Source organism: Drosophila tropicalis, unplaced genomic scaffold (genome assembly GCF_018151085.1).
Source record: "Drosophila tropicalis isolate 14030-0801.00 unplaced genomic scaffold, ASM1815108v1 contig_158, whole genome shotgun sequence".
In the NCBI taxonomy this organism is placed as follows: domain Eukaryota; kingdom Metazoa; phylum Arthropoda; class Insecta; order Diptera; family Drosophilidae; genus Drosophila; species Drosophila tropicalis.
The window spans coordinates 364,947-429,192 of record NW_027172602.1 but is presented as its reverse complement, the minus strand read 5'-3'; the positions used below and the strand labels follow the sequence as shown (position 1 = coordinate 429,192).

Sequence of the window (64,246 nt, the reverse complement as noted above, 5' to 3'; positions counted from 1 at the left end):
AATCAGATACCCTGGGATTTGAAATCAACTGCGAACTCTGATCGGCACTCACAATGAAAATGGGTCCAACTCTTAACTTATATTAACATAAATCGAGAGGCTCCAAAAATAACGAACTTTACTTTTTCTATAAATGGAAAATTTGCGTTACAGAGTATTGAAAAATTGATTTTCTTTTTGAAAAAAATGTTTGTTTTTTCCCACAACAAACCAGTTGCTTAGCATTTTGCGCATCTTTTCAATCGATAATGAATTTTGCATAATTAGAAAAACACGAAATTCAACTTTATAGCCATATTTATATCTTACGTGTGTGTGTGTGTGTGAACAATAGTTAGATAAACTTTCAAACTGTAAAATTTGTTGGGCCTCTGATCGATCTAATCGGTTAATAAAACCAATTTGACACTTTGATGGCTTTCCATTAAATGCAAAACGATAACGTCTATGAATTTGTCCATAGGCATATATCTACATACATATATCTATCTGTATGTCAATTTCATATCTTTTCTTCTTGTTGTTGTTGTAATAAATGTGCATGAATTTGTCAGTTTTGCCAATGACCGAAAAGTGGCCCCTTAACTTGATCGATGTTGGCTTTTATCGCAGTCACTTGGACACTTTTTTTGTGTCTCTATCTCACTTGGCTGCCAATACAAAATATATAAATTCGAATAACTGTTTTCAGATATATGTATTAATATGCATTGCAATTGCACAAACAACAAAAGTGTTAAAGTCACAATTTTTATGGACAGGATATGAAAGAAATTCAAGTTCTAACAGCAACTTGAATTTAATCAGTCCTACTACAAGCTGATCTATACGAGATAGAACTAAATTGCAAATTAAGATCTGTAATTGCATTAATATATTAAAAGAAATTTCAATTTCAAATATCTAAGAGTTTTGCTTGCTCTTCCTACCACTCTCTCCCTTTCTCTCGATGTCTCTGCATTGCCCATAAATATAAACTGGCCTATAAGACTGACGGCTACATACACTTTATGTGTGTGTGTGTGTGTGTGTGTGTGTGTGTGTGCATACAAATAAATAACAAATAAATTAAAGGCTGGCAAAAGGTTAATATGGCCAAGTTTGAAGTCCGATGCCGATGCCGATGCCGAGTCTCTGCGGTTGCCTGCCGCCAATATATACATACATATGTATGCCACTGACCGTGGTCAGTTTCGTATTGCCATTTGCTTTCTTCCTGCCACTGCCGAGTGTGTTCCACCGCAAATCAGTTTCACTGCCCCAGACATATCCCATCACCCACCAATCTGTTCAAACACCCCCCGTCCACCTCGGAACCAGTAACCCAAACCAACCATTTGATTGATTGAAAGTCAGCCAGAAAGTTGGAATTGAGTTTGCAGCTGCATGGCACGCAGTTTTCCAGCCAGCAAAAATGAAATTAAATAAAGAATAAATCGAATACCAGCAACGACTATGAAAATACCCAGGAAATGCTCTTATGTACTCGAAAAAAAAAAAATGGTAACCAAAAGGAATTCTCGATTCTCGATTCCTGAATTGATTTGTCAACTGTTTTGTTTGTCATAGAAAACTTTCAACAATTTTCGCAACTTCCCAGTTTCCTGCAGGATATTTCCTAGAGAATGCAAATCCAACAAATCGGTCAAATGGCGGAACCATCTGGTGGGCTCTCCACTCTCCACTCTGAATATATTTTTTTTTTGGTGGCTGCTGTTAAGCTCGAGTTTGCAATGCATTTTACATAAATAAATTACATTTGAAATGTATTAATTTAAGTCATAATTTTCCATTGGCAAATCCCTCGATGCATGCAAAATAAAACAACAACAACAACAAACAACAAACAAATTGTATATAAAATAAAAAGTTTTTCACACACAAAATATGGAAAAAATAATATACACAACGCAATGCAAACACAACAACAACAACACGAACGAAAAAAGCAACAAAACTCTGGCTAGAGCTAAAATAATGCAAATATTTATACAAATTATTATGTGATTTTATATACCGCCATTTCCACTCCCCTCCCCATCCCCCTAACCCAGCACAGCCCTCTAAAATGTGGAGAACATTTCTGTCCGTGTGTGTGTGTGTGTGTGTTGGCCACTTTTTCGGCCATGTCCCTGGCCACGCTACGTATACGTAATAATTTCCCTTTTGGCCATAAAAGTTCATTTTTATGCAGAAACGGCGCGCCACTAACTACAGCACTTTCGTATTTAAACGTGATTTTAAATAACCGCAACAGATTTTGTGGTTTCATGTTGCATTTCGCTGTGTGTTCGATAAGGGACATTGTATGGCATTTGAGTCCTGGTCAGGGATGGTGGGGGCGGTGGGACATTGGTATTTCGGTTGTCGGTGTCGGTTTTGGTTCAATTCGGGTTGAGTTTTTTTGAGAGAGAGAGAGTTTCGGTTTGATGCAGTTGCAAGATAAGGTCCTGCCCCACCCACCTTGCATTATGAGGGGGAGGAATGCTCTGTGGTCAAATGCATCAAGATGCCAAGGCTAATACAGTTGTTATTCTACTACTCTCTCTGTTTGTCTCTGCTGATGGGCTAACTAGAATTCAAGAAATGGTTTAACTTGTTAATTGAAATTTGTCAAACTCTTATGATCAATCATCTTTTTTAAGCCATATTCTATATGTTTGCTGCTATGCGATTATCATTTTATTATTATTATTTTTATTGCATTTCAATGTTATGTATGTATGTATATATGTATATGGTTTTGTTTGTATATCAATGTATTTGTATTTGGGTATTGGTTTTTTATTAGAATTATATTGTACACACACACACACACACACACACACACACACAAACAAATTCTAGGCCCTAGTCTGCTAGTCTGGTTCAGCTATGATATGGATAATACAAATAAAGAATAGAATCTGACTCTTCTCCTCCTGTACACAACTTGTATGTGAATACACACACACACACACACACACATACAAATAAACGATTATGTCAGAATTTCTGGTTTTATTATTAGTTAGTATATGTTTATGTTTTCATAATATGTAGCACGGGTGGGTTTTTGCATAATGCATTCTATATTTATATATATACATCTTCTTTTGTATCCTTTGGTATGTATGTGTATATAACATTCGCTAGTTTATATATTTCTATATATATATATCTGTGTGTGTGTGTATCTGTGTGGCGGATTTACTTTAATGATTGAGGATAACAATTCGATTTCTACTCTATACTCTTGCAAAATGAATTCTCCTCACATGCAAATGTCTTTATATATATATAGAATGTAATATATATATTTCAGATATCTCTCAAACGAGATAGAGCTTCAATTCAATCAATCGGACAATGTTCAAAGATCTTTTGCAAGGGTATATTCATTTCGGTTTGCCAAAATTGTAATTTTGCTATTCATTTTATTCACTTGTATTTTTAATTATTATTATTTTTTTTTTCTTTATCTCACCTATTATAATGTACAATATGTTATGGCTATTAATTGTGCTTAATCCTAGGCAAAAAAAAAAAAAAAATTAATAACAACACACACACACACAACGCCAACACATTCACACAGACTCATACATTAGATGTGAATCAATTTCATTTTGATTCGAAGAAAAAAATCACATTAAATGCTACGTTTTCTTAGGTAGGTTGTTCTAATTATTTCATGATTTCTTTACTCTTTACTTTATTCCTTTTACTTTGACTTTCTTAATGTGTTCGATTTTTTGTTGTTTGCCATTTTCTAATCGCCTTGTAGTTGATATATTTGTGTGGTTTTCGTAAATTTTGCTGTATATATGTTTAGTGGAAGCTCCTGTTGCGCACACCGCACACTACTTACGTCATAAACGTCTTACGTTACGTTACGTTGTTACGTTCTTAAGTTATGTGGTGCATTGACTTCTAGTTCTGTTTCCAACTGGTCGCTGAAAGTAAAAGAATAAAAAATGTATTCACAAAATTGGAGTAGAATTGATAACGTTTCGTTTGTGTTTAAGCGTTAATCACTTACCTTTGTAGTAGACCTCCCGATACATGGTGGGGCAGGCGGCTTTGCCGTTTGTTTTCGTCGTTTTAAAGTCAATATTTGTGCGAATGGGCCGATGTAATAGCGGCTGTGGTGGCCGATAATTATTACCCAGCGGTGCTTTCGGATGATCGGGACTGCCTTGCATAAGACGGCGCAGGGCGTGTAACTGCAACGAGAATGTAAACCACAACATTAACAGCAACAAAAAATAATAATAATAATATAAACAAGGTAAATGAAATTATGAATTTTATGATGATGAAAGTTCCCGTTTCCGAAAATGGACCCCAAAAATTACTGCTATGTCAACGGTTTTTTGTTAGCATGTTTTCGTTATCTCAGGCTCTGCCCATTTGCCAAATAACAATTTAGCACCACCCACAGTATTCAAACACCACACCACACCACGCCCACTCCACCACAGCACACCGTGCCACACTGGTGGCTGAAAAGGTTTCATGTGCGGTATCGCGGTTCTTAATATGCCTTGAGTGGCATTTAGTGTTGCATACTTTTTTGGCCGGCGACATATCACCACACTGACATATCCCACACGTGCACAACTTAATTTACACTTGAGCGGACACACACACACTCACACACACACACACAAACTGATGGAGAAGATTTGAAGGGGGATTGCTGCCAGTTAACCCACACTCCCGCCCCCAATCAACATCAACCAAGCCAGGCCAATGTTGTCGTGAAAAGCGCTTTCTGACGGAAGTCAATTGATAAACAGATTGAGTAGATTAAGTGTTATTGACTCGATGTTGATGGTGATGCTGCTGCCGATGATAGTGTTGTTGTTGCTGCTGTTGTATGTGTGTGTGTTGTAGTTGGTTTACTTTTAACCAATTTTTGACGCTTCCTTGTCAACTTCTCTTGTGTCTGTGCTTATTTTTAGGATTAGCAATTTAGCACAAGCATGATTTTGTCTCTGAAGGGCTTTATGAAAAAACATTCGATAAAAATTGATTGATAATTATGCTGAACGTCTTAGAAAACGGACTTATCTACATCTAAACTCATCCACTAGCCCCGGTCAAGTGTCTCATTGTCCCATTAAATGAACTTAAGCCTTAAAGGCAAAAAAAATAGAATAGAAGAAGCCACATTTTTTGAAATGAGGCGATAAAAACTATCTAATTTTCAGAGTTGTGCTGTTAAGCATTAGCATTACTTTTTTAAAACCATTAAAAAAAATAAATTCTAATGAAATCTGTTGTCATTAGCATTGAAAATGAACACTTTTCGTTTGGCATTGAACACTGAGAATGAAAATACAATTTCTTTAACATTATAATTACAAAAAACTAAGAACAAAATTTTATTTTTGTTAAATTGGAAAAATTCAGAAACAATTACTAAAAATACCGATAAATTAACAAAAAAAATATTCAAAAATAAGGAAAAATAAGACAAAATTAAGAATTTTTTTTAATTATTTATATTTTTCCTTAAGTTTTAAAATTATTTTTGCTAATTTTTTAATTTTTTTCTAATATTTGTTAATTTTTCCTAATTTTTTGCTAATTTTTTTTATATTTTCCTAAATTTTGTTAATTTTTCTTAATTTATTGTTATTTTTTTGTAATTTTTTAAATTTTTGTTAAATTTTTGTTAGGTTTTTCTAACTTTCTAAACTTTTTTGTAAATTTTTCGTTAATTTTTTTCTAATTTTAAAATTTTTTTCTTAATTTTTGTTAATTTTTTATTAATTTTTTAATTTTTTGTAAGTTTTTGTTAATTTTTTAAAATATTTTCTTAATTTTTGTTAATTTTTTATTCGTTTGTTTTAATATTTTAAAAATTTTTTGTTAATTTTTTTAATTTTTTTGCTAATTTTTTCTAATTTTTTGTAAATTTTGTAAATTTTCTTAAATTTTTTGTTAATTTTTTCTAATTTTTGGGATTTTTTGTTAATTTATGTTAATTTTTTGTAATTTGTTTGTCCATTTTTTTTTCCTAATTTTTCGAAATATTTAAATTTTTCTTAATTTGTTCTTTATTTTTTTCTAATTTTTTATGAATTTTTTCTAGTTAAAAAAAAAAAACAATTTTAATTGTGTGTTAAAAATTTATATCGAATTTTTATAACAGTAAAAATTATAATTTACTCACTTGATGACCTTCCGAAAGTGCGACCTCACTGAGCAATGCAGTTCCAACAACTGATGCGTCCCCCCTCAGTTGCAGCTTCTTTTATAGGCGCAGCAATGGCAAAGAGGGAGAGAAGTGCTCTCCCACTAAACTGCACTGTCACTCACACACTCAGTTGCTGATCGGGAGAACTGTGTGCATTTGAGCGGGCAAGAATCGATCACATGCTGAGCACCTCTCGCGCTCTGTCTGTCACTACCCACACAATACACACACACACATGCACTAACACCGCTCACGTTTTGCCCGCTCAAGTGTACGCACACTTAGCGAAAGCAGTTCTCCACATCCTAGCTTTCCGCCATTCTGGCCACGTAACCTACTTTTCATTTTCATTTGTTTTTTTTTCGCTTTCTTGATGGCTTTTTTTCTTTTTGTATTTTGTTGTGTGTTTGGTTTGACTGATGGCCATCTAATGTTTATAAATTAGTATGTATGTATGCCCGTTGTCTGGATCTCTCTGTTTTATTAGCTAATTTCATTTAAGTTTTAAATTAAGTTGCAACAAAGTGGCAAGTAACCATAACTCAAAGCAAAAGAAAAAACAAAAACGAACACGAAAAAAAAATGGTTGGAAAAAATTTAACGCAAATGTTTATTAAGTGCAGTGCTGTAATAAAGACGCCAACATGCATGGGAGAAGAGGTGCTGCAAGGTGATGGAAGGAGGGGGTAAGGGCCGGGTGGTTGGTGGTGGCATGATGGCCAGCGGCGTACGTGTAAACAATGTAAACAGTGAGAAAGATAGAAATGGTTGTGGTGGTAAGGTGAGGTAAAACTGAAGAAAGAGTGGGGGAACACATAGGTACACACACGGTTGTTGCATTTATGTAGCTCCTCTGCCTCTCCCTTTCCCTCTCTCTCTCTCTCTCTCTCTCTCTCACTCACTTTCTCACTGGTTGGTGTCTCTGGCTGAGACCAAAAACCGTGGCAGACTCATAAAAACTTCAACAAGCTCAATGGCACCCATGGGCACATGATTACAACTTGTGGCAGCGCCATAGAGGACCACCCAGACTGAAGCATGGACTAGGACCAGCAGCAGAGCCAGCGCCAGAGCCATAGCCAGAACATTGCCAGACAGCGAGACGGCAATGTAATTTAGTGGCTGCATGTCAACAGAGCGAGGGCTGGGGCGAAGGATATAAGGGGCAACTGCACCTTGCTGGCAAAACATAATTTACCAAATTAAAGTAACACCGCCACAGAGAGAGAGAGAGAGAGGGAAGACAGCGAAGAGATAGCGATATGACCAAAGAACGAGAGACCAAGAGAATTGGTGAGAAAGAGACACCGATTGAGACAGGAAGCTGAGGGTGACATGAACTAAAATTGCAATTAACCCATTAATGTTCACTATTACACTGAAAGAAATGCATACACTGTCATCATTGATCCGCCCAAAGACTAATATTAATCTGTCGCTAATATCATGCCCTACTCACCTGTTGTTTTGTTATATAGATGGGCTTATTCAAAACCACCCAGGTAACCGTCTCATGGCAAGCGGGCGCTGTGGTTGACCCGTCATAGGTCATATAGTGATCCGTATCCGGCAATAGACCTCGTATCGATAGACGCTTAACGAACGCCTCATCGCCGCCATATCGAATACGTTCCAATTGGTCTGTCAGCATTCGCAGCTCGGGATTGGAAAGATCGCCCAACTGTGGCATACAAAAAACGAACAAAAATATTGTTAAAAAGAATCCTCATTCTCCTCGACTTGAAGAAAATCAATTTCATCGTGTTTCAACATTTATCTGTCTTTTTTTTCTTTTTTTTTTGGTTGGTTACCTGCAGCAATATGGATACGCCTACAATGCCCTGGGCACGATTCAGGGCATCGGAGAAATTTGCATACAACTGTGAATTGTAGCCAAATATTTGTATCTGCAAAAAGGAAGGAGAAGAGAAGGAGATGATAATAAAAAATGAGAGGCGAAGAGAAAGTTTCATAGTGAATAAAAAGTAGAAGAAGTTAACGTAAAGGATGAGGGAAAAACTATTTCTTCTCCTTTTTTTTGAAGAGTTTTTTGTTTTATTCTCTCTCCCATTTTTGGGTTTTTACCACCTCCCGCACATATTCCTAGAGCTAGAGTTGTTTGCCTTTGTGGCCAAACTTTATTGTTGCTCAATTTAAGCCCAAATGCACACAAAAGCCGGCGACACAACCGACTAACACACACACACACACACACGAAAACAGTAGGCGTGGCTGAACAAGAAAACGAAGAGTAAACGAGGAAGGAAAGGAAGATGGAAGCCATAAGAGTTGGTCAGTTGTGAGATGGACCATGGGCAAAAGCTTTCGCCTTGTTTCGCATAAATTGCCACAAAATAATCCCAACTATCAACAAAATGCAGACAAATACAAATACATGAAAGCAAACACACACACACACACACACACACTAAGACACACACATAGACAGGGACATGGTGAGGCGAGATCAAGTAACGTAACAACAAATATTTTGCTTTTAGGCAAACATGGAAGAAAATAGGAAAGCACTGCGAGGCAGGCAGCCAAATGAGGGAGGGGGGTGGAATGGGAATGTGGTAGAAACACACACTTCCACACACACACTCACACAGAGATGACCAAGTATAAATGTGCATTTGCACTTTTGTTTCATGTCGGCAGGCAAAACGCCTTCAGACGAAGAAGAAGAGCGCAATACCACAAAATGAATAGCAAGCAATTGGCCAACGAGGTGCGTTCGAGAAGATCATACTTATATTCGATTTGTTTGCCTTTCGAGTGGACTATATCTTAATTCTGAATATCTTAAGAGAAGAATAGTCAAAGCACTTAGATTAGATTAGAAAGTGATTTCTAATCAATGCTACTAAACAATATACATATGAATATATTTGTTGTCACCCTCGCAACAAGCGTTTACATGTGTATGTGTGTTTGGATTTTGTTGGATTTTGGTATAGGATATGCGTGTGTGTGTATGTGTGTGGTATATGAAGTGTGCAGTGCATTCCTATGGTGAAGAAAATGAGAGAACAAAATGGGAATAGAGAGAGAGAGAGAATTCTGCAGACAATAGTCCAAATAATAAAAATAATAGTAATAATAATAAAAGCAAAAGAAGCTGTGAAAAGCCGAGGCCGACCACATTTGCTGGTGAATAGTGGGCGGTGGGCGTGGCACGCCTACACATGAGTCAGAGCAGTTAATCGTTGCTCAGTTTCAGTTCCTCGCAAACTTTTTTCTCGTTTTCTCTTCCAAAAAAAAGGACAAAAACCCAGAATAAAGAGACATGAACGAGATAACAGCTGAGCGAGATAGAGACAGCCGAAGGATAGAGACGGATAGACTGCATTTAAATATTAAAAAACTACATACTGCAATTTTAATGCATACTCAGTAAAGCAAATAAAATTTAAATTAAATTACAATGCTTGAAAACTTAAAAAAGAAATGCCAAAAGGGAGAGAGAGAGAGACAGAGAAAGATTGTGGTTTCTAGAAATGTAGAAAATTTAAATTATACAATTAATCTTTAAGCCAGCAAGTGTTGAATTCCCTTACAAATTGTTGTCACTGTCCAGCAAAATTGTTCATTAAATTTATAAAAAAAATGAAGATTATTATAAATTTAAAAAAATTCGAATCTAAATTTGCTCTTTATGTGGAAATTTCTCATGGAAATTTCTTAATGAATTTTCTTTAGAAAAATAATAAATGAATTAAAGTAATTATGAAAATTTTAGGCAAAAACATTTTGCATTAAATTTATAAATAGTTTGTAATGCTAAATAAAGCCAGCTTAAAGTATTTAAATATAAATAAACAAAACAATGTTAGGGAGATGAGATAGTTAGAGTGATTAAAACATAACGGTAAGCCATCCACTTGGCATACACCATTTACCTTTGATTGTTCAGGCTGTGTGTTTGTGTGTGCGTAAAAAATTATACAATATTTAACCACAAACTAAAATGTTATATTTCCGTTTCATTAAACAGCAAAAGCGTGTGGCAGCAAATAAACATGGCCAACAACAAGAGTTAGTACCAGCAAATAGTCGGACAGCCCAACAAGCAAAGGGTGGGTATGGAAAGAGAGGAGTGGAGGAGTGGTAAGAGTGGGGGCTGAAAGTAAGTACTTGGATTGCCGTCGTTGTGGGCGGGGAGCATGGGGCGACAGTGCTTTGTCTGTCTATCTGTCTGCGTCTGTCCGACTGTTTATTTGGTTTGGGAAGGAGGCCGCATACACAAAGCGAGGACCTGGCATATTTCTTGCCACAAACACACACACACACACACACATGGATAGAGGCACAGGCACTGGCAACTTAATCAGATCAATTACACATGTTTTCACTGCATGGATTCCAAACCCATATACCCCAACCCCAAGCCATTGCCCAGACCCAGACCAAGAGCCAGGCGTAGACTGGTGGAAAAGGCAAAAGCTACCAATGCGGTGCCAGCTGCAAACTTTGCCTTGGCTTGACTTGGCCGGGCTTAGGCTATTGTTCGCTCTTCCCCTCGTATGTCTGCCCTTCAACCCATCAGCACACACAAAATCTGTGACCATGGGCAGCAAAGGATACATTTCAATCAAATTTCTCTTCTAAGAAATTCCAATTCCAATATGGCATGGAATATTAAATCAAACCAAACTATTTTAGTTAATGACTGATTTTCTTTCCTCTTTCTTATCGTAAAGTCAACGAGTAATGAATATTTTTGAATAAGCTTATGTTTGCTGTTGTTTACCACTGTGCAATGTCCTGGGTCTGCGCGTGTGTTTTTCAGCTGGTTGACTTGGCTTTCGTGTTGCACTGTCCGGCACGTTAACGTTGGCTTGGCATGACCAATCGTCCAGCCGGGGCTAAATACTATAGCTCCTCACTAGGGCCGAGAACATGGCCTCATGTCAACACTTTGCCGCCTAGACCTACATTCCCCTTGCTGACTAACACACACAGCACTTGGCCCCATACAAAACGGCCCACAGTCCGTTGCCATTTTAACATTCTCTCAAGCTCCAGTTGCCGCTTACTCTGTCAGTTTTCTGGACAAATGAAGCAAATTAGCTTAACAGCGCACTGGGGGAACATTGTGAAACTTGCACACACTCAAACATACACACACACACACACATTGTCTCTAGTCCTTCTTAGGTTGCTCTCGCTCTCTCTCTCTCTTTGTCTCTGTCTCTGTCTCTTTATGCACTTGTAGTACTTTGCTTCCTAATTATGCACTGCACCAACAGAAGAAGCAAAACTTAAGTACTCAGATGAATACAACACGCACACATAGGCCATAAGAGATAGAAGCCTATATTCAAACCAAAACACTTGTTTTACAATCCAACTGACTTTTGGCCAAAGACAATACGAAGTTCTTCCTTTAGCGGAAATATAGGCTTTTCATTCAATAGGAACAAACGTCAGAACATTTATCCTAGACTGAATGAACAATGAAAGATCTAAACCCTTTTTCCAGGGGGTCTTCGAGGGGGTTCAGACTGTGCACTAATCACACTATAAAAGGCCAACTTTTCTTTTGTTTTATTAGACATCTTTCGATTGGATCCCTAGACAGTCAAAGGATTCTCAAAAACTATAATGATCTTTCAACATTTCCTTATCCTTTTAACTAATTAGATATAAGACATTCTTAAAGGATATTTTATGGCTAACAAAAATTTATCCCCACTGCCTATTACCTTTAAATTTATTCAATTTCGTAGAGTTTTAAAGTATTAAATAAAAAAAACTCGAACAAATTTAACTTGATGAAAAAACAGCAAAAGCTAAGTAGCACACAAAATGAGGCTAAAATAGAAGAAGTAGTCGAAATATTTAACTGAATCTCATTAACAGCAAATATTTTCACTCTCTGTGTTTGTGTCTGTGTCTGTACAGATTCATTTGTATATTTAAGTACTTCATGGTTAACGCGTAAATTAATGGTTAAGCCATCGTCGGTTGGTCTCGTTGCCAGTTTTGGGTTTTGGGTTGTCATGGCTGGTGGATGGATGGTAACCACAAATGGGAGTTGGTATCAGTGCAAAAGGGGAAGTCCAAGGTAAAAGACTTTGCAGTCCATTAAGTACTAGCACGTACTGAAACTAGAGATGAGACGGAGACAGAGCGGAGAGAACCTCGACCACTCTTACGTTATCAGATACGCGTTTGGAAAGAAAAAACAAAAAAAAACAAGAATCCAATTATAATTAATATCATAAAACCTTTTTCTCCCAACAAAAAATTGATTATTTAGGCTTAATAGATAATTGGTTGAACTGAAAGAATATTAAAGAGTCTCGATTAAAACACATGTTTATTTTGAGAGAGATTGCTGGAAAATCTCAGAGGAAAACAAACATTTTTAATTGCGCTCTGCAGAGCAAAAAACTATCGTGTTTAATGTAAGGACTTTGCATCTCTAGAGAAAAGGGTTCATCCTTTGGCATGTCTAATTCGATCCCACTATGCAAAAATGATTCAATTTTAGCCACAAGACAAGTGCTAAATTACCACGAACAAAAAAAAAAAACGAAAAAGCCGAAACAAATCAAAATCGAACGTCTGGGATATACTGCATGGATTTTCTCTCAAGACGTTTTCTAAGCATCAGCCCACTTTCTAGCAGCACTCATCAGGTGTGGCATCCAATGACAACGACATCTGAAATCCGAGACATTGGGCGGCTGACTGGCTGACTGGCTGTCTCTGCCTTGGCTGGCTGCAATTTTGTACGGATTTTGCAAGGATTAATTAAAATTGCCAATTACGAATTCATTAAGGCGGATCAAATTTTTGGCCATAGAAGGGCAAAGAGACAGAGCACAACTAAAGAGAGAGAGAGAGAGAGAGAGGAAGAAGGAAAAACAGAGAAATGAACAAACAAATAAAAAAAAACAATTGTATAGCAGTTAAAGTTGTAAAGGCTAAAAGTAATTTAACCAAAATGCATGGCATACTTTGTGGCGCATCATCATCTTGAAGGCAGCGCCAGGCGAGTTTCTAATTAATTTGCGTTGACATTGGTGGCAGCAGTCAACAGTCAGCAGTCGCCTCAGTCATGACTTGTGACTCAAACAGTCCGACAGACCAAACTGCAACTGCAACTGCAACTGCAATTGCAACGGCAACTGCTGACAAGCAACAGATTTATAACGTTATTTGTTTGCTTGTTGTCGCCACTTTTCTCGTTGTTGCAAGTTGGCGTCGGCTTGGCTTACATTTGATTGCCTCCTTTTTGTTTTCTTTTTATTTTTTTTTTTTTTGGTGAAGAAAATGGAAAGAAAAAAACAATAGCTCCGTATGGCGCCAACAAGACAGCGAATGGCAAATGGAAATGGAAATGAAAATGAAAATACCAAATACAAAACGAAAAGAAAACTCTCATAGTAGGTCACTAGAAGGCAATTGCTTTTCATCTATGAAAAACTTTTACAAAACAAACTAACTGTGATATGAATGATTATGAAGTACTTAAAAAACCAGGTCCAAGCAGGACCTAGCTGCCTTGCCAAACTGAAACTATTGCTTGTGTTCAACTAAATAAAGAACCCTTTTGGTAGTGAATCACTGTCATAAACTTGTCCATGCATTCGAGAGGGCATTTCGATGATGGATTTCTGGCCCTTATCAAAGGTCATGACAGGGAGAAGAATTATTGATTCTCAGCACTTTGAGTGCAACTTGCAACTGAAGCCACAAAGCAGTTGACATTATTTGAAAATATGAGTTAATTAAAAATGGACATTTACTAATTACACACAAATGAAGGAACGGAACTAACACTAGCCACTATACTGTTGACTTCAGGGATGGGGCAGAAGCAGCAGCAGGATCAGACTTGGGTGGAAGGTGAAGGGTTTGTGCTCTGCTACAAAATGCCAACCATTAATTGTGAATTTCGCTAAACGTAAGAGAAAAAAGCGGAAACAAAACGATTTACTTGTTTATTTACCCTTCCTGCTAAAGGAATATTTACATTTCGCTTGCTCCTGTTTTTTAATAAACTCCTGGCAAATCAACTCAAGCGAACGACTCATGTGCGAGTCGAGTTCTCTGAACTTGACATCAAAATGAACAAAGCAACAAAATAGTATGAAAACACACAAAAAAACAAGAGCCAAAGAGAACAGAAAGAAAAAAAAAAACGCTGACTAAATCATATTTGCCAAACAACAAACAAGGACTTGCTTTCTAAAAACAAAGAGGAACCATGCATGTGTACATTGTGTGTCGGGCTAAATAAAGCGAATAGCAAGGAAATCATGGAGAAAATGGTCGACCAAGATACTCTTCATAAATGAGAGAGAGAGAGAGAGAGAAAAAGACACAAGGTGTCGCCCTGGCCAAATGCCGCTTGATGCCAAAATAATAAGTACAACAAATTGTACACTTGAAAAAAACAAAATGAGCAACACAAGAGAAGTATAAAACCATCATAAATATTCACTTTCGAAACGAATTTGGAAAGTTTTCAAATAGAAATCAATCAAAACTAGTCTTACTTATCACAATTTCTCAATAACGAGATCGTGACCATATATATCCTTCGAATTGATAAGAATCAATCAACTGAATTCCTATTCCTATCCTACATTTCATTGGACTAGTTGCTACCTTAATCATATACTTAGTCAAACATTTTAAACTGAAATCGTTTAGAAATCGCAAAGTAGAAAGACTTTCGTGAATATTTAAGAATTATTTTCTTATTCCCGATCCAAACAAGGTTTATTATGAAACTGAGTTAAATCTTATCTTATCTTCACATAGAATTTTTATAGGAATTATTAACAGATACTCTGACTGAAATTCAATCCTATAGTTTTCCCTTTTATTATTCTTTGAATTTTTTTTTTAAGAAAAGAAAATTTCAACTTGGTGAAAGCTGATGACGACATTTCAGGGCCAACTTTTGAGTCAACGACTTCTTTTCTTTTGTGTGTGTTTTTTCTCTCACTCTCTCTCTCTCTCTCTCGTTCTACTTGTGTTCCTTGGGGTCCTTGGTGGGCGTCCTGCTGGCGTTGCTTTAAACAGCAAAAAGGCAACCAAACGGAGAGGGGGGTTGGGGGAAAATATGGCAAGAAACAAGAAGTTTACTATGAACGGTGGAATGAGGTTTATGCGACTTTGCGACAAATCGACATTTGCTACGTTAAATGCTGATCAAATACACTTCCGCTCGTTTATCTGTGTAAATATTTGAGCAGGCAGAGCTAACAAGTTTACAACAATGCGATGGATAAATGACGAGAACAGGGCAGAGGGCAATGAGAGAGATGAGAATGAATTGAGAGAGACAGAGATAGAGAGAGATAGAGAATGAAAAAGAATAAAGTCTTGTTGAAAATGCCATGAAGGGAGAAGGACAACGGGCGACAAACTTGACACTCTTACTCTTCGTTCACACAATTGAATTGTTAAAGAGGGCCACACAAATCTGTTGACAGACAACAGCCAAAATGGAGCCAGACATATACACCCACCCACACATAAGAGGAACAAAAAAAAAAAACAACACACGCACTGAATAAATAGAATATTGTGTGCCCAAATGGCATTCACAAGTGTCAAAATGTCTAATGCTAAATTTAGGCACCCACTCGGACAGTAAACTAATTGAAATTGACATTGGGTAGGATGTGGGGAGTGGCATGTGGGCAGAGAGTGTGTAGTGAACTCACCTCAGCTGGGAATGTATAACCCTCCACACTGTGCTCCGAGCCAAACTGATCGTTCAGTCCATAATGCATATGTATCTCATGGAAACGATACCGATACGATAATGGTCCGCCAGATATATTAACCGGCGTCTGATTGCCATCGTAATTGGCCACTGTATCATTGCCAGCGGTGAAGATGACGCTGTGACCCGTGTTGCTAATTAGGCCACTTATCTAAAATCCAAACAAAATAACAATCAGTCAACGATCAATTGTAGATCAACTTACTTTAAGTACTTACCCTGTGTTTATCAATGTGCATGGGTCGTAAATTTGGGTCGAAGAGTAAACGCTGTGGTTCCAAATTCACTGGCGATTGGCGACGTCCCTTATTGCATAGCGACCATTCTGGATTGATGAGACCCCAAAAGGCAGGACCTGGAACGGAGGCAAGGGAAGAATACAACAACAGAGCACAACAATTAGACAGACGAAAATGCAAAAACTCTGGGCACAAGTTCATTAGCTCGTATACGTTCAAACAATTTACAATTTAGTTGCACTTTTCCCCATCTGGCAAATGTTATTGCTTGTTTTTTTCTTCTTCTAGTTTTCCTTCAAGTATCTCCACGCTTCTACGGTCCAATGGCCAGCCAAGATTTATGAACAATTTTTCGCCACAAACTATGCAAAAAGTTATTTTTTGCAGTTGTTGCAGTTATTGTTCCATTCGAAACGAGGTGCAAAAACTTTTCACAAACTGGTATAACTGGCCAAAAGGCTTACAACCAAACCATCCAATGAGAAAATAGAACCATTAAAGTTTAGTGATGAGCATAAAGTATTCCAGAATATTTTGGAATCTTTTGAATCATTCATACGTGAAAGAACACAAAAGTGTGCACTTCAAAATGTAAGCATAAAACTAGAGAAAACTATTAGCCATATAATATTCAAATATTATAGTTGGTCGTCTCCTTTTCAACTGTTTGGGTTATTAATACGAAATTTTCTTTCATTATCTCTCTATTGGTTGCGATGACTATCCAATTTCCGGAATTCGGTCAATCAAATGACACTTTCTCATCTCTAGTTAAGTGGAAAACCAGAAAATTTTAGAAAAGCTGCAAAGGTGTTGACCCATGTTGGTTGTGTTTGTCTGGTTATTTCTGGGGTTTTTTTGGTTTTTTCTTCTGTCCATTTGATTTTGACCATGGCCACAAAGCCAAAGCCAAATCCAAAATCCAAAATCAAAAGGCTCTGACGGTTTTAATTTTGTGCGGTTTCGCAAATAGAAAAGAAGCGATGTGGATGTCGGACAGTCATGATGGGGGCTGCTAATGCTGATGCAGGATAGTTGATGGTTGGATTGGGTAGGGTAAAGTTTGGTTGGGTGAATTTTGCTCTACTTCTAACTGCCTGTGGCTTCCCCTTGCCTTGCCTTGCCTCTTTGCCAAACTAAAACTTAATTTATGGCAATTTGAAATTAAGTCAAAATCTCAACTCTTGCAAAAAATATTGTTTGATAGTGCAGAGAATTCGTATTTAAAGTAAATTTCTTTACTCTATTACTATATTTTTATCTCTCTACCCTAACAATGAGAGCGATGAGAGGATAAATGAATGCAAAGTCTGCAAAAGAGTTGAGAGTCTCTAGAGGAATAGCAAACTGACTGTGATTGATCTTGATGATCTACATTAATAAATGATAATAAGATGAACAGATTTCTTCTGCATACTAATAACTTTTAGATTAGAGTCCTCTTTGTCCATAGATGCTGGATATGACGACAGAGTAGAGTAAAATAGAAATGAAAGAAAATCTCTCATCTCTGTGGCAAGAGAATCGAATTTAGCTCACCATAAAGACGCGTTTGCTGCTCAACACGTTTTAGTTAGCCCATGAAGTGGAGAAGGACGGGATGGCCTGGAATACATACATATTGATGAGGCGGGGGCGGGGGTGGTGGGGTAGGATGAGGTTGCTAAAGCCGCAATCAAAAGCTTCAATCATAGATATGCCACGTACACGCGTTTAAACGATTGTTGACCCCAGCAAAAGAGATGGGTTTTAGCCATCTCTTTTGGCCGCTCCTCGTTTTCGCGTACATTCATCTCTTCTCCTCTGCGGTATCATGCAGCTCCAAGGAAATGTCTATCGAGTCAATGAGGCAATTGCCAAACGATTTTAGCAGCCATTAACAACATTAGTGGCTGGCTGACTAGGTGGCTGGGTGCGCCTTAAGGTATGCAACACGCTTCGCTTGGTTACATTTCGCCCTTTAGCCATGTTGTTTTTGTTGTGTCTGTGTGTGTGAGTGTGTGTTTGGTTCGTTACCTTTTTTTTTTTTGGCTCGTTGCGAGTGTAAATCACATTAAACAAGTGGCACGAACTGAAACTGCAACTGCGGCTCTAGAGAGAAATGTTCAGTTGCCTCCTCCCATTTCGCTTTCTCTTAGTTTCTTTCTCTCTCATACACTCTCTCTCTCTCCCCTCCTCTCTCTCTGTCTCTCTCTTCTTCTCTATCTATCTTTCAGTGTATGTTTTTATCGCATATATGCAATGCGCTTATGCAAATTTATTTATGCCAAAAGAGACACAAAGTTTGCCTGGATTTTCGGTTGCAATTTGTTGACAACACGTGTTACAAGTCACTAGAGAATGCAAAAACCAACGAGAGAGAAAAAAAAACACTGAAACGAGTCCATGCACTATACGATTCAATTAAGCTGAGGAAACACAAATTGTGTGATTGTTTATGTAATTATTGATTAAATGCCATTTAATCGATAAATGATGTTCTTTTCCACCTACGAGGGTCAACTGGTAAGTTTATTAAGTCTGTGCACTGTGATAGAGTATTCAAACTTTTGTTTTCAAACTTTCCATTCTATTCTTATGCAGGTGTTTCTCATGCATTTGGCTTGCACTTTTGGTTGGCAAATGCAATTCAAAATTCAAAGCACTTGAACTTATTTATGCATTTGTCTTGGGCAAATGGCGTTGCCGTTGTCTCTAATGAGATTAAGAGAGATGGTTTCAAAAGGATAAAAAGAGAAAGCGAGAAAGGAAGAGAGAGAGAGAGAGAGAGAGAGAGGTTGGGAGTAGAAGATGGGTTTGCTTATCTAAGTCTGGTCTGCCTCTCTGTCTGGTCTCTTTTTGTTTTTCGTTTGTCTGGACTTAATCTCCATGGACCTACGACTTCGACTTGTGACACATTTGTGAACAAAATTTCATCCGTGCATTGGTTTGTGTAAACGTGTGTGTGCGTGTGCGTGTGTGTGTGCTTGGAAAAGTATTTTAGGTTCCACATTTTTGCCTTATCACGTTTCAGCGCCAGACAATGGCAAAAGGAAAGTTTCTTATGCCACATTTCCCAGTACCCCTCTCCACTTCCACTCCAAATGCCCTTTTCACGCCCCCCCTTTTTTTGGTTCCCTCAAGTATTGCCATACTTTGTCTGGCTTTTTCCATTTGACAGCTGCAAATCGGCTTCGCGTCTTCCAGTTACACGCTTTCCGAGAGCTTCGCTTTAGTCCGCCGAGAAAATCGTTTTACAGGCGGGCAAGAATGAAAGAAAGCAAAAAATAAAAAAAATAACCCGCTTGCAGGTGCATGCATCTGGCTTCTGTTTCACGCTCTCTCGCTTATGCGCTCTGCATCTTTTTCTCACTCACTTTTTAACGCCAAAAAGTATGCTAGGTTATTTAACGCGCAACTTTGTTGCAAGTGTGGCGCGTGCTGCTGCTTGTTGAAGTTTCGCTCGATGGTTATTGTTATTGTTGTCGCCTTACGTAGAGCTTTGATTAAATTTTACTTTGTTGTTATTTTCGTTTCTTGACATTTATGAAGAAACCAAAGGTACATACACACATAGGTGGGGGGGGGGTTACATATATAGAGATGTCTTTATATAACATACATATGTATGTATGTGTGCATTGTGCTTTATCTTATTCTTACCCGATATTCCATCGTATGTCCACCATTCCTCCCAACTGACTGCATGCAGAACTGTAAAGAAAACAACAAAAGAGATTGTTATGAACAATTCATAATATATTCTAAAATATTCTAATGACCTTCATCTCTAGGAAACGATCCCATGCCTTAAAAACAAAGAACCTTTTGGTTTCGTATTAAGAATCAGGTTCTTAAAAACAAAATGTGGATAAATATTGGAGACCATGAGGCGATTGTTCGACTCATTAATCGATTAGCGACTCAAATAATCCTTAGATTAACGTGTCATTACTAAGCATGGTTGTCTTTTGTTTTTTGGCTAATATCCACAAATACATGAAACAAGTGAAAGAGAAATAGCGAAAGAACTTAGCAACTTAGTACCGCCAACAACAGTAATAACAGCAACAACAACAGCAACAACAACTTGAACAATTTTCAGTGCATTGTCTGCACTATGCACTTGGACACACAAAAAGCATTGCCTGCTTGCAGGCGCAACTTGCACACACACACACACACCAAATACCACAGTCATTGTGCTTGACTTCATTTTCCTCTTTTCCATTACCCTGTAGCCTTAGTGTGTAGGATAGGGTACATTAAGGGAGTAATTGCCAACACTCTGATCATTACCAACAGCCGTTGCCTTCCACAGATGAGACCTGAGGGATTCCAGATCAAAGTGTTACCCCTGTTACGCCCTATGCTTCTTGACTGTGGAACTTGACTTTTTCTCTATTCATTCATTTATTATAGACAATCTTAAACTTGCTCGCAAATTAGTTAAGATTAGAAGCTTGAGAAGATTTTGATTGAAAATTATTCACTAGGTATGCAAGAATCGGCCATTTAATATCAAGTAACACAACTTTTTGCCTTGCACTCTCTCGAAATGATTTTTGCTTTTTAATTTTGTTTTTTTCGTTTTTTCTACTTCTGTATATTCTCTCGTTTTTCTTGCTTGGTTCTTGCCCTCCCCAAACGTTTTTCACTCTTTCGACTCGTGTTGTAAATTTACTTCCGTCACTTGTTAACTTTAACATTCATCGACACTTTTTGCCTTTGGCTTTTTGGGATTCGAACTACCAACTCCGCCTCCGTTGCCACCACCGCCACATCGGCCCCTGACCCGGTAGTACGCCCGCGAGGCTATGCTAGCTTTTGAAGCTGAAACACTTTGTTATTTTGACAGCCGACCAAAAAAAAAAAATAAAGAAGGAATAAAACGAGGGAAAAACTAGGTGGCAAAAAAGCGAAAACTTGGCGGGGGGAAAGCAGGCCAACGCCTTTAGGACTCAAATCAAAGTCAAGAAATGTTGAGTCATTAAAAGAGTTAGACTTGGCCACAAGAAATGCAATGGCTAATGCAATTCAGCCTTTACGGGTTATAGTACTTTGATCTGATATTGAATTTGAATTTCTAAGAACACGTTTTTAATCTAAAACATGAAAATTTCAATCTAAATATTTGTTTCACAAAATTCACTACTCAGTCTTAACATTCTTAACGTTATATCGATGCAGTACAAAGAAGACACATTAGTATTTGAAAGAATCTTTGCTTGAATCGATAAAAATATAATACTATCGGTACTTGATTCATTCTGTTGCATTTGCCCAGTGCAACATTGTATTTACACTTTCTTTTTAGCCATCGATTTTCAGAGGGAAAGGAAATGAAATTGCTGCAAAGAAGAAGCAATAATATCGGCAAAAATAATAATAATATCGCAAAGTCATGGGCAATGATTGAAATTAATGGATTTCTAAATGCTCAACGTCATTCTAAGTGCTCGACAAAAGCTTTCAACTAACCACCTCACCTTAACCCCTTTCTCGCCCATCGACAAATTGTTGCTCCACTGTTGAAAATATAAAAAAAAAAAACACGAGAAAGGAAAAAAAGGGAGAACACAAAAACAAAATATAAAAAAGCGTTCCGCGGTTACAGATTTACATGACCTCGCCTTTTGTTGCCGTTGCTCACTTCAAGTTTAATTTCATTTTAATGGTATTGTGGAAATCCATTGAGCTGCAACGAGAAACTGGAAAAACTGGGATCCTGACCCGACCATCCTCTCCATCCTCTTATTCTCGCATCCTCCTCCCATCTTTTCATCTCTCTACAGCGTAAAGCCATTAGCGTGGCCTGCATTCTGTCTGGCTAAAAATGGTGAATGAGTTGTGCAACATTTGTAAATTATTAGTACAAAGAACAAACAACAAATGCATTTTGTTTTCTGTTAAATAGTTTGTTAAGCGAAAAGTAATGAGATGGAGAGCAAAAGTTTTCAAATCGCTTGAAAAAACAAAGGCATAAATGCATTGGAAACTGTTTAATTTGTTCACCTGTACAGGGATCGATGGATCATGGATCAATGGAACGACTGATTCACTTTGGAATCAACAATCAGCTAAAAGAGTTCCCTCTAATGGGTCCTAAGAAAACCATCGAGATCAGACTCGAAGCATTATTTTAATATTGCAAGTGTATGATAAAACGGAATACACAATCAGATTATTATCCAGGTAGTTTATATTTCTTTAGAATATCCCAGAGAGTGAACTGTTTATGTAAGTGGTAATAGTTACTTAAGATTTGCATCATGACATAAGGAAAGTTGGGAAGACATGTGAATTGTTAACCAACACTGGAGACAAGAGGTAAGACTAGCATTTAAATAAACCCTACCTAAACATAAACATATACTAGCCTCTTAAGCACATTGTTCTTTATAGCTAAGACAAAGATCGCTTGCAAAACGATAATAAGTTTAGAGTCTAAGCCACGAGAACATGGCCAACTTAAACTAAAAGTAAATCTTACCTCTTTCCCACAACATTGTCTAATACATATATCATATTCCGTGACCAATCTTGTCCACTGTAAAAGTCAGTGGAGAAGCTTTCCTCCTTCTGTTTCTACTCTTTTTTCTTCTATTTGTTATAGTTTCTTTTTTTATATGTAGGTACAGATGTATTTATATCGGTAAGTTCTCTTATAAATATATATGTACCTATGTATATATATGTATTTTTTTGGTCCTTCTTTCATGGCTTCACGCAATCATAAAAGAGGCAACAAAATGTTGAACTAATTTGTATGGCTACATGAAGGTACGAGACTGAAATCAAATTGGAACGTCATGGCAGCCAGGTAACTTTAACTAAAGCCTGCATTTGGCTATCTTAAAAATGGTCACTCACCTGGTGTATGTGTGTGTGTGTGGGCTACCCCTTACAGCTTTGTGGTTTGCCGCTTTTGTGGCTGCTCCTTGTTGTGTTGTGTTGTGTTGTGTTGGTAAGCGCGCTCCTTTTAGTATTAATTACAAATGAAATTTTCTTATCATTTTCATTTCATTTTGTGTTGCCGTTGACAACTTTCTGTCTGCATGGATGTCTAGAGCATATCGGGCCACACCCCCCTGTCGCCATCTCACCGTCTCATTGGCGACCCCCACTCGAAAGCCAATAAGCAAAAATAGTTGTTGGCTAATTGTTGTTGGCCCCCCTCCGTTTATGGTTATTGGGGCTGCGTGCTAATTGTTCTGGTCCGTTAGTTCGTTTGGTCCTTGGCTTTTCCTCATGATTTTCAATTTCAATTTCGTTCTGCCACTTCTTTCTTGTTGTTCTGGCTTTGTCTCGCTGCCTCTGTTTCTTCCTGTGTTTTCTATTTCTTTGCTTGTTTACAATGCCGAGGGAAATTAATGGTGACACTTTAGTTGCGCTCAATTTTGTTTGCTTTACTTTATACTCGTTTGTTTTTGTTTTTGGTTTTTCTTTCTTTTCGATGTTTTCCTCACCCTGAAGTTTGCCTATATATATTCTTTTTTTCTTCTTTTGCTTTCTTCGTCATCGTCTTTTGTCTATTTAAAAATTTGTCCTATTTAATGTTGTATGTTCGACCCCGAAATACCCTGCAAGCAATTGAGTCCATTCGATTGATGGCTAAAAGAAGAATTATTGGACATTCGTTTGCCTTTCTAAAAATACGAATCGAAGATGAAAATTTAAAGAACCCAGTTAAAGATCAGATCAGGGAATTCATATATAATGAATTCACTGGCGATGTCAAACAATGATGGACTTTCTGTTACTTTATGGGCATAAAAGGGTATAAAAAAAGCATGTAAACATTTCTGACTCTTGCGTCCTGGCGCACCCAAAACAACAACAACAATGGCAACAAAAAGGACTCCGAAAAGGACTTGGTAAGGTGGCTGGAAAAAAGGATTGACGTGAGCATTTTAGTCACGCTGTCGCGGGTTCAATTTTTTTTTTTTTTTTTTTTGCCTCGTTTTTGCCATTTTAGCTGATTGTTTTCGTTGTTGTTGTTGTTGGTGTCGCCTAGTGGTATACATGCCATGTGAGGAAAGGACATCGGGACATCAGCTTTGCTTGCGGGTAACATAATATTTTGTTTATGTTTGCCTAACTTGATTATATCTATCACTATCATCATATATGATGATGTGTGTGTGTGTGTGTGTGTGTGTTGGCAGGGAGAGGGATAGGGAGGGTTATGAATGACAAAGCTCTTGTCATATGCAAATTTGCGTTGCCAACGCGCCAAGGAAATTAAACCTCCAGAGAAAGCAACGTAACAGATAGAAATGGAGATGGATAGCGAGTAAGACAGCCGAGAAAAAGGGCCCAAACTATGAAATTGAAATCAAAAATCAAAATGTGAACAATGAACTCAAAACGCCTAACCCATTCGACCAAATGGATGTTTCTATAACCTTTTAACTTTGTACACTCTCTTTATCAATACGATGGACAAATAAAATGTCAAGCAAAAATGTCTGGGTTTTGATATAAACATCTTAATGGTAGTTCTGCTTCTTCTTTAGAGTGATTAAATGTATGGAATGAATCACATAGCTTATTGCTAGATCCATCTTTAAAATGTTCATATCAATTACTCTCCCATTCATAGGGTAAATTCAGTCTGTCTTCCACAGAAGTTATCGATCTTATCATAAGAACCTCTAGCTGTTTGCAATTTTGTTGTTAATTGTTAACTATCCATAAGTATTTGGAAGATGTGGCACTTGCGTGTTGTTGTAGATATAATCTAGGAACATATATTCTGTGAATCTTTTTGGTCATCAATTTGTATGGCCCGAGGCCAATTCATTTGCCTGGTTTATTAGTTTTCATTTACTTCACACTTTTACCCAGCCCCAACAACTGAAAAAAAAAGAGCAATATGCAAATTACCAAACGAAGGAGAAGCAAGTGATGGGAGTAAGGGGGGCTGGCCAGGGCTCGCCTGGACAAGGAGCCGAAGCAGAGAAAGAGCAGCAGGAGGCAGGAGGCAGGTGGCAGGTGGCAGGAGGCAGGTGGGGGAACATATGTATGGCGTTTGTGTTACTTTTAAAAGCGCAAGCAAGTGAAAGCTTTCAATCAATGTCGTTTTCCTTTCCCCGGAACGTTACCTAGTGCCTGCCTGGTTACCACCCCCCTCCTTACCATACACGCCTCTGTTTTTGTCGCTTTTGGCTTTTAATTTCTATCGTTACGCTCTTTTTTTCAAATAAGCACTGTTTCAATGATACCCTACACTCGAAAAAAGGGGATTATGACTGAAGTGACTGGCCAGTAATGGCCACTAACCTGTGTATAGTCGTTGTGCGCTGTTTCACTGTATTCCCTGCCTTCCCTATGAAAGGGTATTTAAGAATCTACTATGCGTTTTGGGTTCGAAGGTGTTTTTTGTTTTCGCTGTTTTATTTCTTCGTTTTTCTTCATTTCCATTGGCCTGGCCACACCTCGTTCTTTGATTTTTATTAAGTTTTCGTCTCGGTTTGGTTTCGTGTGGGCCACGCCTTTGTTTGGCCTCCCTTCCACAGTTGCCTCTGGCTAATGGTAAATGCCATTTCAATTACGTACACAGTACTAAAATTTTATGCGGCCTGTCGCCGTTTTTTTTTTTTTTTTTTCCTTTTCACCTCCCTTTCCAACCAAACTACCTCTATCTTTCCTCTCTCTCCCACTCTCTGTGTTTCTGTCTCTGTCTTTAACATCCATTTGGCGCTTTAAGTGCATTTGCACAATGGGCAGAAAAAACACCAGGCAACATGGCAAACAGTCGGACAAAATGAAGTAGAGTGGGTCTTAGTCCGAGGGGGATGAAAATTGGAGTGATTTAGAGATAGAGAAGCTTAAAGACAGATATGGGGTGCGGTTATAATCATCATCAAGGCATGTATCATGCAACTTTAAATTTCAAGTCAGAGAGAAGCTTAAGTCTTCATTCTTTTTGAGCTGAACAGTATAGTCAGTAAATAAGCTGTACCTTTAATTTAAATGCAAATGTTTTCCCAATGAAAGGTTTAAAATTTACAAGGAGTTTTAAGGACATGAAAGTCTTTTGTTTTTCAATTTGTTTGCCACAGAAATCCGTGCACTAAGCAACAATTTTTTATTTCTGTTTGAAATGTTAACTTGTGCTTTTCGCCCCTCATCCCCTTCTCTCACCTTGTGTGTGTGTGTGTAACAAATGGCACGCCAAACACCTGTCAAAAAAAAAGAAAAGAAAAGAAACGACAAACAAAAACTATAGCAGTGAGAAAGAAAATGGAAAGAAAAAAGTATTGTGAGCTCATTTTCGTTGATTTTTGCCTCTGTTATTGCTACTCTTGTCACTTCTCCAAATGCCAATAAAAGTGTCAAAGTCAACGATAACCAAAAAGGTATAGAAAGGTTGTTTCATGTATTCGATTTTTGATCCCTGATGCTTGCTTTTCTTCACCCACCTATCCTACATACATATATAGACACCGAACAACTACTACTAGCAAAGGTAGCAAATCGACAATACCCTAAAAATGTTCAATTGGCCTAAAGGACTCGAGCATCAACCTACTTAAAATATAAGAACTTTCTTAAGAAATAAATTTATGCTTAATTTACGTGGGCGAATTGCTTATTTTTTGTTTATTATGTCATACAATTTCATTTTCTGGCATAGAGTATACAGAAGGAAGTTGCAAAAGTTACTGCGACTAAAAGCCGCTTATGTCTCTTGGGGAGTATCTGATTGAAAGGCAAAATGAGGTGGAAAATGGGGAGGAAGTTGAACAAGAGGTGAAAATCAAAAGCATAATGAGAGGCAAGTGAAGTAAAGAGTTTTGAAAGTTCAACAGGTTTTTGAAAACGATTGAAATTTTTATTTTCAAATATTTTATAATTACATATTTCGCTGTTTGGGGCTTTGTTGAAAACCTTCAAATATATTGCATTTAAATAATAATAAACGTTGCAAGTACATAAATACCAAGAAGGACAGAAAGAAAGAGAGAGAGAGAAAGAGTGAGTGAGTGAGAAATGAGAGAAATGTCAGATGTAAGAGTAATTTTTTTTCACTGACTTTGATTTGTTGCTGCATTTTGCCACCTTTTACATTTACCACTTTGCAAGGTGGAGCATACCGGCTGTTGCCATGATGCCATGATGCTTGTTGGCTTCTTTTTCGAGGACTTTGCCATCTACAACTACGATCCTTGTATCTTTTGTGCAGTTGTTGTTGCTGCTGCTGCTGCTGCTGTACTCATTATTGTCAAGTTGCCTTTTAGACATTCTGCTCATTTGGGTTACACAATGCAACAAAACAAGAAAGGAAAAGAAAGGCAGAAAGAACTTAACACGCCCCATTCCTCCCCCCTCTCCGTAACAAGGGGTATGTTTGAAACATACCAAAAGGTGAAAGAATGTGAGCAAAATGTGCACTTTAAACTGAAATGAAATGACTGAAACGTTGCCACTTTATAAATGCAAATGCAATTTACTTATTTTCCTGAATTAACTATACAGTGGAAACGATGTAAAAGTATGTATTATGCGATCTACGAGGATATTCTTTATAATCGTTAATCGATATCCAAAAAAACTAAAGTTATAAGTGGAAGCAACTTTAATTCTTACTAGCACTCTACTTGTTACACGGCGTATTGCCAAATTGTCGTTGGCTTAGTAAATGGACATTTTGGAGTCCATTTCCTATCTCGGTCAATATTGCTCTTGATGCAGCTGCCAACTGGCTGCAAAAGGCCAAACAGAGAGACAGCTAGAATTAAAAGGAAACAGAGAGCAAGAGAGAGAGAAACGAACTCTATTTGGATGGCCTTCTCAGGAGTTTTAATGATGTTGTTGGTTGACTCCTGGCAAGTCAACGTTGAGTGACCGGATGAGACCGTACAACCGACCACAGCCCACGCAACGTCAGCAGCAGCAGCAAAACCAGGGCAAGAGAGAGGCTAAAGTTGCATCGCATTTGCCTTGTTGTCCAGGTACTCAGCATCCATCCTAGCATCCAGTAACCAGTATACAGTGCACAGTTCCCAGAGTCCGAGCCAGAGCCCTGTCCGAGTGATGGCTCAGTTAATTAGTCTAAGTGGAAGTGGGGTGCACAAACTTGAAGCATCCTTTGGCTCATTGTTGCCGCCAAGCCAACCTACTGGCTGGCTACTTTCATTTTCATCTACTGGCTACTTTTCGTTCGTATTTTATACTGTGTATATTCTGAAGGCTCAATTGCTGTTTTTGGCCATTTAAAATGTGCATTGAGCGTATGTTATTGCCCCCCCACTTATTTGCACTCTTACTTTTTTTTGGCTATATGTATGTACATATATAGGATGTTGGATTCTAGAGATACGCAAGTGCAGGTGGTCGAAATGCCCATGTTCATTCATTCATTCAGTACTCTATGACAATGAATGATCATGAACCATTTGCCGACCTATTATAATGTTTTCAATATGTACATCCATAGTGTCTGGTATTCAGTTTGGAGTAAACAGGAGAAACATCAAAATAATGAAACGTTTGCCATTTTTTTGAAATCATCATTAGGAGTAAAGTCGTTTTTGGATATTTCGGGGTCTCGGGATTTTAGTTTTTTTTCTTTCTGTGGCAACAAAGTTTGGCATCAAGATGAGATGCCTCAACTCCTACACACATTCTTCATTAGCCGCGTGGCACATTTTTCTCGGCGGTTTTTGTGGCATGGCGCTAAAAAGTATGCTATAGTATGCTAGCCGTATGTTGCGGCATTACACTGACACAAAACAATACGAACAATTTTTCAAAATTAATGCAAAATTGATTTATCGTAGATTAGATTTTATATATATATTTGTTAGCCTCATAAAAGGTTATATATCAAATAGTCATCGGAATATCATAGGGATAATCGTCGACTTTAGTAGCTTGATAAAAACTATAAAAGTTTGACATAAAATGGCAGATATTTTATTGGGTTTTGCCTCACTGTGGCAAACTTTCAAGGACTCCAGCATTAGCATGTGTGTGCGAGGTTTGTGTTTATGTGTGTGTGTGTGTGTGTGTGTGGGTGGGTGTAGTGTGAGGCCATGATAAATGAGCCATTGGCATTTTATTTTCGTTTCAGTTTCATTTGGTCGACGTTGCAGAAATCGATGCTAGCTGATTTTTCAGTCAGGCAGCGATACCTACTGAAAATTACATTACCGAAAAAAGGGGTTCTGCTAGTTCATCTAAGCGCACACAGGTGGCGCTAATGTGCCTCTTGATTTGTTGAGCTAAGGCCACGGAAATTATGCCAATTTTTTTGCCATTTCGTTACGGTGAGTGTGAGTATGAGTGTGTGTATGTTTGTCTGGAATAATGTGTGTAAAGGCTGACGACCTTGTGGTTTATTTATTTAGCTAGAAACGAAAAAAAAAACCTGAAAAGGGTTTTGGGGCAAAATACATTTTTCTACACTTGTACAAAATAGTTTCAGCCAAATCACTTACTAACCCAATCTATTAAGATTGAACCAAAAAAAAAAAAAAAGAATATTTCTAGATATCTGTTAGATCCTGTCTCAGACTAGTAAAGAAAAGTTGCCATCTAAATTATCATCATCATCATAAAAAGGTAAATTATTAGTTACGACAATTAAGTCATTGGACATTTAAAGCAGAAAAGTCTCTTACTAAAGCAAACTATTAAGATTATATATATATATATGATTTGCAGTTAAGAAAACTTTAAGTTTCATTTTAATCAAAGTATTGAAGTTATCTCTTTGAAATCAAAATGGCAATGGCAAAAAATCTTAAATAACATTTGCCCAAGTTAGTTGGAATTTAAGAATTATTAAACAGGTTAAATTACTTACTCAAATGAAAATTAAATGAAAAATTCAAATGCCCAAAAAATATTCATACAAATGTATATACATACATATGTATGTAGAAATATTTCTCTTTTCACTTACAGCTTATTCACCCCCTTCCACTTTTATGCTTTACATCCTCTAGCTCTAGCCATACCCTGTTGCACGTGCAACTTCTGTGGCTTTTCAACGCCTTGGTCTTGGTCTTGGTCTTGTAACTGGCCCTTCTCATCTACCACTAGCCACCTCTCTGCTTCAGTTGGCTTATGTCTTTTGAGGCAGTTAGAGCAGAAGCTAAATTAAAATTACAACTTTTTGACTGCACGTTGACGACGTTGCTTTGCGTGCTGCAGTTTTCCTTTTTCCATTTTGTAGATTTTCTTTTTGCTTGTTGCTAATAAAATTGGCTCACAAGTACGTTTTATAAAAATGCAAAAACAAAAAAGAGAAAAAAAAACACACACACACACACACAAAAATGCCAAGAAAGAAAACAACAACGAGGAAAACGAAAAACAAGAAAACAAATTTGCTTGAGAAACAATTTTTTTTTTTTTCATTTTCCTTGCTACTTCCGGCACGAACGACTAGAGTCCGAAAGATGTTTGGCTGCCTCTGATGATGTTTGTTTGGCTTTTGGTTTTTTGGCTAAGGCAAAATGGTAAGTTTTGCATGCAAAACATGTGTGGAATTGGAAGAGTCGAGCCGACTGGTTGCCTGTTTTTTTTTTTTTTTTGCCCATTTTTATTTTCGTTCTTCTTTTTTTTTTTTTATTTAGAAAAGGGTTTCATCTTCTCCTCGTTTTAGAGCTCTTAGAAATGAGATTGGAATTGGTGAAGGCATTGGCAACGAATGGGAGAATAAATGGAGAAAGAGAGAGAGAGAGAGAGAGTAGTCAGTAGGTAAAAGTAGTTGGCTGCCAGAGTTATGCTTCGTTGGTCAAATTTAATGGCAATGCGATTTGATTTCAAGTGTTTTCGTACTCTACCCACCTTCCAATTTCTCCCTCTCTCTCTTTCTCACTCTCCCATTTTGGTCTATCGTTCTGTCTCTCTGGTGAGGAAAGTCTTAAAAACGAAAAATGCAGTCCATGGACTAACTTGTGATTTGCTTTCAACGCCTATCAATGTTTAGCCTAGACAAATATGTTGTTAGATTTATTTTTTTGTTCTTTACTCACATCAATAGCCATGTTTTTATAAAGTAAAGTGAAGTAAAGTGTATATCCTTATGCCAAATGTTTAATTAAGTTCAGTTTACGAGTTAAGAAAAATATCCTCTCATTGTGTTGCTTTTTGTCATATATGGCATTTATTTTAAATTTATTTAGTTTGAATTTCTTTTTAAGGTTCATGGCCTTCGTTTGACCTAGTTGCTTCTTTCTGTTTCACTTTACTTAAATTTAATTCCTGAATTGTTTGCATTTTAAGATGCTTGCATTTTCAAATTTGTTACCCCACTTCAATTGGCCTTGCCATAAGACCCACTAGCAATTTCTAATACGTTAACCCATGAACTGAACATGTTATTTTTAAGCCAATTTGAACCTCACAGAAAAATTCCCCTTCTCACACACAGACACCAAATCCTTTCTCATTCTCATACCCACACACACACACACTGACACAGATACGTTTCTGTCTGTCAATATTTTACCCAGTTTTTCTCCCCCCTTTTCTGTGTATTTTTTTTTTTTTTTTTTTTTTTGTTTGCCAGTGTCTGGGCCTGTCTACAAATGCTCAATAATTTGTTTGGTTGTGCACAAAAATCAAAGCGCAAATTTGTTGATCCCCTTTGAGTGATTTGCTTGTTTGCCTGATGGACATTTCAAATCAGTGAGACAGAAGCCCGGTTAGAAGGAAAGAATGTGATGGCAATAAGCGATGGGGCATGAGGCAAAAGGATAGAGAGAGAGAGAGGCTGCAGGATAACTCAAACGCAACTATTTTAATTTGATTTAATGCATAAAATTGCTTAGAGTAGTTAGATAATTAAATTAGTTCACAAATTTCATAAATTATAAAATCTAAGCCCAAAAATTTTGTAATTGACTGAATCAAAAAGCGATAAAAGCAATTTAATTGATATCTAGTTAGTTAGCTAACGAGTGTCGTTCAATAACTTACGAAAAAGAATAGTCAATCTAAAAAATCAGCAGCCAAATAAACAGAAAAAGAACTGACACTTAGATTAGAGTTCTCAATACTTGTAGAGCGACCCTCGCTTCTAATAAACATGCATATAAATTTGTGCATGGGCATTTAAGTCGAAAATCAATTGATTAATTGTAAATTTCGCTTGCAAATAAAATGGGAAATGGGAAAAAGAACTAAAAAGCTTTCAACATAATCGAATGCATTTAATTATAAATTATAATACGAAAAGGTTGCCTTTTTCATTCATCGATTTCAGAGCATACAAATAAAATGAGATTTTTATATATATTTTTTGTTCTTCTCTTCTAAACTTAATCTGAATTAAATCTCAGAATAGACTCAAGTGTTCAATTATAATCAAAATCATTTAAGATTTAATCCTGTTGAAGTCTGTTTTGACTCGATCGAGTAAGGGAACAAGTTCAAATGTTAAATTGTTGTCCATGTAAATAAATTTTGTTTTTCATTCTTCAGACCACATTGAAGACCCACAACTGTGAACTCGAAACGCAACATTAGCCCATGGGCAAGGTCAAAAGGCAAATGTGGGGCGTTGTCCAACTGCAGCTCATATGTGTTTATGTGTGTGTGTGTGTGTGTGTCTGAGTGTGTGTGTGTGTCAGGTTAATCACTCGTTTTGTTGGCAATTACTGTTATGACCCCAAAGACGACAACGCTAACAATAAACGACCTCCATTCACCTCCACCACCTCAGCCACTGAGGGCACCCACTCCCTAACATCCTTCTTTGGTTCTTTCCTTTCACGGCATCTACTCTACGCTCCTCTCTACTCCTCACATTTGCCACTGCCACACCGTAAAACGTCGAAAGCCACTTGGCATTTTGTTGTTGCTCTTTTGCTCTAGCTGCGAATATCAATGAGTCCATTATGTATGAATGTCAATGGTTATGACCGCCTGACATGACAACCATCCCAAAGTGCGACAGAGAGAACGAGCCATGCAAGGTGGCGAGTGGCGAGTGGCAAGTGAAGTGAGGAGCAAGAGAAAAGGGCGATATGGTGAGGGGTTGACAGCATTTTGGCATTCCGACATTTTTGGCACCCCCATCCACCGCCCCATCCATATTCTCCAGCTTTTTGGACGACAATAACAGCATCAATTTGCCGTCACCTGTGCGGCACATTCAACAAAATACTCTGCAGGGGAATACCTTTAGGTCGATTGTAGCATTCTGTGGGATGCTCTACCATGTAGGAATGATGCTCTTGATGCTTTTGAGGCTCTTGAGACCAAAAATGACAAAACATCATAAAATTTTAGCAGCCGGCAGAAACATCACGCACTGCCAAAACGTATCAATGTCAGCGTTTTCTGTATTTTCTTTTGCGCTTTGACCAGATTTTCTGACTCCTATTGCTAGCCAATTGGCTACAGTGGGCTAGTAGTGCTTACAAATGTTTCCACATATTTATTTTTGTTTTCTGTTTTCTCTAGTCAAATGCATTTGCCCAATTAATGGGAAATTTGCTGCTCAGATGAGATTTTGATTTTTGTTACAAATTTTATCAGTTTTGTTCCACTGTAAATGTATGTGTGTGTTTGACGTTGTCTTTTAGTCTCTTGGGCTTTTACATTTTATTATGATTATTGTTATTATTGTTGTTGGTGTTTCTGTTGTTGTTGTTGTTGTTGGGTGCGTTGACTGAAGTGCTTTTGTGTTTTGGCTGTGAGTTGAAAAATGTGTTGCCTGCTGCCACACGCACGCAAGCACACACACAAACACATACGAAAGACTTACGTATGTGTGCGTAGGTTAACAACAGGTGTTTTTCTACCTAGGCCTTGATTTTCCGAAATTTTATCAATGCCAAATTAAGCGTAAAATGCTGTCACACTTTAAAAACGCCAAATTAGAGACGAGCCAATTGAACTTTGCCACTTGTGCCCTTTGCCGCCGTCTACTCTACCATCCACCAGCAAATGAGCCGTAAATAATGAACACACACACGCACACCTACACACACTCACACACACACTATACATACATATGTGTAGGAAAAATTGTTATGTCTGGATCCAAAGTGGGGTTCATTTATTGGCCAAGTTTTTTCTCATTCCCCATTCACATTTCTCTTGTGCTTTTTTTTTTTTTTTTCTTTCTATTTCTTCAATAAGGCGTAGCGAAGCACAAAAGAATTATGCAAACATTTTGCCCCTCATTCCTCTGTTCCGTGGGCATTCCACACTCCACCGACACCACCCCCTATCCAACCATCGCCTAGCCTATCCCATTTCTTTTGCTTTTGTTCCGTCAGTTATCGGGGGAACAATTAAGCAAGAGCTTAGAACTCTCTGACCTCTTCGACTGCCAATTGCAGCTGCCAATTCAATAAAATTTTAACGTCAAACGGCATCGGGCCAATTATTTGTGACCACATTGCTGGACCGACCAAAGGGGACCCAAAAGGAAAAGATGTGTGTGCGGGAGAGAGCGCAAAAGGAAACACAGGCAAAAAGAAAAAAAACTTAACTGAGAAAATGGAAAAAGGCAAAATTCGTCTTCTCTGTTTGGCCTTTGTCTCTGGCTATTATTCCTTTGTTTTGTTCAAAATGAAGATGAAGAGAAGATGAAGAATTAAAACTGCACTTGATTATTTGTGCTGCTAATTTTCATTGTCCACACAAGAAGGAAAAGCACCAACAATAACAACAACAACAACAACAGTTTACCCAGAAACAATGGAAAAGGGCTGGTGGGTGGGAGAAAACAGGAAAAACAACACAAAAAAAAAAAAAATTTCCAGATCGAAGCTAAATGTGCTCATGGCAGACGGCGGATCGATCATTTCTGGTATTAAATATCGATATCGATACTGAAATTGTTCAATCGATGGCGATATTAAGTTGACTTAACCAAAACCAAAGATTTGATCTTTAGGAAACGATTATAACTTTCTCTCAGATGCATTATCAATAGATAGTAAGATGGATATCTTTTATCAGGGAATCATAATTGGTAATCGATTGAGGTGATATATCTAATCGTGCTAAAATAAGCGAAGAAATAGTTAAAGATCATTCCTATTCACTCATTCGATGGATCAATTTGTTGACCAATATGCCCAGTATGCTCGCTTTTACAAAAAAATTGTAGGTAAAATGAACAAATTTTCTACCAACAACCGGCGGCAGCTTTTCATTAGCGCGCATGAGACGGGAAAAACTTAAGCGCTTCGAGGGAATTTTTCGTTTTCTCGCTTTTCTTTGTTTTCATTGCTGGCCGCAAATTGAAAGCAAAATGCCAACGCTGATGATGATGATGATGGCGATGATGACCGGCAGGCCATGAGGACGACAACAACAGCAACAGTAAGAACAGCAGGAACAATGACTTTTGGCAACAATGAAACAATGACAGGCGGCGCGAGAAAGGAGCAAACCATGGCAGGAGACAGACGGGGCCAGATCGAAAGACAGCAAAAACAGATTGAAATCAGTTTGAAAACAAGCGAAGCGTAAAAATGCATGACCCGATTGCTTCTATGTTTTTTTTTTTTTTTCTGTTGGTGGAAGGATATTTAAGTTTTTTGAACTGTCACCAGAGAGACGTCTCCCGTAAATCCTCTTGCCTTTAGCATCAATTGAACGCAGCTGGCCATGGTTAAGTGCTGGAAATTATGTTAGACTCGTCATTGTTTTATGTGTCTCCATCGTGGATTATTGAGCAGTCTGTCTGAACTAGATATGGCTAATTCTCTTTGACTGAAACGACTTAACAGGTACGGATTGTGATGGCAACGGGTATTGCATTTCCATTAGCCATTTCAAGGAGACAAAAGTGTCATATCAACAGCTTTAACACTTCCAATCGAGATAAATGTCAAATATTGCTCAAACTTGTTGTTTGTTGTTGCTGTTACGGATTAGATATGCATTTGTAATAAATGTGGTCAAGTAATGCTCAATGTTGGTCTAAACTGTATCCTATATTATTTTTTCATTTTGGCCATGTCTGAGATTGTTTTTACGATCAAATATGGTAGCAGCAACTGCTTAGGCAATCATATTTCCATTTATGCCAAACGATTTTGCAATCCAGTTTACAAAAACGAGAGAAACAAACAGGCAAAGCAGTCAGCCAGGCAGGCAAACAAGTAGAAAACGAGAGCAAATAGCTAAGCAAAAGTATAATTTCCATTTCAAATTGAAAATTCATTTACACAGCTGCATGGGTATGGGTATGGGTATGGGTATAAGAAAAGCGAAAATCAATGTCCTGCCGCGACCAGGTTACCAAATACACAAACACATACTTGCCAAGGTTTAAACTGCTTTTGGCCTTTGACTTAAGTTTGATCTTTGCATATCGATTTCATCAAAATCGTTTAACAATAACTATCGATTTTATGTGTTATTGTGCCCATTTCAAACATTTGTTTGCTTTGGTTTTATTCAATTTATTAAGCTCGACCCACTGTTCTCTATAGTTTTGGCCGTTGATTTCCCATATGTGCCGTCCTTGTGCCAGGAAGGACCCCGAAGGCTCACACAGCCTGAAGGCTGCAAGGCTGCAAGTTGTGCTGCACCTGCAACTTCTTTAGAGTCTTCGTCTTCTTTTGCTTTTGGCCAACAACTCTCACGGCTGATTTATCGTCCATAAAATTTATGTTTAGTTTAATCGAATGGGGCAAACAAAAAACACAAAAAAAACACAAATAAAACGTACTATAAAAAAAAGCGGCCTGCTTATCGCCAAGCCAGACCAAGAGCTTCTTAAATACCCTGTAGGAGTACTCTATACCAAGGACTACATTTGATTAATCACATTTCCTTTGCACTCCTTTTGCTGAAATCATTGTGATATCATTTTAAACTAATTAAAAATCCATATCAGATTTATCTATATACAAATTCGGTGTAGAGTATCATAAAAGTCGGTTCATGATTTATGAAATTTTCGGTGCCTTTGGCAAACCGAAAAGTTTACTTAAGCGGAGGCGCTGTAAAATTAAGCACGAGCAGGAGCCAGCCACTCAACAAGACACGCCTCTCTGTTGCCTGTTTTATTTCTTGATGCTAGGGCAAAAAAAAAAAAAAAGAACCTAAGACTGGGAATAAAAGAGAAAAACGAATAAAGGGGAAAAATATAGTAAGACGTTGGAAACGCAGAGCAGAACTCCTGGCTGCAACTCTTAGACGCAACTATTGCAAAATTTCAACGTGAATTTATTGCATGAAATTCCGTTTTTTTTTTTTCGTCTTCGTTACGTCTCTTTTTTTTTGGTTTGCATCTTTTTTATGCCTTCACATGAAATTGTGCGGCCACTGGCTATATATTTATGCTATATATATATATATATGCCCATGCACACCAATCTGCCAGAGGCATATCTGCGACTTTAAAGTTAAAGGGTAACTAGCTGATAACTAAAAAACCGACACACACACACATCCTAAATGGGACAATAATATTTACCTGAATGCTATTAGTTAAGCCAGGCATTTGCTGCGTATACGTAATATTTCGAACCAACTCTGGCAACTTGAAGTATTTTGGCCTCTTTTTTTCATTTAGAGTTTAGAGACAAGATAACTATAATTCTATATATTTGGCATTCTTTTTTGATGCCAATTTGGTAGTGGATGTTCAATCGACTTTTGTCGACTTGTAAAAATTTATTAACTAAAAACATTTAAATGCTTTGGCAAAGCGAAAAGTTTTCCCGTTCAAGCTATCGATTTCCAACTTTGATTATTCTTTAAGTTTTGCCCCCCATTTTTTTCTCTTCTTTTTTTTTTTTTTTTTTTTGGTTCTCTGTTTCTCTTCTATTTAATTTTTAAATATTTTGCACCATCATGGCAAAAAGTTGGTCTAAGTAGCCTCGATTAATGTGCAAACTTTTCATTTTGGTCACTTGCATCCGTTTCTTGCAATTTGAAGTAGAATTCTTTCATTCTGTCTCCACTAATTTTTGTTTTCCACTTTGTTTGGCCCCCCTCACTTCACCGTGTCGTGTTCCAGAGCTTTGCAATTTATTTGTATATTTATTTATTTTGTTTGTTTGTTTGTTTGTTTGCTTTTGCACTTTGTAGATTTCTTTTTCTTGCTTTAGGTGCTTTTCCACTTTCAGTTATCCTGGTCGTCGCTTGTAATTAATGTGAAATTTATGGAGCTTAGCTTTCGGTTAGCGCATTGGGACAGATCTAAGCCATTGATAGAAGAGCCACTCCCATGGCTAACTAACCTTTTGGGTTCTTGCCTTCTCCACTGACTTTCGCCTCGCTTAACTATTACGTTGAACTTGTCAAGGGACGTGACTTGATGTTGTTGCTTTTGTTGCAAAGTTATGCAAGCGCGTGTCAGGTTGCAAAAATTTGCATATCGCATATCGTTGACACGGTTGACACTGACCCCAAAAAGGGAGGGCGAGCGAGCATACAGAGTGGTGGCTGGGAGTGGATAAATGGCCAAGAGGCGTGGCGAGTGGAATTCCCCTGTTTGACTAGATCAAAGTAACAACTTTTAATAATTTATTTCTTACTTTTTTTTCCCACTTACAACTCGCAACTTAATGAAATTTTTTACATTTTTGCATTCAAGTTTTTGATTTAAAATCAGCTAGAGAAATAGATTTCTTGGTATACATATATATATCGATACAGAAATGTTCAGAAAGATCAATTTTAAATCAAAATAAAGAGAAAATAATTATATATAGTGCTTTTCTTAATTTAGATCATTTTTTTATCATTATTTTAAGCCATGTTTTTTTCCCTTTAACTTACTCACCTTGCATTCTTGCTAACAGCAGTAGAAATGTGCAGCAAAGTGCCTGAAGCAGCTCCATATTTCATCAGATTTGAGTTATGCGACAGACTACTCCGACTCCGACTCCGATTCCGATTCCAATTCCGACTTTGACTTGAACTCTGACTTCGACTGCGAACGACAATGGCAACGGCAACGGCAACTGCAACTGGAACTCCGGTTCCGACTTGGGTAAAACTTTACGCCAGTAACTTACTGCCAGTGCCTGTTTAACGTCAGTTTTTCCACTGTGCCGCCTTGTGGAACGCTGAGGTGGGCAACAACAAAAAAACAACTTGCATACGTATACATATATAGAAAAAATGCTTCAAAAGGCAAACGGCATTCTGCGTAATTGCACTGCCAAGCTCTGTAAAATAAAAACAACAACAAGAAATGTTATAGCAAACGAGAATCAGATAAATAGACAGAGTAAGAGAGAGAGAGAGAGAGCGAGCTAAAGAAAGGAAATGGAAGGTGTGAGACTTAAATTAATTAGAACAACACAAGGAAAATCAAATTATCATCTTGTGGATTTAAAAGGCTATCAGAAATACCCTACAAAAAATTTCTTACTCTGGCTAATATTTCTCAATCCTGTTAAAGTTTTGGTCCAGAAACTCACCTCAATAGACCTACAAAAAACTATATCTATCGATAATGTGATGATCGATGTGACAGTTGGACAATATCGTCGATGATGGATTACATTTTCCGTAAACAAATTCAAAGACACTTTGATCAAACTTAATAATTGTCGATAGTAAAGGGTATCAGTACACGGTATGAAAATAGTTTGCTTTGTGGCTCACAAATGTGGGTACATTACGTCAGTGATGGAATGCATTTGCTGCAAATGTTATTAACCAACACAGCCATCATAAATACACTTACACACAAGCACACACTTACACTCACACATGCTACAAGAGGAGGAGCTGTGTGTGAGGCATAACAAAGCCAGCAATGGCCACGACTAAGTGACCTTTCTGCTTTACCTTTCCCATCTTCTATTCGATATCCTCCTCCTTGGTAATCGCATTCACAACGGTAGCTCACACACACACACACGCACAAGAGCACTCCGACAACTTCACAATTTTATGGGAACAAACGTCAGCCATAAACATTTTTATAACGCTGCAGGACGACGCGTCAGTGGCGAGCGGCAAGTTTCAAGTAAGGGAATGAAAAGTGACGGAAAGAGAGGGGCGGAAAAACATGGAAGAAAACGCATAAACCACAAGAAAAATGAATTGTGTTTTCACTTTTTGTAATTAGCTGGCACTAAAACACCAGCCAAGGCAGCAAAGAGAGTAGTGGGAGGAAAAGAAGAGACGAAGTATAGCTGCAAGGACCTTTGATGCGTTGTTCGAGAGCCTCAGACATGTTGTCTACTAGAAACTAATAAATGTTGCTCTTATGAAGAGAACTGGCCTTTGGTTAATCCTTAATTTTATTTGCCATTATCGAAATTTGAATGTCATCATCCATGATCTGAATGAATAAGAGTTCTGTATATATATTCATCTGTGCATAATCGTTATCGGGTATTCAGACAATATCCATTGGATATTTTGTATTCAAAATATTGCAAATACGACAATTTGCAAAACAAAAACCGAAATACATCAGGCTTGAATAAAACATGAACAAGTTTGGTAGGAGTATAAGGACGAATAGGCGGACACGAAACGAAACACTTTTGGGTGAAAATGGGCCAGAAACGAACTACTGTTTGTGTGAGTGTATGTGTGTGTGGGTGGATGGATGGGTGGATGGGTTGGTTGTGTGTCCTTTGACAACTGCACGGTTACATAAACAGGATAATAAGGCACTTAACATGCACTCGTCGGTTCTGTGTGTTGTCCAACACAACACAATGGAGACGGAGGCAGAGCCAAAGCCCAAGCCAAAAGACCGAGACCATCAGCGAGCTGTAGCTCCAGCCGGAGACAGAGTTAGAGCTAGATCCTGGACAAACGGTAAATGCCAAATGGCAAAATGGCTTCATTGTAGTAGAGCACACACACACACAACAAACAAGCGAAACACAACAATACACAGCGCAAAAGTCGCCGCCACTTATGTCAGAGCAAATCAACCGTTAAACTCCATTCTAAGTCTGCAACTTGTCCCTCTCCCCAACAGCCCCACTTCCCCATAGCCCCAAACCACTCGCCTGTTCCACCTTGGCCCGGCCTATAGACTCCTCCACACTCGCTGACTTTTAGACATTTTGCCTTAATTTACGTTTTATGTCATGTCATGAGCATAATTGAAAATTTTCTCTTTCCAACGATACACACACACACCCACACACACACACATCCAGGCAGTCGTCTCTGTCATGCACACACACACACTCAATACACAAATATATACATAAGCATTGCATTAGACATACAAATACTAACATATAATATATAATTTGGTGGGTCAATTTCTATGTAGAAAGCGGGGGCGGGTGGGGGGACATAACAACTTGAGCAGTCTATATTCCAAATTTCACGGCTTCAGCTTTTTTAGTCTTCCTCATGTCTATATACCTAATCTATCTAAAGCAGAGTCCGGCACTCATATCCCCCCCGGGGACGAACACGTTCGGCACCTCGTATGCGTGTAACCGAACGGCTGCCGAAGTCCTCACACAAAAATCTCAAGATCATGAGGGTAAATTGATTGATTTGAGGCAAAATTTTGTCAACTTTCATTTTGCGCAGTGTAAGTGTGCTGGCACCTCGAAACTCTAACTCTGACTCTGACTCTGACTCTGACTCTGACTCTGACTCTGACTCTGACTCTGACTCTGACTCTGACTCTGACTCTGACTCTGATTCTGACTCTGACTCTGACTCTGACTCTGACTCTGACTCTGACTCTGACTCTGACTCTGACTCTGACTCTGACTCTGACTCTGACTCTGACTCTGACTCTGACTCTGACTCTGACTCTGACTCTGACTCTGACTCTGACTCTGACTCTGACTCTGACTCTGACTCTGACTCTGACTCTGACTCTGACTCTGACTCTGACTCTGACTCTGACTCTGACTCTGACTCTGACTCTGACTCTGACTCTGACTCTGACTCTGACTCTGACTCTGACTCTGACTCTGACTCTGACTCTTTGATCTACTTGACTTGCTAAAAAATTGCTTTCCATTTGATATAAACATTTTTCGACTTATTGGCTTATCAAATGATGCCATAAATAAAGTATTTACACATTACTTATGTATGTATCTATGTATCTATAAGAGTGTGCAATAAAAACACATATTTTTTTATTTGCCATTTCTTATTCTTGCTTTAATTTTTGATGAAATAAAATAGATTTTTGTTATTCATTCTGATCTAGTTTTTTGATTTTCATGATTTTGTTTGGTATGCAAAGCCATTTTGCCTGGCATTGTTAAGATTTGCACAAGCATCATAAAGAAATGTAAACCAAGTTTGGCCATAAAATCTGCAAGTGAGTGAACGAATCCTTAAGCCCTTGTCCCAGGCAAATTGCATAATCTTTTGTCATTGTTAATTGAGACAAGCCAGAAATACATGCATACACACAAACACACACACACACACAGGCAATCGCATAAAAACATGCATAAATGTTGCAAATCTATCTTAATTCTAGACAACAAAAATATGAAACAATTTTGTCTGTCTTTCACACTCAAAATGCCGAATCAAATTCGAAATAAGAAACAGCTAAGAAAAGTGTCCTAATTGTGATACTCTTTCTAATGACCTAAGAGGTTGGTCCTTGTGGCATTTGGAAAAATAATGTTGCATACTTTTTGGGGATTACTTCAAAAAGCGATTCAACTAAGTATTTGTTTCTATAGAAACAAACATGACCGAATGGTGAAAAAGAAATTATCCAAGACAATTTTTGTTGCCAAATTCTAAAACTCACTTCAAATGCATGAGCGGAACAGAAGGACTATGTGAATATTTGTCAGTTTTGGCCAATAAAAATTCCAAGCGGATCTTCATCTGTAAGTACCTCAAATGAGAGGCTTAAGTAAATTTCCATTGATTATAATGTCCACCTTTAGCATAATTAGCTGAGACTTTAAAATGTTTAAGCCGCAATAAAATGTTAAGTGTCAAACAGGCAAACTGAGCATGAAATAAAATATTAAACAAAAACAACAACCAAAAAATAATAAAACAAAAACAACACAACACAAAATAAAAAAAAGGGAAATCTTCCACAACACAAATCATTCACAGACCATTGGTTTTCTTAATTTGTTTTAAATAAATGTTATTGGCATTGCAGCTGTGCAATGTGGCAGGACTTTTACATCCTTACCTCCGCCACGCCCACACTCGCGTCGGCACCCCCACCCCCTCACGTACCCACATACCCTTTAGGCAACTAAATGACATTTATTGTCAGTTTGGCCTCAGTGCAAATGCGTCTGGGCCAAATTCAACGTTGACCAAAAGTGTCTTTTCATATTTTTCATGCACAATTTCAGTTGAAGAGCGAAAGGGATGAAGATAAGGCGAGTTGGGCAGAAAGCGGTTTCTGCTTAAAAATATATATCTATATGTACTCAGATATATATATATATATGTATGTATATAGTATATGTATATAGAGTTTTTGTATATTTATTTATTTACGTGCACATGGAACGCAGATCCAACCGCCCGTATGTCTGTCCTTCTGTCCTTCTGACCATCTGTAGGTCTGTCCGTCTGTCCGATTGTTCGTCCACAATTCAGAACCAGTTTCAGTTGTTCTTTCGGTCCTGGGAAAGGAAGAATATTGCAATGGCTGACAAATTTATTTCGTTTGCCGTTGGCGGTTTTTTTCTTTTGGCTTGTTGGTTCAATTCCTTTTCTTTCTTTCGTTGTTGTTGTTTTTTTTTTTTTTTGCTTTTGTTAACTTGTTTTTTTTTTTTTTTTGCAATATTCATCTTTTTCTGACTGGTCCCGCCATGCATATTAAAATGTTAAAAAACATATATACATCCATATAAAATCTATATATGTATGTATGTATATACATTCATTGATTCATACATACTTTCAAACATTCATTCATTCATTCATTTGTTCATTCGTTCGCCTGTGCGTAAGCATTTTGAATATTCATTATGGGATATTCTTCTTTCATTTATATTTTTATTGATATTTTGGTTATTTGTTGTCATTTTATTTTATTTTAACTGGCGACGTTTATTTTTTTTTTTTTTTGTGATAAAGCCCAAAAATATGAAATATACAAATTTTTTATTTATTGGCCAAATGCAATTTTATCCTCTCTTCAGGTGATTTTTCACACGTTTTATTAATTCATGTTTCACTTTTTCGATTTATTGTTTGAAAATTTTTCCCCATTTCTTTTCGCAAAGTCAAATATATTTGATTTTCATCTTGGAATCGAAATCGAAATGAAGTTGGCCTCAGAAACTAGAAAAAGGATTCGTAGAAAAGTTATAGATTAGATAGTTAAAACCTAGGAACAAATAAAAATTCTGTTAGAAGTTAGAACAAATCTTCGTCTTCAATCAACGCAATTCGATGGCTTTTATTTTGTTGGAAATTTTATTTACTTTAAATTTGGTGATATATTGTTGGCAAACTGTAAATCGTATAGAACATAATCTCTGCCATTCCAGATGCAAATACCTAACCAGATGCTGGCCAAAAAAAAAAAAAAAAAAGGAAAAGAGGGTAAAACAAAAGCGTTAAAACCAAATCCCTGCTGCATGGCAAGTGCTTTTGGCCGCAATCAGTTATAAAACTTGGTCAGAACAAAGCATTAACTAGACACACTGATAGGGATGTATGTAGCACGCCCCTTAACTTGGTCTTTACGACTTTTAGCCATTGCGACAGTTGCGTGGAGCATTACATTTACATGGGAATAGAAATTCTTTGGCGCTACGTAAAACATAAATCGCTACTAATTGAAATATTAACACCTAAAGGACAAAAATGTCACCACAACTAGCTGACATGTGTGTGTGTGTGTGCGTGTGTGCAATTAAACAAAATGCGCATAACAATTGGCTAACCACGATATGGGACCTCAAAAACATAAACAACCGCAAATGTTGCGTCATGAACACGCAAATGGCCAAAATGTATGGCCGAATGGTGGGAGAAGGGAAGGGAGATGGAACGAACGATGTTGACGATGACGAAGGCAGCAACAACAACAAGGACCAAGACCAGGATCACAACAGAAAATGGGAAAATTAAGCGGAAATGTTTGATGTGTGTATGACGATTTGGTCTAAACGTTAAAAACAACAATAACAAAAATTAATCAATTTTATTGTTTTAACAATTGCTTTGCTGTGTTTTTGCACCTAATTTACCTTTCATATCAATTTCTATTCAGTTTAACAAATCGAAATAAACTAAAGAGAGAAAAGTTACTAATCGTTGTGGAAATTAATTCAGAAAGATTTCGTTTCATTTGATTTAGTTCTTTTAGTTAACCCGAAACATAATCGATATAAAGAGCTATTAAAATGATTTTTATATAATGATTGGTACCAATACATACAATCACATTCCAAAGTCTGTGAAATATAGCCAACTCAAAGGGATTGGGAATGAAATTGTTTTAAGCTTTATTCGCCAATAACTTCACATGAGTTTAAAGAGATCTCAACTATTCTTGATAAGCTTAAAGTGTTTACTATCCAAACATTTCAACTGATCCACAAATGTAAGCTTTTGTCATGCTTTGTGACTCAATGTTGATGTCCTTTGTTAGCCAGGTTAACTATTAGAAAAAGTGTTTAAGGCCATAACATAAATTCACTAACTTAAAAATTTGTATGTATGGAAGGCGATTAAACATTTTTAGTTTTTCAATTTGTGCTAGAAAAATGTTTAACTTTCGTTACACACACACACACACACACCAATATGAAGCAAAAATCCAATCAAGTCAACAACAAGAACAGAAAAAAAAAAAGAAAGAAAGGAATATGCTGGCCAGTTTCATGCCAAAAATATTGTTTTTGTTTCCAGACTTTAGTGCCGAGTCAAGGTATTGTCCATGAGTTTATCTGATCTGCTTATATTCACTTGGGCAATTTTAATTAAACGCCAGTAAATCAAATTTTCCCCTCAGTCTCTTCAGTTCACTCATCGAAAACTAATGATAATCGAATAGTTTTACTCATTTTGTTTCCCGATTCAATGATCGACTGTGGGTCCACTCATTAAACATTTCAGCTGCTCCCCCATCCAGAGCCATTAAAAAATTTATAAAAACAAATATTAAAATGAAAAAGCCGTTAGGCAAATTGCCCAGCCTGTCGATTTGTATACAAAATGTATGCATATGGGCAGAATACATTGTGTATTTCATTTGTATTCCATAAAGAATAATTGCCCCACACGTTAGCGCCAACAACAATCAAAAAATAGGTAAAATAAGAGACGCCACAGCCATAACAAGAAACAAAACAAAAACAAAAAAGAAAAGGCGACAAAAAAGCGTCCGCAAACACACAAAACCAGACCAAAAAAACAACCGATAAAAGAAATATTCATTTAAAAGGTTGTTTTTTTTGTTTTTGTTTTTGTTGGATTACCAATATTCGATGAAAAACATGGTACACATCCACAAACTTGTATATATATATATATATTAATAACTTGTTCTACCAATTTCATGTGTTTCATGTTCAAACATTCACAATGTTTGTTTCCCAAATTTTGCATTGTAATTACAGTTAATCAAGATTATTTGTTTATCATCAAAATTCTAGATTTTCAGATACCGGTTAGGTAAACAAAAATGTAAATAAAAATATTAAAAATCATCAAACTGACAAGTTTTCTTTCATGATTTCTATTCTATTACTTTTATATAGAAATATATAACCAAATCGTTTATTATTGTATTTATTGAAAAGTGATTTTTCCCTTTAAGACTAAGACTTAAGACTTTAAGATTAGATAATCTGTTTTATACTCCTCCAATAGAAAACTTAAGTGCCAATTGACAGACCAATGCTTTATTTTTCAAGTCCTTTCCTAACAAATATATATTTATCTGGTTTTTGGATTTGTCCATTTCACTTGAAAGACGAATCACTGTGCGGCGGTAAAATGGCAAGCCAGAAGCGTTTAAACATTTTCTAACAAAAACTTGCAGTTTTTAGTTGAAAATTTTGACATGAAATTGTTATACAATCAAACAACAGATTCATATTTAAATTAACGCTTGGGTAATCCAAATATTTATATGGGCAAATACAAAGTATTTAGCCTCATTAATGCCAAAATTTAATCGGGCACTTGCATTTGGGTAAACAGTTTTTATTATTAACAAATATGTTTGTGTTATCTAGAATATGTTTTACTTTAATGATTCTCAATTTGTTTATTACAATTTAATAATCATAAGTACTGATTTATTGAATTAATGGCAGACAAATGCAATTTGCATTTACTTTGTAAAGATTGAATTCACATGAATCAGAAGACCATCAACAGTAGAATGTGGCTACAACGACTCTACGGGTCTCTCGGCTTACGAATTGTCGAAAAAAAAACATACAATAAAGTAAAGACAACATGGTTTAAAATATTTAAGAAATATTTAAAAAAGGCTGCAAGAATTCTGAATAGAATTGTCCACTCAAATTTTAATGTGTGCGACTGTCTAAGAATATTGCTAAACAATCAAAAAACAATGGTTGTTTAATTTAAAGAATTAAAATATTAAAACCACCCATAGAAATTAATCAGGTTTAAGACATTTTACTCTATCTTCTGCTTTAAAGCTTTCGTTTTGATAGAAAACAAACTATAAAATATATAAATCTTCAGTGTATTGCGACATAAAGTCGACGGTTCCTTGTGTGTTATTATAGCCAGATTCTACTGTAACTCAAGTGAGTGAAAAGGATCAGTTGGAAATACTTTAACTAACTTTAGACAAAGTCAATAAAGAAAGTGAATGATCATATCTCTAGCTTCCAAAGAAACAAATCGGTTTAATGATGAAAACTTTTTGATTTTCTATTCGAAATGGGTTTTAAATAATTATTTATAAAATAAATATAATCAACAAATATTGTGCAAAAATTTCGTGAAGATTTATTTAGTTTTGTTCGAAATATATAAGCTTTTTATTTTTACTATCACTTTGTCCTCAAATACCGTACGCATCCTGTACTTTATAAATAAACAATTGGATCATTTTGATATCTGTTTTAATATCGATATATCTCATTTAGTAGACGAACGAAGACTTGTTCCAAATAATAATTATAATTTTTGCACTTTTTCAAAATTAAAAAGGTTTTTTTATCAAATTGTTTTTTTGCCTCTTTCAACGCTTAAATATGTCACAGAATTTCATATTTCCTAAAAATATATTCTTTTAAAATGAAAATTTAATGAAAATATAGAAAAAAATGCAAAAGATAACTTAAAAATTGTTTTATTTTTTTAACAAAAGTATTGAAAGTTGACTTTTCTTTTGAATTCACTTGAGATTTATAATTAAGTTATAAAATTTTCGCAATAATTTTTAAGATTTTTGTGAAAATCTTTATTAAAAACCTTTTTGAATGAATATTTAGTTAGTAGAATGCACTTGAAATATATTTTAGAAAATCGTATTAAAAAAGAATAATAAATATATTTTTTTAACTATTTCTGAAAGATTTTACTTTCACATTTTATTGAGTTTCTTGTTTCTTGTTTGTTTGTTTCTTGTTTTCAGTTTTGTTCTGAGTTGTTTCACTTCTACAATTTTTCAATTTTCTACTTGTTTTTATTTTCATTCGTTCTCGTTCTTTGTTTTTGGTTTTTTTTCCCTTTTTTTTTTTTGCGCGCGCGTTTGAATGCACTTCCGTTTCCTGGCATTTGACGGAGAACTTGGGGGTCGGGGCATTTAAATTGCAATCGACAAACGATTAGTCGGAACAAACCATTTGCTTTTTGTCTTTTGTGTCAGTCTGAAGATTTGAATTGGGTGGGGATCAATGGCGAATGGGGGAGGGAATTTGGGGATTGATTTAAAGGGGAGAGTAAAGAACTGGGTGAAGAATTGTGTAAGCCAAACTGATTATAATGGGTTCAAATTACATTGATTTTTGGCAATTTATATGCCAAAACATGCTTGCTTGTGTGTGTGTGTGTGTGCGTGTGTGTGAACATTTTCTATTTGCCTTAATATTTCACCTTCTTGACATTTCTTGAATACTCGCCCTGTCATTATTTCTAAATTTGTTGAATTCTTTTTTTTGCCTTTACCTTCTAATTTGATTAATTTGATTGAACTGTATTTCAAATTGGATGATTAATTTTTTTTTTCGTTTTTTTCTTTTTGGTTTTGTTTTTTGGTTTCTTTTTTTATCACAAAAATAAAAAAAAACGTATCTAAAATATTGCTTTCATCTTTTATTTAGCGAAAGATTTTGAGTTCTGGGATACACGCGACGCGTCTATTATAATAAACAACAGCAAAAAGGAGCATAGACAGGACATTCGCTAGGACCTTATCCGACTACCGCACGTGTTGACGTTTCAAACAAAACTGTTGCTTGGCCCAAACCAAATTCAGAAATTGGAATTCATCGGTTTCTTGTTTCTGTTTCCTTCCTTTTTTTTTGTGTTGTCGGCTTTTTGCCTTTGATTCGTTTATTGCTGCTCGCTCGGCATCGTCATCGGGCATCGGGCATCGGCATCGGCCCTAAAAAGGATACGACTCGGCTCGGCACACGACAACTGGTCGTCGACGTCCTGCCGTTGGCTGTGGGACAAATTTGTTGGCCCTACGGCCGTCATAGTAAACATTTGCCATTGGCGCAGGCGCTCAGTTCCAGGACCAGTTGTCTATGTTGCCAAAAACGAAAGGACCCATCTATTGACATTGTTGTCGGCCAAACGAGTCTCAGAAGGACTCTTCGTTTTTCACCACGAGGTGGAGTTCTTTCGCTTTTGCCGGTGGAAGCGGTCTGTTTACGTTTTCACTGTTTACATTCCATGACCTGGAAGTTGGCCAACACGTGGCAACTTCTCCAACGTGCCAAGCCAAAGGTTCTCCACTGACTGAGCTGCAAATTTATCTAATTATATTCTTAATAGGCTGAACAAACTGCCAGACTGTGGGACTCAAATCAAATAAAGAATGTCTGGAATCATTCTAAATCGACTCATGAAATCTTTCACAAAAGTCTAACAAAATCGCCCATGCTCATATATTTCAATTTGTTACATCTTTTATTTGTCTAAGAAAAGTTTTTAATAAAATTAAGTGCAAACGGAAAGTCCATACATAGACATACGAACAACTTAAATTCCAGTTTGGCTATTTTTTAGAAGCCAAACCTTTTTTGGTCAAAAAATAGGAAGAAAAAACTGTAAGCACGAATGAGTCAGTCATGTGTTTACACTGCACTTGTATGCCAAATGCAAGGGTAAAGTCACTGCCGCAGTAACTGAGGGGGGAAGGTTAGAGAGAGAGAGAGAGAGAGTGAGTGGATGAAGCAATTCTCTTCAAAGAAGGCCAAAATGATATTGAAGGACATAACTGGTTTTGATGACTAACTAACTAGCCACTGGTCAATGTTTGTCTTTCCATCCGAACCATTTCCTAGACGCTGCTCTACCTCATCGCCCAACTTTCTAGCCCACTTTTTCCCTTTGCTCACTCACACTGTATCTCTATGTGTGTGTGTGTGTGTGTGCTTATACAATTTTAATTAAATTGTTAGCATTTCTCTTGTTCAAAATTTAAACAAATTAAATTGATGGTGATGATGGATGCCACTCTGTATTTGTGTGTCTGTGTGTAATGGAGGCATCGTAAGGGGGGCACGGCGGTAAAAGGTACTGAAAAATAATAGAGTAGAGGTCCGTAACTGTTTCCAAATCGTTTGCAATGTAAGTAATTTTAATTAATTTGCTGGCACAAAAACTAAAAATGCAATTGCAATCAAATCGATATCCCATACCAAAAAAAACGGCACAATGAAGATGATAGAAAAAAGGATGAATAGGTAACTAGGAATGGTTTCCAAGTGGGTGGCAACTTTCAAATGGGAGGAAAAGAAACAAAAGTTGCGAATAAACCCAAAATAAAGCTGACATTCATCTGAGAATAAGTTTCTAATCTCGCATTTCATCCTCCAATATGTACCAGATTCTAGTCATTGACCGAAAGGGATCAGGGATCAAGCCTCTATTTACTTTTCATTTGAATCTAAAAGTTGCAATTTTAAGGGTCACCCTAATCTGCCCTTTTCTCTGATAACTTCTGTCAATCCTTTTGTTTGTTTTCGATGTGGACAATAGTTTGTAGTAATGAAAATAATTAACTTGTGAATAACGGTAATCACACTAGGCCATCGTGTAACCTGACATAATTGCAATACGAATTGTTTGATTAAATTTAATCATTTGTGTTGCATCATTTGGCTTTGAACACATTTCAAAGTGTTCGCTTGCTCTCACACGCGTGCCAGCAAAACTGTTGACCATGGCCAACAGCAATGGACGGCAGTCACATGTCCAGCAAAAGTTCTTTATTACCTTCGTAGCTGGATTATTAAAATTTCATCGAAATACGTGCGAATAATACCAAATTGACTTTTAGTTCACAAAAAACCAACAAATTCATCCACACCCACATACACACACATATGGACATTGGATGAGGGAAGAGTAGAGTTTTGGGGTTTTTTTTTTTTGTTGTTGCTGCAATTAAGTATACGAAGTCAAAAAGTTCAACACAAAAGAAAAAGTTATCAATTTTTATTGCATTTTCTTTCAAGGTTGCCTAACGCCGACTGGCAATAGAGTGAGCAAAGTATCGACCCAGAGGTACACTCTATACTCTATACTCTATACTCTCCTCTTTCATTATCGTTATTCCGAATGGATCTATAACAAGTATACCCAGCTTAGTCATTGCAGGGTATAGAAATATTAAGGTAACGTTCATGCAGTTTACACTGAGCAATGACCAGGTTCAACCTTAGGCCCAGACCCAGACCCAAATACCAGATCCAACCAGGCGCCATCACAATGCCCAATGACGACTCCAATGACTCCGACAACTGCCAAAAAAAAAAAAAAAGAGGAGAAACGAAAAAAAAAAAGAAAAAAAGTTTTCTGATTACTTTATGCTAACGGCAGCTGCGTTTGCTTTCACATTTAGTTTTGGCCACAAAGTAATTGCTGGGGCCAAACACACACACACACACACACACTCAGGATAAAAAAAAAATAATAAATATACATACATATACATATATATATAAAAAAAAAGAAGGAGAAAAAAATAAAATGTGAGTGGCAGAGCCACAAATTGAAATAATGTAAGCAAAGTATATAGACATCAGAGATACCTACTATTTGGATCAACTATGTAGCTCTTAAAACCATGTGTATTACTGGCTAGTCATAACTACTAAAACTAATTAGTTGGCAGAGCCTTTTATCATTTTTATCATATATTTTTATTTATTCATTTTATCCACTCAAATGTACCCTTAATGGCTCTTAATATGGAGCTTTTTTATTTCAGTTCCTCTTCTTATATTCTTTTGCTCATTTTTTTGTGTTTTAAGAAAATGCAATTAACCAAAAAGATGCTTAAAATGCGCAATGTTTGGCCTGGCTGGGTATAATGAAAAAAATGTCACTGGGTCCACTGACCTCACTGGCTTAATGAATAACATTTGAATGTAAAGTGGCCAGAAAGTGTCTGGCATTACTCATACGGCATGTTGTCGTATGTCAGAAATTACACACACACACACACACATACACAGATGGCTAGAGCTGTGCTACACTTGATTGGTTAGCACTAAGCGAAAAATTTGCCGGCCATAAATGTTGGTCCATTTTCTATGTTCTCTCATTCTCTTCTTGGTCTTGCTTGGCTCTGACCCGTTAAAATTTACATGCGCTCAAACATTTTTTAGCCACATATTTTTTCTTTCACTTTTCTTTTTTTTTTTTTTTTTGCCAAGGGCTAACCAAAAAACTGCACACACACACACACACATACATATATGTTCATATACACCATGTTGATATATATATATACGGATATGTATATATGTGGTTCTGGCCAAAAATTCAGTTCTCGTTTGCCGTTTCGCCATCGCCATCGTCGCCGTTGCCGTTGCCGTTGCCGTCTAAAGTTTTCTGCAGCTTTCCCCGAACATTGCATATGTGCCGGTTAAGTGGTTTTTGTGGCTGAAAAGCAGAAAACTCATTAAAGTTTATTTCAAACACCACCACCAACAACAGCAACAACAGCAATAACAACAGCAACAACACACACCACCAGCAAGCAGGCATTTTTTCTTCTTTTTGCGTTTCCCCCATCCGTGTTTGGCTTGACTCAAGTCGAGTTCGAGTTGAGTTTTGGTTGTGTGTGGAGAACGCTACAAAACTTTGGTCAAAAATTAAGACATGTGCGAGAGCATCGTTTAGCCAACTTCACTATCCATACTGATATCAGACAACTCCTCAAAATCGATCGAAAATTGCCCAAAAGTCAGTCAGAAGAAGAATTGGGAAATATCTTGGTAAGAAAATGTTCCGCTGACTTCATCCAGGATTCATCACTGATAAAAAGAATTTTCAGTTCATATTCATAATTGAAGAGGAATTATCTTGTGTAATCCCCAATATGCCCCGACAGTAATGCAATTTTAAAAGGAGTGAAGTGTGAAGGAGGAGTGTGGCCAACAGATTGGACATGCACAAAGAAATGGTGAAGATTTTGAAGGGGAAACATAAGTTGAAAAGAAAATTAAACTCAAGTGTCCACATTTTCATGATTCAGATACAACTGATCTTCGCTTAGGATTCTCTAAAGACAATAGATGATATTTTAATAACAAAAACAAGAATATTTCAAGATTCAAAGCTATCCAAATGAAGGGAACTCTAAATTCTATGATTGTGTTTGCTACCATATCAAGAAGACAAATTCTACCAACTTACCAAGTTTTAAAGTTGGTCAAATTCCAGAAACTGATATCAGAATTTCATTTTATACAGATTTGTTTGACTAATAAACACGATATATTCTAGCTTCTATACAAACATATTGAATTAATAAGTTGACCTACATTACGTATACGTAATGTGTATTATGAAAGTTTCTATATAAGTATATTCCCACAATCGTCTTATTCATATTGGAATGCCATTTGGGCTAAAAGTCAGTAGCCACTTCTTGATGCGGTTTTACCAGAAACTTTTGCATTGAACGGTAAAACCAGAGAGAGAGAGAGAGCCATTATATCATTTTCCGTTATTAGTTCACTTGAGCTTTATTTAAAGTTTTAAGGGCCATTTATTAAAGCCGCAACAAGTCAAGTGTGCATTCGAATCAAAATTGAACACACACACACAGCATCAGAAGGAGAGCAGGAAAAATATGTATATATCTATACAAATCTATCCTAAATCTTTAGCTGTATGAGAGACCAGTGACCAATCGAAGGTAATTTACACAAACTCTTTGAGCTAATTGCCTTGCAGAAAACCTAGATTCTAAGCATGGTTTCTTTCTAGGTATTTGTGTGTGTGTGTGTGTGTCTGTATGTTAATTTCTGAGATGACAATAAGTAGTTTTTGTATGGCTACTAGTAAAATATTTATGAGCACACTTTTACCATTCGTCCCCTTCATTTCACTGGCACGTATAGGTCCTCTGTGTATGTGCATGTACACGTATTTGTATGTGTGTGTGTGTGTTTGTCCATGTGTAGATAGTTTGTTGTTTGCTGTCTTGAGATTGTCCGAAAGAAACGTTTGCACAAATTAAACAATCTGCTGACAACAATTGCCCACAAAATCTTTGTTAATTGCCTTTTTGTCTGGCAGCAAGGAATGTGTGTGTAACTAACGGCTATACTGACCATACTTTTCCCCCTATTGTATTCCTTACGTTATCCTGTATACACACACACATGGACACACACACATGGACACCCAGTGTCTTTTTTCCGGCACTAATTGTTTTCCTAATGCTACCGCCTTGCCTGTCTGACTAGGCATATGCGAGTGTGTGTGTGTGTGTGTGTGTGTGTATGTGTGTGTGTTGTCAAATGATATGAAATTAATATAATCGTCTACTGTTTAAACTGTTATTTGATAAATTTAATTACACTTAGCCCACACACACACACACAATGTGTGAGCTTGCTGGCATTAGATGGTAAATATTTTTCAAAAATTTCAATAGAAATATTTGAATTTTTCACTGAATGAAGTAGGTAAGTTATTTTGCCGGCATCCCATATAATCAAGTGAAACAATTACTTTAAATTCCTAAAATGCTTATGCTATCTCGCTCACTCTTTCAACCACGTCAGCGCTTTATAGGCATAACTTTACTAGTTTCAGTCTGATTGTGATCAAATTTGGTAAGTTACGAGATATGAAAACCAAATCTAAGCGATTACTAAACTAGTAAACATATTAAAATTTAATTTATCCAGCTGTTTTAGTCCTTAAAGTGGCAGGGGGTATTGAAAAAGCAATGAGAAATATCATTTGTCTTCGAAATTCGAAATGACTACGCGGGGTATGAAAATGTCCTTTATTGTACAATGTGGATTAGATCTGGTTTTTGCTTGCAAAACGGTGACAATTAGAGAAAGTGGGAGCGAGATGGCATTAAGTGTGGTGTGTGTGTGTGTGTGGGTGTGTTAAAAAACTTAAGTAGACACTGAAGAAAACCAGTCCTAAAGAAGAAAACAATCTAATTTAAAGTTTACAAGTTACGAGCCAACAACAAAATGCACTGAGACCATGTCAGAACAGAATGGTGAAGCGTTGGTGGAGATTCTTGGCGGAAGGCGGGATGTCGGCTGGTACAGAAGGAAGGTGGCAGAAGGGAAGGGGCTAGTGGAAGAAAAGGAAACGACTTGCAACATGCAATTTGTTATCTCAAGTATGCAAAATTATGAAAGTTTATTTAAAAGTTATGCCACGGCTCTTTTGGCTGCCTAGCAGGAAACGCCAGCCACGGACGTTGGGGATAATAATTGTGCCCACCCCCGAACTGCCCTCCACCATCACTATCTCTCACATAGCCAGTGAGGGTAAGTGTAAGAAAGACAGAGACGGGGAGAGAAAACACACACTCACACCCGTGTACTTACATACATTATTCAAGTTTGCAGCGACAATTTATTAGTTTTACAATACAACTTGGCAAATTGCTATATAAATCTTACTGCAAACTGAATAGAAAAAACGAAAAGAAACACACACACACACACACATTGCCTCTATACCATATTTGTGTGTTTCACACAATTCTGTTTTAGTTCAAATTCCTCTTCGAAATGTGATAGTTTTGGATGTTTGCATAACATAAGCCACGATCTCTTGTTTCGAAACTTCGAACCAAGGACGTAGCCAAGACTTAAATAAGGGTGCGATCAGCAATAATTTGACTTAACTTTGTTTTTAAACATTTTGATATGAATTACCAAAAAAAGAAGACCAGTTAAAGATAAATTTCAAATAAATTAAATCAAATGAGTTATCAAAAACAAAAGTTTGTGGCAATTGAAAATTCAATTCAAAGGGGAGCTGGCCTTTACTGATTCCTTGTCGTCTTTTGTTCTTCACGTCTTTCAGTCTATCAGATACAATTGGTAATTAGGTAATCTATTACTTCCTTTATTAGATTTTACCAAAATATTAAGTATACGCCACATACCACACGTTAGCACGTTGTGACGTCATAAAGCATTTTCAGTCAGCCTGAATTCGCATGCAAGTTACGAGTCATAAGTACGAGTCTTGTCCCTGCTCAGGTGCCAATTAAGAGTCTTAGCTACAGCTGTGGCCCTACCATGATCCTTCGGCTACACATGAAAGATGATACACAAGACTTTTCCTTTGACTCAAAAGTTTCGTTTCAACATTATCATTCGTTTATTGATCATTTGATTGTACTTCTGGTTCCGAGGACAGATTAAAACTAAGACTGCCCTTCTTCCACAGATCGAGGCCTGAGGGATACCTCAAGAGGGCTTATCAATGTCTTATTGATCGTACTGTGGCTGATCTTGAGAGTAGGACGCTCTTCCAGTAAAGTCAGCAGTAACTAATTGGTTACAAAGGTAAACAGAAAGGTGCCTATGCTAAGTGGTGGGAAGTCAATAATGGAACAAGTATATAGTTTGGATTGAAATAGGTCACAATGTAGTTAAGGTTATGTGTTGTCAACGTGACTTATACTAAGGGCGGGTATACAAACCAGAACTCATTCAGCAATTTCTGGTATTGCGTTCCATTTACTTCTCGCTGCATCTTAGGTGGTCAGGGAATGCCCTGCAATGGTTCTAGTTGTCCTAGCTTGATCTCTTTATCATTTCGCTGCCATAGGAACGATCGGTAGAATCGGTGCTACTTTGTTGTACTTTCTATTGCCATCCTTCTATTAGAGTTATTTTGAAGCAAAATTTACAGATTCTTTTAAATAATAAGCACGCACTTGAAATCACCAAAAAAAAAAAAAATGTATTCCCATATGTGACGGAAGTTGCCAAAAAAAAATATAAAAAAATAAGAAAGGAAAACACACAAACGAGGCAAAAGAAAAAACAAAACACATATCGTTTGCTATTTATGCCTGCTTATTCCATCTTCATTTCCATGCTGAATTTTGATCGCCCAACTACATCTCCGGCTCCAGCTCCAGCTCCATGTACATACATTTCGCCACCTTCAAGCAGCCGCCACGCGTTGGTTGGTTGGTTGGTTGGTCCCTTAATGTGGAGGACGTTAGATGGCGGCAGCTTGCGCTTTATGATTTAATAACGTTGCATATGGTGGACGAGACCCTTTTGCTCGTCGCTCTCTCTCTCGGTGCTCGACATAATCAACGTATATACATACATAGTTACAGTAGTCCTCGATGGAGGATGTTCAGCAACGGCTTGGTTTGGTGGAGGGGGAAACGGGAAATAACGAAGTTGTTGTTGTCGCCCATTCATATTATGTCATCGCAGCGAAAAGTTGTCTGTGCCAGGCTCCGTCTGTGCCATATTAAATTGTGTTAAAACACTTGCGCGCTCCATGCATGTCAGGATAGGATCTAGCCACCCTACCTCACCTATCCTCCCCCAATATGCTACTCACAACCGAAACATTTATGCAATGACTCGTGCTTTAGCCGTTTGTAACTCGTTTTGTATTACCATTTTGAGACTCCAATCAGTGATTTTTTTTTCGTCTATCTGTGGGTACATATTTGTAAGTATGTATATTTAGTACTTTCTCGCAAATTAAAACACATCAACTAATTTAAAAGCAGCGAGTAACGAGTGCAATTTTGGTGTCTCGTTTTTCTTCCATTCATTTATATCCATTCTCTGGAGTAACATAATTTGCTGTTTCACAGTTTTCCATTTTGTTTGCTATTCGACTGTCGCGGCTGTTGCTTTTGCCTTTGCTTTCCCCACACCATTTTACTTCTGTTTTTTTTCATTCTTTTTTGTTTTTACACCTCGCCTCATAATTAAAAGAGCTGGCACTACGAATTTTTCAATAACAGCCATAAATCAGGCATATGGATGCCAAGGGAGTTTGTTGCCATAAATTACTTTACATCCACACACATACGAACGAGCGAAGGATCGAAAAAGGAAAGCGAACGAGTAAACGAGTATGTATCCAGGTAGATGCAGGCGGCGGGTGAGGAGTCAAGTGGGTTGGGGTGGGGGTATATGAGGGCAAAAAGCACACGATGAACTGCTGAGGTAAAGTGAGCCACGCAGCAAGCAGCAAGCAGCAGGCAGCAGTCATCGATGACCCAATCAAGCATGAAAAGCCCCCACTTGGCTCCTTATTAGTCACGCCTGAGATCTTTGGACGACATTTTAAAGTAAATGCAATCAAAGTTGCAATGAAAAACGACTGTGTGGCCCGAGGTGGTGGTAGGATAGGGGCGGCGAGGGGAGGGGAAAGGGATGTTCATCCAAGGCCCAAACAAACAACATAAAAACGAGAAAGGAATGAATGGCAATCAAATGAATGATGCAACTGTTAAAAGATGAAAATCTATTTAAGATTTTAAGGAATTTATCAAAGAAAAATTTACCATTAACTTCTATAAATCATTTCAAAGGACTTGTTTTTAAAGGTGATCTAAGTATTACATTAGTGGACTAAGAGGCTCCTAAGATATTCATGTTTAGCTTAGAAAGCAAAATCGGAATGAATATACATACATATAATGTGAATAAGAATAAATAATGTATCCACATTTCCTTCAAAACTTTTCTTATATCCTTTTCCATTTTGATCCTTTTATTGCTCATATTCTATCTCATCATCTTTAGTATCTGAATTAGTTCTCTGGATCTAGTTATTAAAAATCTAATATATATTAATATACACTTTTTATTTAAACTTTAATCAATTCATTTTTGTCGTTTATTGTCTCTATTACTTTATTGATTGTGTGGGTTACCTTATGTTCTGTAAAACAGGAAATTAAAATACATACTGCATTTGCTTTCAATCCATAAGTGTATAAATGTATGTGCACACACACACACATACACGAGTGAGTATGTGTATGTTGAGTTGCCTACTTTTTGGGGATTCTTTGGCCTTTTTGTCTGTTCACTTGTTGGTTCGGAAATTTTTTGTTTGCCTGTTTGCTTTGTTTTTCACATGGGCCACATTATTATGATGTCGCCTCTACGCTTTTTCCCTGCTCATCCTCCTCTTGTCTACTCTGCGCTCGTTTTTTGTTTTTTGGCCTGAATGAAGTGCAGCGTACATATACCAAGAGACGGCTCCTTGGAGGGTATGAGTCTACAAGTGAGGGAGATGCGTTAGAGATGCAAACGTGAGTTATTGCCAAAAAAAAAATGTACTTAACTCTTGAAGTTCAAAAGGATACATAGAATTAAAGCAAGAGCTATGGAGAGGCGGGGGCCTAAAATAACCCCAAAGTTGCTACTGAACTTGAGAAATCATTCAAAGTCCTTTCCTTTTTTTTCGTTTTGTAATTAGTTTGAGTTTGTTTTTAAGTCGAAATGAAGTCAGTTCAAGTTTTCCCACTTCACGCTTCGAGGCGATCCTCGATGAGTCAAGTATGTATTTGAAAAAGTTAATCGTGTCACGTTGCCATCACTAATCGCATCAACAGTCACATACTCGTCGCTCCATCAGGGTCGAGCGTCAGCTTCCCGATTTTTCATCAAAGTCACGACTGGCAAAAAGTTGGCGAGAAGCTGTACCATTGTTGCCTCTGCTGACACTGACACCGGAAATGAACACATTTTCCGGTGTACGTGTACGTATAGGTACTTACGTGTGTGTTGGTGTGTGTGTGTGTTGGTGTGTTGTTTGCTCTCACTCACTCAACTCACCTCATCTTTTCCTCCCTCCACCGCTCCACTCAAAGATTGGGCATTCGCTTAATGTATTGTTTTCCACCGTTGACTTGATGTAGCCCCAGCAAAGGGCATTTGTTTCTTTTATTTTAGGTCACCGGTTCGCAATGAACAGCAGAGCGAAATCGTTCCGAAATTCTTTGAGCATATATCCCAGATCAGTAAGCGAGTTAATCTTATCTAATAAACCTTAAAAGAAAGTTTTTCACATTAAAATCTTAATTTTTGGGAAATCTTTCAAGATTTTTAAATTGTCTCTTGAATCTTCTTTCGTCTTTTTTAATGAAGTTTGATCAAAAAAAAAATATAAATAAATAATTATTCAAAATTATGTCATTTGCTAAGTGCATATTTTAAAGTAATTGAGTAATTATTCTGCATGGAAAGCAAAACTAATTAATTAATATTTGATGTAATGATTTTTATATTCGATTTATAAAAATTTAATAAAATATAGAAGTTAGGGGACACTAAAGTAAATAATTAATGTATTTACAAATTTGATATTTATTTAACAAACTTTAAAAATTAAAAACTTAATCATTTCCTTGTTTATAATTATGATATCCAACTGAATCCAAACGAGTCTCGAAACTTTTTCATATACTAAAAGGTAAACCCTTTTTATGTCTATTTATATTTAAATCTTTTAACAATTTGTTTTTTAAATGTGGCCCAAAAGAAAAGCGGAAAAAATTAAAAAATTTTTCTTGCTTACTTGATGTCCTTTTGGCCACCTTGTCACCTGGGGTAACTACTCTAGTTTATTGCATACATGAGGCTTGAATCCAAGTCCATTTCTTCTGCTGGGTCTCCGTCGGGTTGGACGAATTTAATTACATGCTGGTAATGAGATTGCTTTGATGCCATGTGGCGAATGGCATGCTGGGACAGTAGGCTGGCTCCTCCTTGGCATGCCACAATGGAAATCTCGTATATGAATTACACTAAAAGCCCACCTTGGCATGCAGTTGAGGTGCAAGAGTTTTGCACATTTGACTTTAGTTTAGCAACATTTTAAGTATTTGAAATTAATTTAATGATGTTGCTATCGATATGCTTTTGAGTAAGCAATTTCGAATCATGATTGCTTAACGATTCAGCATTTGCGGGAAGGTCAGACTGTGTGTATTGTGTGTGTGTGTGTGTGTGTGTGCTAATACCTGGTTCTCTGACCTTCCCCCACACCCTTTTACGCACACAAGACTCAGTTTCATCAATTACGGGCTACTTAATTAGCTGTTAAAACGTTTCGGCAGCTGCCAAAACAATTACACGCTTTATTCCTATCAACGGCACGTATTCGGCATTGTACCTAGTTTGTTGATGCTGCACTCTAGTGTTGGCCAGAATCTCTAGTTCATATTGGGCCACATCCACTGGACCATTCACTGGCAGCTTAGCTTTGGTGGAAAATGAAAAACAAGAAAATTTCTACCAATTAGCGTATTCTGAACATTGTTTAGGCCATTCGAGACTTAACTAGCCATCAGGATACCCCATTCCAAATCACAAGAGAACTTCCCTTCCCTAAGTATCGCCTCATTGGACCACTCGTTAAATAATTTTCGCTAGTGTGAGTCATTTTTAAAGATCGTTTGGGAAACTATTACTATGATCGAAAGAATCCTTGTTATAATGGCAACAAGTTCGTTTCATAGTTAAGGACTTTACAAGGATTCCATAAAGCGAAGTTCGTTCTGAACGAACTTTGTCAGCTCTAATGCATTTGTTTTAGCAACTGGTTCCTGGTGTCTCTGGTGCTCTATACGAGTATCTAATCCAGGACTCAAAACGTTTTACGTTGTCGCCGCATGTGGCATTAAGTTAAATGGCAACGTAGACGATGATGTCGATGTCGGTGTCGTTGTCGTTGTCGTTGTCGACGAGGATGAGGATTCCGATGATGAGAACGGGTGATGTAGATGTAGGTTGGGTATGATGATGATGATGATGAGGTAGATGCCGATGTCGATGTGGATACCGATGACACCGCATCGAGAACAACGCAATCTGCTGATTTATATTATTGTCACGTTTATGCCCAGATTGAGAATTGGAATTACTAGATGGTGTGTGTGAGAGAGAGAGAGAGAGAGAGAGAGAGAGAGAGAGGAAGGGACACGGAGTGAGTGAGAGGTAAATAAGTAGATGCAAATAATGCGATAATCGTGGGCATTTTTTTTCTTTTTCTTCTGTTTTTATTATGTGCTTCCTGCTGCCGCTGCATTGTTCCCGAATGTTTGGTCTTATCTTTTACTTTTATTTTGACAAGCAATTAAAGTGGCAGCATTTTGAATTCAAGTCAAACTAGAATAATGTCGGAGACACAGACAGAGAAAGAGAGTGAGAGAGTGAATGAGACAGGAGGCAGCTGTAAATGAATAATGAATGCAATTCAGCAAAATATTCAATTCCAATTTCAATGCGACTCGGTCCCGCTCATTAATTTATGACAGTCATTTTTAACGCTTTGCTGGCCATGCTGATGCCACCGCCCCTCACTGCAACTGACAGTTGATGGGTGACATCACCAACAAGCCAGCCACCACACTCCTCCACCCTTCAACCACCCACCAGCCATTCACATTGCCCCACTTCAACTCATCTTACTACACATCGCACCGCGAAAGCCTCATCCTCATCCTCACCCTCACCATCACCCTCACCCTCACCCTGCGGGCCATGCATCAAATATTCCATGCCATTTTTCAATTGAATTGAATAAAAATTGTGTGTTTTTTTTTTTTCTTCCTTTCGTTTTTCTTTTTCAAAACTGAAGTGCCTGGATATGCCGGCGAGTGCCTGACAAAACGGCAAGGAAACAAACAGAACTTAACACAAAAAAAATGTTAGATAAAAACAGTTCGAGCTATTGGATCGACTTGTAGTTACCATATACTGAAATTGAAAAGTGCTCGGGGCGTATACTTGATATGGCTACTCTAATTCATATCTATATTATCTTCATTTTCATATGGTTTAAAATGATTTATTTATTCAGTTCAGTTCAATTTACCTATAGTTAGTTGATGTCAAAGTGACTAGTTGAAAAGCAGTTCCCTAATATACCCCACAATACTTCTCATGAGTACAGGGTATACAGATGTTGATTTCTCAATATCTTTGTGCTAAGAAAACCAGTCAAAAGGACTCGATCACAAAACGATATATTACAAGTGCAAACATTTGCATATATTACATTAGAAATGAATTCAAAAAGAGAAAAAAAATTGAAATTAGAAATGAATTTATATTAAGATCATATGAATTCTATGTTAAATAGTTAACAAAGAAAATATATGAATATTTGAAAGCCTAACTTAGGGTATAACTAAAGTTTCATTTCAAAATATTTCTGTTTTTCTTTCTATGATGATTTGTGTGTGTTGGCCCCATTGCCGTTTGATTTGGTAGGGGTCAGTCAGGGACAGTGACTTGAGGGTGGAGGGGAAGGATGAGGCAGGGACATCAGTACAAGTGTGGGTCAGTTTTGTTCGAATATTTTCGGCATGATGGCCATTTTGCTGAGCTTAGTTTAGTTCAGTGGCCATATATCATGCGCTTTTTGATGGCCTTGTCAACGTTTCGCTGGCTTGGCCCCAAAAATACACACACACAGACACCCATGTGCATCTACACACACAGATGTACATATATGCATGCATACATATACTTAGACATAGTGGCAGACATTACACTTTAATTAACTACAACTCCCTGGCAATTGCATTCTTTGCCCCACGTTTCGCTCACACTCCCTTCCTCCTCTTTTCAGCCCCTCAGCTACCTCTTTTGGCCGCTGTTTGTTGGGCTAATAAAACATTCAAAATATTTTTCTCGGCTCGCTCGTGCCTTTGGTTCGTTTGGTTGGTTATGCGGCAGCGGCGGTGGCAGTGTGTGTATGTGTGTGTGTGTGCGGGAGTGTGTAATTTTGCACATTTCATAT

General features: G+C 37.2%; 1 protein-coding gene across 1 annotated transcript; it reads right to left on the bottom strand.

Moving 5' to 3' along the window:
- Positions 1–3,639: 3,639 nt before the first annotated feature.
- On the bottom strand, positions 3,640–49,210 carry CARPB (Carbonic anhydrase-related protein B). The gene is made up of 9 exons (XM_068303081.1): positions 49,157–49,210; positions 38,883–39,270; positions 19,823–19,873; positions 16,160–16,296; positions 15,880–16,092; positions 7,999–8,094; positions 7,647–7,868; positions 4,022–4,205; positions 3,640–3,935 (listed from the first exon to the last, which is right to left on the bottom strand). Exons 2-9 carry the CDS (start codon positions 38,938–38,940, stop codon positions 3,913–3,915), a joined length of 984 nt encoding a protein of 327 aa, XP_068159182.1. The 5' UTR covers positions 38,941–39,270; positions 49,157–49,210; the 3' UTR covers positions 3,640–3,912.
- Between the last annotated feature and the right edge of the window lie 15,036 nt (positions 49,211–64,246).

Bases quoted from the DNA above. Each gene is read 5' to 3' on its own strand.
- CARPB (XM_068303081.1), bottom strand. From the start codon at position 38,940: ATGGAGCTGCTTCAGGCACTTTGCTGCACATTTCTACTGCTGTTAGCA. The intron at 19,874-38,882 runs GTGAGTAAGTTA...TTTTCTTTACAG, and splicing joins GCTGTTAGCAAGAATGCAAG to TTCTGCATGCAGTCAGTTGG. The intron at 8,095-15,879 runs GTGAGTTCACTA...TCCTTTTTGCAG, and splicing joins GTTATACATTCCCAGCTGAG to ATACAAATATTTGGCTACAA.